At 44.8% G+C, this 69638-nt stretch overlaps 1 protein-coding gene across 1 annotated transcript; it reads right to left on the minus strand.

The window, feature by feature from the left end:
• Positions 1–34334: 34334 nt before the first annotated feature.
• On the minus strand, positions 34335–40550 carry LOC105986039 (L-amino-acid oxidase-like). The gene is made up of 7 exons (XM_013016777.1): positions 40520–40550; positions 38914–39128; positions 38408–38520; positions 36882–37083; positions 36248–36316; positions 35901–36037; positions 34335–35154 (listed from the first exon to the last, which is right to left on the minus strand). The coding sequence occupies exons 1-7, from the start codon at positions 40548–40550 to the stop codon at positions 34335–34337; spliced, it is 1587 nt and encodes a 528-aa protein (XP_012872231.1).
• Positions 40551–69638: the final 29088 nt, after the last annotated feature.

The raw sequence follows: 69638 nt of genomic DNA on the forward strand, positions 1-69638 counted from the left end.
TGACCAACTAAAGGTTGCCTTTGACCAGAATCTTCCATGCTTTAAGCCTCATTTTCTCCTTATCGAAAGTGGATTGGCTGGAGGTCTGAGACTGCTCTGATTCATACTTGAAAAGGAAATGGCACTTTCTTTCCTTAGAGACTATGACCTATTTACCTGATAGGGTATAAGGTGAAAAACACACAAACACATAGACACATAGACACAGACACAGACAGACAGACAGACAGACAGACAGACAGACAGACAGACAGACACACACACACACAATCTGTGCCAGGTTCTAGAAATATAGCTGTGAGTAACAGAGTTCTTAGTCCTCCTTCTGTGGAGCCAACAGAATGTCAGCATGGGTTCACACTGACTAAACAACCAAACAGTAAATGCCTCGTTGAGGTTAGAACAGAGGCCAAATAGCAAGAAGGAGCCTACATGTGAAGGGCATGTGCAAGGCCATAGGTGGACCACCATGTTTAGGAGACAGAGGAAGTTTGGGCAGGACATCCTAGATTATAGAGTCCCATTTGGTGGCAAGAGACCAGAGTAGGTGGCTGTCTCTGGTCTTTGAGGGGGAAGGACACACACACACACACACACACACACACATACCCCGACACACACACACACACACACACACACACACACACACACACACACACACCGACACTGGGAATCTTGGATTTGGCCAGGTAGGGGCTACTGCTCTTTAGCCAGACCTTTGTGGCTGATTATTCAAGCCAGGAAAAACTCTGTTCTTCTCCCCCCACTCCACTGGTATGGGGGGGGGAACCTTGGGGTCTCGCCCAAGAAAGGAAGCACTGCTTCCTGGTTTATGTTGAGATGGGAAAGACTTGCCCAAGAACAATGGCATTTTTGCAAAACACCACTTTGTTCTGGGGTGAGCAGGAGGGGCTTTCCTTCGGGACCTAGCCTGGTCCCACTGCCCCTGACCTGCCAACCACAACAGCCACATGGCGTTCTCTCTCTGACCAACCTTTCATCTGAGATACTTGCTCACACAAAACCCTGCCTGGTTTAACCCTTCAGACTCCACCCTGCCCAAGAGATGGCATCTCAAGGATCCTGGAGACTTTTGTGGAGATCCCGGGATGTGCTGAGCAGGGGCATCAGGTTGATGGCATGTGAAAGCCAATTTGACTTTTGTTTTCCCATTTGGAAGAGCCTTCTGGAAAAAAGGACTGTCTTGAGAGTATTTCAATCCTCAGAATCTTTAAAGCACCACAGTCAGAAGGCTGTTTCTTGATGATAGCTGGGGAAACAGGTGGAGGAGAAAGTAAGTTTTCCAAAGGCACACTGAGGGTTAGTGGTGGGACCAACGCTAGGATTCTGCTCTGACTCAGACTCTTGGTAGCGTTTGGGGAGCAAAGGGAGAAAACTCTACAGATAAATCTACAGGGGCCCAGATTGTCTGGAAGGAGGTGGGAGGGAGAAGAGTATGTAGGGTTGGGACCTGGGCTTCTCAATGTCACAAGCAGTTGGGGTGACTCCATACCTCTCCCATGTTTTCCAGATATGCATGGCTGTTCATCTGTGAATTGCTAAATGGACCAATTTAGTGAAGCTGACGTGAGTGTTAAGAGGGGGACATTGATGAGGAGTGAGTGGGCATAACGTGCAACGGCTTAGACTAACTTTACTTTTCTCCAACTGTTGTGTTCATATTCTACATAGCATAGAAATAGACACAGATAATCAGTAAGTTTCTCATTCTAATGGTAGTGGTGACAACATGGAGATACTGGGGTGTTCTTATAGGGGTGGAGGGACTGGTTACAATTAGATGGTGGTTATATTGAGGTGGTGTTGACCTTAATTATGACATGAGTGTTGGTTACAACTGGTGGCAGTAGTTTTGGCTGGTGATGATGGGTACTCGTGTAGCCAAAGATGATTGTAGCAATGATAAGAAGAGAAGGAAGGCGGGAAAGTAGTAGAGGTAACGTGATGGTGGGATTGATTGTGATACCATGATGCACATAATGATTTTGGTACTGGTGATAATGGTAAAGATGATAGTGTTGGTATTGTAAAATGACATCTCTTTTGGTGGTAAAATGACAATGCTTTTGGCTAGTGGTGACAGGGATGTGGAATTTGAGAGTAAAGATGGCCCTTGGGGGCTGGGAAGGTGGCTCAGTGGTAGAGCGCTTGCCTTGCATGCCTGAGTCCCTGAGTTCGATTCCTCAGCACCACACAAGCAAAAAGAAAAAAGCCAGAAGTGGTTCTGTGGCTCAAGTGGTAGAGCGCTAAACCTTGAGCTGAAGAGCTGAGGGACAGCGCCCAGGCCCAGAGTTCGGGCCCCATGACCGGCCTCACCCCCCCAAAAAAAAAGATGGCCCTTGGTGTCTATCAAAATGATTTCAATGGTATTTTTTTCTTGGCAATGATGATGGTGGTATTTGTGTCCAGCAAGTGGTGATTCTGTTTTTGATGGCATTGGTGACACCTGTCTGTCTTAGCTGTGACTGCTATGGTTTGGATGTGTTTCCCCAAAGGTCATGTGCTAGAAACTTAATCCTCAAAAAAAAACCCACAAGAAATCCTCAAACCATACATTAATGGCCGTTGGATGTGGGGCCTTCAGGAGGTAATTAAGATTAGATGAGATCATTAGGGCAGGACCCCTGTGGTGGCATTGTGGCTTTGTCAGAAGAGAGGAGATCTGAGCAAGCACATCCTCTGGGTCTTGCCACACGATGCTCTCTGTGCTGTGAAGCCGACAAAGCTGTCAGCAGATGCCCAGTGGATGTCAGTGCCCTGCTCTTGAGCTCCCCAGTCTCTTGAGCTGGGAGTCAAATAAACTTCAATGCTTCATAAACTTCTTTATAAGTTTCCCAGTCTTGAGTATTTGGTTACATCCACAGAAGAGGAACCTAGGGGCACAAGTGGACCAGTGGTGGTATGACGATCTTGATCGTAGCCTTGTTTTGGTTAGCTGATGGTAGTAGTGGTGCCATTGGGTGGTGGCTAGGACAATGGTGGCAGCAATAGGGAGCGTGGTGGCAGAGGGGTGGCAGATGTGGTAGAGCCAGGATTGCGAGCAGGATGGTGGTGAAGATCCTGTCAGTGCTAGTGGCAGTGATCACAGAGCTGTCCTCTTAAGCTGAATGGGGAGAACATGGCTCCCAAGCTCTGCTTCCCCCTTGCTGCAGTCCTAGCTGGGATTCTGTCTCTGTGCAGGAGAGCTGTCTGTTTTGAGGGGGCTCAGTGGGGGTGATGATGAGAAGCAGGCCTGTGCCTGGGGAGATGGACAGGCAGGGAGCTCAGGATTGCTGAGCTGGAGAGTGTTGGGAGGGCAGGTCAGTGCAGAGAGGCTCGTGAGGGCATGTCAGGGGTGGGGGCTACACGGGGCGGCAGGGAGGCTGGTGGCGGGTGGTGTGCAGGGGCTCACGTAGCTGGCAAAGCAGGGACTGCACTTCCTGCTGACTCAGCGGAGCAGGCTGGGACCAATTCTCCTGTCTTCTCCCCAGATTAGCTCACAGGGTTCTGGCTGGGAAAGGGGGAGGGAGGTGGCCTCTCCCATCTCTCCAGGCTTAGGGGCACCTGGGAAAGCTCTAAACAAACCAGACCCTAGAAGGTAGAATGGGCCCCATGCGCCCTTGATGTCATTCTCAACAGGTCCCCATCTGGCTGGCAGGGGGCCTACTCCTCAAATATGAAGGATGTAGCTGCCCTCCCCCATCCCCAACCGAGCCCATACTACATGGCTGGTTTACGTTACGTTCACATTCCAGCTCTCCTTTGGAAAAGGCAGCCCTGAGGTAAAGCTAATAAGCTCAAGTCAGACTGTTGAATCTAAATTTCCAGATTTCACCACAGCGAGCTGTGTATCTTGGGCCATTGGTGAGCTGTGCTGCTCACAGACAGCCATGAGGAAAGATGGATTAAGGCACACAAGGTGCTTAAGAACTTCTGAGAGCTAAATAACCAGGCACACACCCCTGCAAAAAAAAATCAGATAATCTTTATAAAATGTGCATTGATGGGGTTAATTTGCAAAAAAAACCAATAAGTTATTTCTGCTACCAGTTTTCTACTGTACACTTTTCTTAACGCCATGATTTTCAGATCCACCCATGTTGCTGGGTGTAGATCTACTTCTTACTGCTGCAGCATGGTATTTTATCATAAGCATCCAGCACACTGCACAAATTCATTTCCCTAAGTGATAGACACATCTCTACTACAATCTGACAGAATTACTGAGAGCATTATACAGAGAGCCCTTAATCCAGAGCCGGCCCAGAGTTCCCATTCAATAAAGTCAGCTGTCGTTACTGGCACATGATTATTGTTTATATCTGCCCTCTAAGCTCTGCTGTTTCCATAACAGTTAGCAATCGGTTGCGTGAGTTCTCTTGTTATACCCAACATGATCAGCACAATTTACCCTTTCACAGACCACTGGTGTTCCCTGTGACCCATGCCTAGCCTGTGTACAGGGTTCAAGAGATGAATTTTACAAGACCCATGTCCTGGATGAGCTCACAGCCTGAAGACTCAGATACTTCACAACAAGGGTTGACTCAGCGGATCAGCGATGGGTTCAGCCTGGTGGGTAGCAGGGAAGGCTGCCCAAGGGCAGGGCTATCTGGGTTTTTAAAGAATGGGAAGCCAGGGGGCTGGGGAGGTGGCTCAGTGGTAGAGCGCTTGCCTTGCATGCATGAGGCCCTGGGTTCAATTCCTCGGTACCACATAAGCAAAAAAGAAAAAAGCTGGAAGTGGCGCTGTGGCTCAAGTGGTAGAGCACTAGCCTCGAGCTGAAGAGCTGAGGGACAGCGCCCAGGCCCAGAGTTCAGGCCCCACGACCGGACCCCCCTCCCCCCCCAAAAAAGAAGAAAAACAAATGAGAAGCCAGGTTCCAGAGGCTCATGTTTGTAATCCTAGCTACTCAAGAGGCTGATATCTGAGGATCACAGTTGGAACCCATTCCAGGCAGCAAAGTCTGTGAAACTGTTGTTTCTAATTAACTGTCAAAAAGCTGGAATGGTCTGGGTACTAGTGGCTCATGCCTGTAATTCTAGATACTTAGGAGAATGAGATATGAGGATTTTGGTCCATGTGACTCTTATCTCCAATTAACTACAAAAAAACAAAAACAAGGGGGCTGGGAAGGTGGCTGGGAAGGTGGCTCAGTGGTAGAGCACTTGCCTTGCATGCCTGAGGCCCTGGGTTTGATTCCTTAGCACCACATAAAGCAAAAGGAAAAAAGCCAGAAGTGGTGCTGTGGCTCAAGTGGTAGAACGCTAGCCTTGAGCCTTATGCTGAGGGACAGCACCCAGGCCCAGAGTTTAGGCCCCATGACAGGACCCCTCCCCAAACAAAACAAAACAAAAACAACAAGCCATAAGTAGAGCTATGGCTCAAGTGGTAGAGTACTATCACTAGCCTGGAACACAAAATCTCAGGGACAATGCCCAGATCCTAAATTCAATCCCTGATACAAGCACCAAAAAAAAAAAAAAAAAAAAAGAACAGAAAAGAAAAAAGAAGAATGAGAGTTCACCAGGTAGATAGCAGAACAGTGAAGTAGGAGAGCCAGTACCATATGCAAAGGTTTAGAAATGTATAGCAGTCTAGCATCCTTAGGGAACTTAAAGATTCCATAAGGCCGAGGCAAAAGGTATAAAAAGGAAGAGACCAGCTGGGTGCTGGTGGCTCACACCTGTAATCCTAGCTACTCAGGAGGCTGAGATCTGAGGATTGTGGTTCAAAGCCAGCCCAGGCAGGAAAGTCTGTGAGACTCTCAACTCCAATTAAACACCAGAGAACCAGAAGTGGCATTGTAGTTCAAGTGGTAGAGTGCTCACCTTGAGCTGAAGAGCTCAGGGACAGTGCCCAGGCCTAGAGTTCAAGCCTCATGACTGACCACCCGCCCAATACCCCCCCAAAACAACAATAACAAAAACAAAAAAGGAAGAGACCAGAGACAACAGCCTTATGTTTTTTTCTTTTCTCTTCTTGGATACAGCGTCTCACTCCCTATGGCCCAGCCTGGCCTCAGCTTGTGATCCTTCTACACCAGCTTCCGGAAGCCTGGGATTACAGGTGTGTACCACCACTCTCCATGACAACTGCCAATGTTTGTTGAGTTCTTACTATGTTTCAGGCACCGTTTTATGTGACTCAGTACTGAGCCCCCTTTGAAGCCACAGCACAACCTTAAGAGGGTGCTGTTACCATTTCTTGTTGCAAGGCAACAAGCACTCCAGAGAGGTTAGTAACTTGTCCACAGACACACAGCTTACAAATAGGATACTCAAGAACTGAATTGGGCTGTGTGTGCTCATAATAACAAATTAAGACCTTTAAAAGATGAGAACTGGGAAGACGATGGAAGGGGTGATATCGATCAAGATACATTGAAATTATAAACTGACTTGTCAAATGGTAACCGTTTTGTACAACTACTTAAAGATCATAAAGATACAAATGTGAGAAAGGACAAGAAAGGTGAGGAGGTCAGGGGTGACAATGGAGGGGCAGGAAAAGGCAACAAAGGGGTCCCATAGAAGAGCTTACGTGGCAGTGAGTTTGGAGGACTATGAGTTATGAAGGTGCTTTGCTGCTAGGTAAATCTGGGTGTGTTCCTGAGTAGTCTTGAGTGCAGAGTGTGCCAGGGTATGTATGAGTGTTCATGCTGCAGAGTAGATGACCCCGTGTGTCTTTGTGAAACTGGATGGGTTGTGCTTGTGTGCACCCATGGTGGCGGGGGTTGGGGGGGGGAGAAAAGGGTCAGAGTGAGGGAGAGGATCTGAGCATGTGAGTGTGAGCCTTTGCTATTCCTGCATCCATGGGGCCCTGGGGAAGCTGTCAGAACCCATCAGCCTAGCCTGGTGTGAGGGGCCTGTCTTGGCGGCAGAAGCTAGATGGGCACACATCAAAGGCAGCCTGAGCCCAGGACCAGTGGGGCAGAATAATTTAATGAGAATCCAGGAGGAAGGCTTGGCTGCTGGGAGGTGGAAAGGGGTGTCAGCCCAGGGCTGCTCCCAGGCTCCATGGCCTGGCATCTAGGGCTGTGTGTCTGTTGGGGAGGGGAGAAGGCTGGCTGGCCTGGATACCTGGCCATGACCCCTTCATGTCCCATGCAATGGGAAAACGACAGAACCCGGGAATGGCCCATCTCTGCCCAAATACTAGCCTGGTCCTTAAGACTCTTATGATATATCCACAAGATGGAAGGCCCAGAAGCAGTCTGGACCAACCAGCCTACCTCACTCACCTTACAGTCTCCAGGTCTCAAATCCCAATCCAGGAACCTTTTCAATTTAAGGTCAGGACCAACTCCATAAGCATCAGCAAATGGCAAGGTTGTTCATTTGAGACCTTCACTTCTGAGCCCAGGTGATTCCCTTCTTCCTAGATCCCCCACCTCTGTGGAATGGAGGCTGCTTCCATGGAGCCCAGCCTTCCAAAGGACATACAAGGCAGGCCAGGAACAGAGACTGAATAGAACATCTCTTCATCTCCCCTATATAGAAGTGTGTGAGTGTGTGTGTGTGTGTGTGTGTGTGTGTGTGTGTATGTGTGTGTGTGTAGTGGTAATGGTGTCAGAGAGGGAAATATAGAGGGACCCAATCTAGCCAGTTTTGGTGTCAGCTGTGGGTAGATAAAAGAGCACTGGGGAGCACGGGTAGGAGAAGGGGAAGGGACAGAAGCATGAGGGATTGCAGGGCTAGGATAAGCTCTGTGGTGCAATGACTGCAGGGTGAAAGATTTGTCCTGGGAGGCTCCAGTGACCAATGCCCATTCATGACAAGAGCTTCCCACAGGTCTCAGGCCCATCCACAGGGTCACAGCTAACAGTCCTTACCTCCACACAAAATCTGGCTTCCTCCTGATTCTACAGTTTCACTCTAGAGTACAGAACCTAGGCTTGCAAATTCAGTCTCGTATTGAAATGATTTCTTGCCTGCCAAAAGACTGACTGTGTTCTAGAAGTTAAATGCTTTAGGAGCATCTTATTAGACCCAAGACTCCTTACATCTTCTCTTTTCACTAAGTGGCATCACTTGCCTCACACCTGAAGCATTTGATTTGCGTGTGTGTGTGGGTGTGCCAGTCCGAGGGCTTTAACTCAGGGCCTAGGTGCCATCCTGGAGCTCTGCTTTGCTGAAGGCTAGCACTCTTCCACTTCAGCCACTCCACTTTCAGCTTTTTTTTTTGGTAGTTTATATAAGAATCTCACAGAAAGCCAAGCACCAGTGGCTCACATCTATAATCCTAGCTCCTCAGGAGGCTGAGATCTGAGGATCACGATTTGAAGCCATGCTGGGCAGGAAAGTCCATGAGATTCTTATCTCCAATTAACCACCAGAAAACCAAAAGTGGTGCTGTGGCTCAAAGAGATAGATCACTGGCCTTGAGCAAAAGATCTTAGAGACAATGCCCAGATCCTGAGTTCAAGCCCCATGACTGACCAAAAACCAAAAACCAAAACCAAACAAAAAGAATCTCACAGACTTTCTTGCCTGGGCTGGCTTCGAACCTCGATCCTCAGATCTCAGCCTCCTGAGTAGCTAGTATTACAGTTATGAGCCACTGATGTCTGGCTGAAGTACATGACTTTAAGGCCTTGAACTTGAGCTTCTTGAGAGAGATGGCTGACAAATGTTTGTTGGTCTCAACTTCCACACATTCAGTCCACACTTAAACTGTTCCCAATTTCTTGAAACAATTTTCCCTTTGCCTGGAAAGCTTCTCAAAGAGCTTTTCACTACTCAAGACTGTAACGGAGGAACCCTATCTATCTATGGTTCAATCTGATTGTTGTCTGTCCCACACTCATCTGTTAGCACACTGAAAGGCATCACTATTCTATGGCTAAGTTTTGAGAATCATGGGTGTACACTAACAGTGTTTCAGTCACTGGGAAAAACTTACTTGGCTTCATTGACCTACATCGCAAAGCCTGATTTAGCAGACTGGAAAACTTTGTTAAATCCCACTAGTTGGTCTTGGTGCTTGTCTCCAAATCCTAGAATCTGGACCCGCATCTTTAGAGGGAGTAGAAAGAGGTCTCATGACTCAGGGTCTGGCTTGCTGGGGGAAAAGAAATCCCTGGGTAGAATCACAGGTAGAAGACACATGGTGAACAAGCTGGGACCAGCCCTGCTGCCATCCTGGCCTGGCTACTCCTGGCCCATGACTTGGCAGGGGCTACCTGCTGGGCTTAGCCAAGACAATGTGGGGCAAGTTGCTTGGGCCTGTGAGGAATTGATGGTAGAACACATTCCCCATGGCTGCCGATGGCAATGCCAGGGTGCACCCACGCAGTGCCAAGCTGGTTCTAGGGCACCCCCTCTTAAAGGATCAGGATCTAGCTTCTACCAGCATCGGCTGTCCAGGCGATGGGTTTGTCTTCTCTGCAACAGGAGGGTGGGTAACATGGAGTGGGAGTGAACGAACCCAGGGCTGCACTCTGCATGTGTGGGAGAATAGGGAGGACTGTGTGTGAATGAGTGTACACAGATGGGCATCATGTATGATTATGTGTGCCTATTGTGTGTTTGTGACTGTGTGACTATGAGGTATGGATGCTACTCTTGGTTAATTGTTGAGAACGCCCTTCCCCACTCTCTTTCTGTAAAATGGTGCTCAGGACCACATGACTCCTTCATTTCCCTTCTAGTTTTGGAATTTAAAGACTAGTTTAGGTGTTGAGCACAAGTGTATGAAAGTTGTGTTGTCCTGTAGGTGTGGCTGTGTGTGAGCACTGTGGTGATCTATCTATCTATCTATCTATCTATCTATCTATCTATCTATCTATCTATCTATCATCTACCTACCTACCTGCCTACCTACCTACCTATTTATTTAGTTTTGTGCCAGTACTGGTGCCTGAATTCAGGGCCTTGTGCTGTCCCTTAGCTTTTCTCTACAAGGCTGACCCTCTTCTACTTGAACCATATCTCCATTTCCAGCTTTTTGGTGGTTAATTTGAGATGAGTCTCTCAGATTTGTCTGCCTCAATTGGCTTTGCACTGCACTCAGATCTCAGCCTCCTGAGTAGCTAGGATTACAGGCATGAACCACCAGTGCCCAGCACCAGCATGGTTCTGTGTAGAGAGCATGATCCAGAATACTGATTTCATACTTAACAGCTGTGTGGTGTCTCATCAGCCCTCTTCATCTGTCTGAGTCTCCGTTTCCTCTTTTATCAGAGGGCACTAATGATTCCTACAAGGCTGTTTTGAAGGCCTTTGCAATACTGTTTGTAAACTGCCTTGCTCAGAATCTGCATCAGATCCTGTCTGCAGAGGTGCATGTGTATATGTGTATGAGTGCATTCCTGCGTGTGGGCAGTCATGCTCACATGCTTGACTGGACTGGGTGACTCAGAGAGGAGGGAGGTGCCTGCACTAGATCATTCCTGCTCCTTGGGGGCCTCTGATTTGTGTCTGTGCTGGGTACCAGAAGAGGTAGAATTGGGCAAACGGCCTCCCAGCTGCTGCCCAGGGCCCATGTGGTCCTGAAGACGCCCTGCTGTTCCAGACTGGCTGTCACATGGGTGCAGTGGCCTGGAAAGGAGGATTGGTGTGAGCAGGAGACAGGCCCCCAAATCCGATTAGTACCCACCCCACATCCGGGGCATTAGAGCCTAAAGTGATTCTTCTTAAAGGGTCACCTGCCAGCATGGGATGGTAGGTGAGCCAAACATGGAACCCAATGTCCTTTCACAATGAGGCCTCAGAGTAGGAGCCACGAGTACACAGGAGCCTGACCTCAGAGAGTTTCCAGCCATGGACAGTCAGGCTGGTGCTGCGGCTGCCTATGGCCTCTGGGCAGGAAGAGCTCAAACCCTGACCTGAAAGAGAGGGAGGCGGAACAGCTTGCAGGACTTGTGGAGACATGGAAGAGAAAGGAGAGGGGAGAGCATTCCAGGCGGGAGGATCAGCATTGGGCAAAAGTGGGAAGGCTGGAGAGACCGGAGTGCAGTGCGTGTGTGTGAGAGGGGGTGGGGAGAGACAGAAAGGGAGAGAGACGGAGACAGAGAAAACAGCAACAGAATTCTTGGTGAATGTTAGATCCAACTCTTACATCATTTTGGTAAGGAGACTGGGGGTACACTGTGGTCAGAGGGTAGTCATGACTGTCACCTCTCGAACTTTTGACTAAAAACCAAGTAAGAATGAGGTCACAGGGATTCACAGCTAAAGTATAAAGTCTGTCCCCTGTGCCTGGGTTGAATCGTAACAATCTGAGCTGCCATGGTCCCTCCCTTTGTTAGTCCAGAGGGACTTAGGAACTAGAGCAGGGGACTGACAGTAGCTATTGTAAGGGAGCGAAGTGAACACCACATTTCTGTCTAGTGATTCCCAAATCATCCCAGAGTAATGGTTGCCCATCTCTGGGCCAGGGCAGATCCAAACCCAGATCCCAGAGGCCCACAGAAGATAGCAACCTCGGACCATATGCACTGGCTGGGCCTTACCCCCTGTCCCACAAAGATCCCCAGCTCCTGATGGAGAGAACTCAGTGCCTGGCCTGTGCACAAGGAGAACGGAGCCAGGCCAGGGTCAGATCCAACCCACTTGTGGATCCCAATACTCAACTCTCACACCCCGAGGACGGAATGGTCATCCCAACACCTGCCCCGGGTCCACCTGGACTGCTTCTCAGCGGGGACCCAGACACCCAGGGGCCAGGACACCCCCTCTCATCTTCCCCTCTGCTCCCCACCCCCCTGCCAGATGAGCTCATCCAGACAGATCTCCGAAGTCCCAAGGCCTTTTATGGAGAGATCAGTTGCCATCCATCAGGATACCCGGGACGGGTAAGGAGAGAGCAGACGGCCAAGACATTGCTGTTAGGGGAGAAGGGTGGTCCAGTTTGGAGGGTTGAGGTGGGAGTGGCAGCGAAAAGTGTGGAACTGGGCATTCCCCGGTGCCTGGGAGACCCCGCAGCGCCCACACTGCGCACCCCCAGACAGCCTGTGGGGCGCTGGGTGTGGGGCCAGGAAATCCGGAGCCGGCCCTTGAAGCGGCGTGTCGGGCGGGGTGGGTGCTGGCACCGTGGCGGCTCCCCAAGCAACGTGACTGCGGGGGCCCCACGGGGACAAGGCGGCCTCTGTGTCCACCCAGCTGATCCCATCGGGCGGCAAATCCCTTCCGGCTGACAGCCCTGCGTCTGGGCCCGACAGCGTGGGAACTGGTAGTGGTACTGGGAGCAAGGTGGGCACTGAGGAGGGATAGCCCTGGGGGGGGGGTCCCCCCTTGAGAGGCCTTTGCTCTGCGTGGGATGTTTCAGCATCCCTGGTTTTCACGGTGAAAATGGAGACTAGGAAAAGCAGAATCACCAGAAGCCACTTTCACCAGGACGGTCACTCCAATGTATAAAGTAGGGATCTGAGACTCAATGAGTTGAAGCCACCTTGCTCCAGGCAGGGAGCCAGCAAGGTTGGTGGGGGACAGGGGACCTGGAGCCCACTGGCACCCTAGAGCCATGTGCATGCAATCATCTAGCAGCCTTCCCCTGCCACCTGCCTCCCACAACTGGTGCTCCTGCATGGGCACAGGATTCCTGTGCTCAGGGTTTGTGTCTGGTACTCCATCTAACGATGGTGGACCCAGAAAATAGGCCCATCCGTCTCTTGGATGACAACTGTATGGCTGAAGGGAGGCAATGGAATAGGGTGAGGACAGAGGTGACAAGTGGGCAGAGGGCTTAGGTGAGGTGGACTGTGGACTGGAAGGGCCATAAATGAAGGAGATGACTTCATAGATGCCCCTCTACTCTGCCTGGACAACACTGGAGAAAGGGTCTGTGCGTGGGGAGGGTGGGGGGTGGAAGGGAAAATATGCTCCTGGCCTCCTGGAAACAGAGTGAGGATTGTCCAGTGAATTCTTTGGTGCTGGGAGAACTTGGCTGGCTCCTGGTGTTGTCTGAGGACTTTTCCCCATTCCCTGATCAACCATTGCTATAGACCTGCAGTGCAGTAACTCAGGAGCCGAGAAAGAACGGCAGGGGGTAGGGAGGGGGGAGGCAGCGGGGGCTGAGAAGGAGCTGCTGGTTGCTCACCCAGACCAGAGGTGAGAATGTGCTTGTGTGTCTGTGTATAGGTGGCTATCTCTGTCTATGGAATGTGTGCATTCCTCTGAGGGCTCTGGGATCTCTCTGGAAGTGTGGCGGTATTGTATCTGTGTGGTTGTGGTCTGGGATCCTTCATTTTATCTGGATCTGTATCATCTCTCCAGGTCTGTGTATTTGTGGCAGGACCCTTATCTGGAAGTCTTTGTGTTTATCTGGGTCTCTGCCCATATGCCCTCATCTCTTTCCACCCTCAAATTGGGCCCCTGAATGCCACTTTGCTGCCTGAATGTGCAGAGGAATGTGGAGGGCAAGAGGAGACAAGAGCACATGTCCTGGACTGCTGGCCTGCTGGTGATGGAAAACTACTGAGGCCTCCCTGAGCAGAACAGGCCAAGCCAGGCCCAGAGCCAGGCTCTGCAGCTTTTGCCCTTCTAGGCTCCTCCTACTCTATTCTCTGCAGGCTGGGGACCTGCTGAGATGGGACCTCCACTGGGCAGAGAGGTGGCCTTCCCACTCCCCAGCTGTTGGCCAGGCCTCTGCTCCTCCCTGGGTGTTGCCATCCCTGGGGGCAAGGCAAGTTTTTTTTGTTTTGGGGTGTTTTGTTTTGTTTTTTCTCTCTGAAGTTCTTCCCAGACCTGACATTCTCTTCATTCTGTAAATGTTAAAGTGATTCCTGAAAGGGCAATTTCACCTCCATTTCAGGGCCTCTTGAAAACACAGGGTCCCTTGACTTTTAGGGCAAGAAAGTCTCCTCCAAATGACCTGATCCTTTCTCCTCTATCTTACTCGTGGCAAACCTGAGGCTCACAGTGAGCGGTCCGGATCCCCTTCTTCCCTTCCAGAAAGGCAAGAACCAAGTTCTCAGATTCCCTGTCTTCTAGTCCTGGGTCCGTCTCCCATAGTGGCTGCTTATAGCACCATCTGCTCTGCCTGGAGGACAAGGCACTGGAGATTGCTTGAAGGATGGGAGCATGTGGACTTGAGGAAGTTGGGTTGAGCGGATGGGCATTTGAGCTGGTATTGGCTAAAGTATGGAAGTGGGCAGGGGAGGGCAGAGAAGCAGAAGGGGGTGGGTGGGTCTGTGGGGGTGATAGGACCAAAAAGATGTGTCTGAGGTACGCTGCAGAGTCCTCACAGGCCAGGTGACAGGATAAGGACTTCATCCTATGGGCAGTTCTGCTCAGAGCCAAAATAGCAACGTGGCAGAGTGCTCTGTAGCTGCACCAGACCATGCATGCAAATCCCAGCTCTAAGATTTTGGTAGCTGTGGAACTGCATAACTGCAAGGGGATCACTTCAATGCTACACCTTGCTTTCCTCAGTTGTGATATGGAAATAATACTTTTTTTCACATGGTGGCTGTGAGGAAGACATGCATAAGTGAAGATCTAGCTAAAGTGCTCTAAGCCTGGCACATGGTAACTGCTCAATGATACTAATGATGATTCTGATGTTGCAACCCATATTTGAGGCCAGCCTGGAAGGAAAGAGTAAAGGCAAGGAGATCTGTGGGGAGTCCATGGAAGCCATGGGAGCCCTAGTGGTCCATGAGGATATCCCTTGATGAATAAGGGAGAACCGTCTCACTGAGTGGCTGAGGATTTTGGTCCTGGGTGTCAACACCTGGAAAGCCATGCTTGGAGTGGATAGTGGAGAAGGATTGGTCAGGTGGAGCCTGAGAAGCCTGAGGAGAAAAGGGACTCAGTTCTCTATGAACTTAGTGCAAGGTAGGCCTTGTGGATTTCCCACCAGGTCTGGGGCTGTAAAAGCAGATTTGACTTGATGGGAGAGTAGGATCCCCTTGAAGTATGTGGCGCTACAAGTAGTTGATGTGGGTGAGATCATCCCAACAAGACTCAAGAGAGAGGAAAGGGCCCCAGGACCCAGAAGCCATCTTGTGCAAGGCCAGAACCCTGGGAGAAGCAGCAGACAGAGGAGAGGAGGAAACCAAGATGGGAGTAATACAGAAACATGCCTGAAAGCTTAAAAAAAAGATTAGTTAGACTTTGCCAGAGAACCACGCAGACATCCCAGTACAGAGAACAAAGAAAGGTTTATTGCCGGGAAAGAGGGGCCAGCAAGGCCCCTTCTCACAAGGGAGAAGTGAGAAGAAGCACCAGCTTTTGTCTGAGGTGACCTGTATAACCTAGGGTGTTTAGGAAGAACTAGAAGGGGCTAGGAGGTGGAGACCCTGGTAGAGAAACCGAGGCTCACAGCGGCAAAAGGACTTGTGCAAAGTCACAATATATTCATGAGGAGGCAGCCTATGATTCCTGATTTTTTTTTTCTATCAGGAGACTTGAACTCAGGACCAGGGCATTGTCCCTGAGCTCTTTTGCTCAAAGTTAGCACTCTACCACTTTGAGCTACAGCTCCACTTCCCAGTTCTTGAGTGGTTAATCGGAGATAAGAGTCTCACGGGGACTTTTCTGCCCCAGCTGGCTTCTAACTACAATCCTCAGATCTCAGCCTCCTGAATAGCTAGGATTACAAGTGTGAGCCACTAGCACCTGGAGAGTCCTGATTTTTAATGACATTTTAAATGGACAATTGAAATAATATATGTACATGTATACACACATATTGCTCTTTCTGGTCATAGAATTAAAGCGTTCATTGGAGAAATCTAGAAACACAAAAAAATAAGGGAACAAAACAAAGCTTACCTGACAGAGATATCCTTTTCTTTTCCTTCCTTCCTCCCTCCCTTCCTTCCTTCCTTCCTTCCTTCTTTCTTTCTTTCTTTCTCCATTTTAGGTCAAGAGTGTCACTCTCTCTTCTGCTAATAGAATACATAATAAGCACATACTGGGATTCTGCTGTACCTGCTGCTTTGAAGAGCCTGTTTCATTTAGAAACATTACAAATGCTTTTCCATAGTTATAAATGTTCCTGGAAATTTTTCCTCTCTTTTTATTTTTTAATTTAATTTTTTATTTTATTTTATTTTATATTTTTTGTTGGTCGTGGGGCTTGAACTCTGGGCTTGGGCACTGTCCCTCAGCTCGTCAGCTCAAGGCGAGCGCTCTACCACTTGAGCCACAACACCACTTCCAGTTTTCTAGTGGTTTATTGGAGATAAGAGTTTCATGGACTTTCTTGCCCAGGCTGGCTTTGAACCGTGAACCTCAGATCTCAGCCTCGTGAGTAGCTAGGATTACAGGTGTGAGCCGCTGGAGCCCGGCAAAAATTTCCCCTCTTTAATCTCACAGAGGACTCAGGGAAACAACACCCACAGATGGGACCCTACAGCACACAGGCGAAAGTGGGGGGGTGATGGTGGTGGTGGCAATGCCAGGACAGTGGTGGACCACTGGGGACGCAGGAGGCTGACTCCTTAGGTCCTGACTTGTCCACTGACATGATGTATGGCCTTGGGTAAGATGCATGCTCTCTCTTTGCCTTGTGGCCTGAAATCTAACGGGATTACTGATGAGTTTTCTCATGGCTAGCTGCCCTTACTGTAAAATGTAGAGATTTGGAAAAGGAAGCTACTGTTCTTAACCTGACTTGGGAGGGTACAGAACTCCTTTGCATCTTGTTTATTCATCTGAAAAAATGGCAATCATGTTTATATTTCCTGTCTGCCACGACTGGTGAGAACCACATTAGATTCATTATTAGTTTTTTGAGGCAGGGTCTGACTAGATCTATCAGGATGGCCTTGAACTTGCCATCTTCCTGCTTCTATTTCCCATGTGCTGGTATTACAATCATTGTAGCACCATTCCTGTTAGATTCATTATTTGAAGGCCTTAGAACAATGAATAGATGGAAAATATTTTGCCATTTATATACATTATTTCATTCCATCATTTTCAACTGATTTATGGTGTGGGTTCCATTGTGCATTCTATTTTTCCAGATAAGAAAATCACAGCTTGAAGAGATGAAATTATTTTATTCAAACTCTGAGGTACTAAGTCTAGAGCTGAGATTCAAGCTTGCTCAGGTCTCCTTGGTACAAAAGGCACAGAGCCTTGTGTTAGCCCTACCTGCAGGCAACTGTTGCCCTCTGGTGGTGATAGACCACCAGACCACAGGTATGTGATGTACCCTGGAAGGGAAGAAAGGAGCAATCTTCACCAAGAGGGGACTAGCATTTGTCCTTTCAGAGTCAGAGGAGAGCTAGTGTACATCTCATCTGACAGTTCTAACAGATTCTTCATAGATTTCAGGCCCCATTTGCTCCTCAACTGGGTGTCCCAGCACAGGGTTAGTGTTCGCTCTACTAATGTTCTGAGTCGAATGCTTAGACGAGTGTTACAGTGTAGTTATCATCATCATCATCATCATCATCATCATCATCATCATCATCATCATCATCATCATTATCATCATCATCATCGTTATCTTAGTGCCCTTACTGGGGCTTAAACTCAGAGTCTGAGTGCTGTCCCTTAGCTTTTTCACTCAAGACTTGTACATGACCACTTGAGCCACAGTTCCATTTTTAGCTCTTTGATGGTTAACTAGACATAATAATCTCATGGACTTTTTTGACTGGGCTTGTTTTGAACCATAATCCTGAGCCTCCTGAGTAGCTAAGATTATAGGCACAAGCCACCAGTGTCTGTTTGTAATTATTTTTTTAAGTCTTACACTAATGTTTCTATGTACTTATGTACCAAGAGAAAAAAAATCAGAGAAGAGATTTGCCCAGAGAAAAATCTGTGAGCATCTCTGTGAAGTCTTCAAGTACTGATTAGCACATATCTGTTGGAAAACAAGCCAAATCAAGGGTAAGAGCCACCTTTAAGACAATTTCTGATGATCTCTCAAGAGGCTGGGGTAAAGAATTGTGTTCTTAACTAGCCAGAGCAAAAGAGAGGCTCATAATCTTACCTTCCCCCTTCCAAATTTATGTTAAAACCAATCATCAAACTTTCCCTCCTAGCATAATTATTTCTTGTTATTCAAAGACATACTACTCTCTGTTCTGTGCCTTTACACATTCTGTTCCTTGCCTAGAATGCTGTTCCACTAGTTGTCTGCTGTTTTATTTCATTCAGTGCAAGTATTTTCAACTCTAAAAAGGACACAGTCTCTGAACACAGCACAGGGGCTGAATATTCTTTGGGGCTCCAGAGGTGCTCTATGCTCACTCCTAACTCAGGGATTATTACGTTGCTTAATTTAAATGAGATGCAGGTGCTCAAGTTGTTTAAATCGGAAATTTCATAGCACCATGGTACCTGTTTCTGCCTCTGTTTGTTTGTTTGTTTATTATTAAGTAGATGTACAATGAGGTTATAATTTCTTGGTCAATGTCATCCCTTCATTTGTTTTCCTCTATTTCCCCCTCTATCCCTCCCCTTAAGTTACATAGTTCATTTTTTACATAATGTACACGGAATATAATGACTATACTGGTTCACCCTTCCTCCTTGCATTTCTGAGTTCCTCACTTTGTCCACCCCCAATACATGCTTCTACTTCCTAGCATTCATTTTCGCACCTGTGTATTTAGAAGAGGAAAGTGTCCATGATCCTTGCATGACTTACCAAGGACATGTCACAGATATTTCTGCCTTCCAGATAATAGCTATATCAACAACTACTAAGGAAGACAAACATGAAAATCATTTTTATGGAGAAAAGATTACTTGCATAGGACATAGAGCAGTAATCCCCCCAGTGCTGATGTTTTCCATGGCTTAATGCTATGATACGGAAGCATCCTAAAAAGGCCCAGGTGTTGAAGGGTTGGTCACGGGAGAGATATGGAAGATGGGGGAACTTTTGGACGGTGAAGACTAGTGGAAGGAAGGAAGGACATTGAGGAAATGCCGTCAGAGGGGATATGGGGATCCTGATTACGTCTTCACATTCATCCTGGCATCCGTGAGCGGAGTAGCATCCTCTGCCACATGCCCCCGCTTCAATGTACATGCACCATCAAGACTCAGAAAAATAGGGTCAAGTGACTGTGAACTGAAATCCCTGAGATGGTGAGCTAAAATAAACATTTCCCGCTCTGATTTGTTTGTTTCAGGGAGCCAGGTATTTGTCAAAATGATAGAAAATGACTAATGGTAGCTACCTTCTTAGAAGGCACATGTACAATTAATCATTGTTTGATGCACAATACTTCTTGCTGAGCAACAGCTGTGGAGAAGGAACTTTTCTTCTTACCTGGCTGAGTTTTCACCAGTAGTCAAAAGGACATGTAGTTTGAAGGCCAAGCAGGGCAATTCTGGTCATTGGCAGTGGAAAAACAAATCCAAACATGAGCGGCATAAAAATTCTAACATGGAAAGGGAAAAGAGATATTAGCAAATAGGATATGAGACAAATTGTTGACGTCTATTAGGTTGATCAGAAATTCCTGTTTTATAGTCTGAACAAATTTAACAACAACCTGCTATGAAAGTAGAGACCAATAGCAGTAGGAATTTTGAAAAATTCACAAATATATACAAGTTAAGCAATCTGCTCATGAACATTCAGTGGGGCTAGGTGGAAATTAAAAGAGAAATTTAAAAATACCTTGAGAAAGATGAAAATGGATGTGCAACATACCAAAGCTTATGGAATGCAATAAAAGTAGTTTTAAGAGGGAAGTTTATGGCAATAAATACCTACATCAAAAAGAAAGACAATCCTAAAAAAAACAGCCTAATGTTTTTAGGCAAAGAACAATCTAAGCCCCAAGTTAATAGAAGGAAGGAAATAATAAAGATCAGAAATAAAGATCAGAGCAGAAATAAACAATAAACTAGAAAAACAATAGAAAAGATCAACAAAACTAATAGTTGGCTTTTGACAAAACAAGGTAAAGTCAATAAATCTTTAGACTAAGCAAAAAAAGACTCAAGTCCAATAAAATCAGGAATGAAAGAAAGGACATTACAATGTACACAACAGGAATACAGAGATCAAAAGAGCCTAACTAGATATCTGACAAATGAGAGAATCTATAAGAAACAAATTCTTAGGTACATATAGTTTATCAAAACTAAGTGATTAAGAAAAAGAAGATTTAAACAGATCAGCAACTAGTAAAGAGATAGAATCAATTATAAGTCTCCTAGCAGTTACCAATGATGCTACTACTGATTATTACCAAACATTGGAAGATAAATTAATATTCATCCTGCTCCATCTCTTCTCAAACTCAAAGAAGAAGCACTACTCCCAATCTTATGAGGTTGGTATTTGCTTGATGCCAAAACCCTAGACAAGAACATTATGAGGAAAGAAAAAAGAAAGAAAAGTACAGGTCAAAATTCCTCAAGAACACACAGTCAAGAAACCCCAACAAAACACTACAGAAACAAATAGAATATCACATTAAAAAGATTATTCACCAGAATCAAGTAGGGTTTAATCTGAGGGTATCAGGATGATTTAATATGAGAGATTTTCCGAATATAATGTATATTCACTAAATAAAGGATAAAAATCATATGATTACTTAAACAGAGGTAGAAAAAATTTGACAAACTCTAGCATCTGTTGATGAGAAAAAGCAGAGTAGGTATAGAAGGAATCTAACTCAATATACTAAAAGCCATATACAGCAAGCTCTTAACCCACATCAGATTTGAGTCTGGCACTGGTGGCTCATACCTGTAATCCTAGCTACACAGGAGGCTGAGGTCTGAGGATTGTAGTTGGAAGCCAGCCCTGGCAGGGAAGTCCATGAAACTCTTCTTTCCAATTAACCACCAAAAAAGCCAGAAGTGTAGCTGTGGCTCAAGTGGTAGAGTCCTAGCCTTGAGAGGAAAAAAAAGCTCAGGGAAAGCACCCAGGAGTTTGAGTTGTAGGATTGGCACACAAAAAAGAAAAAAAAAAGAAGCCAAGTACTGGTGGCTTATGCCTGTAATCCTAGCTACTCAGGAGGCTGAGATCTAAGGATCATGGTTCAAAGTCAGCTGGGGCAGGCAAGTCCGTGAGACTCTTATCTCCAATAAACCACCAGAAAACCGGAAGTGGCACTGTAGCTCAAGTGGTAGAGTGCTAGCCTTAACCAGAAGAGCTGAGGGACAGCGCCCAGGCCCAAAGTTCAAGCCCTGCAACTGAAAAAAAAAAAAAAAAAAAGTGTCTCCTCTGAAATCAGCAACAAGGCAAAATGTCCACTCCTACCATTTATATTCAGTATGCAACTGGAAACCAGGGGCAGAGCAACTAAGCAGGAGAAATAAATAAAAAAGATACCTAAGTGTGTGTATTTCCATGATTTCTAAAGCCAACTTGGTTGGGCAGTAGACATGGAAACACCAGCTTTCTGATCCAATTCTCTTACCCTCTTTCCAGGTTTCTCCATGGTCAGGGGCTCAGTGGCTACTTTCCAATCCTGTAATCATCAACAATTTCTTGTCCTCCCCTTTGTGTTCCAGCTTTCTGTGCCCAGGCCTCAGTTTCCACGTTCAACATGAACTCTGTGGGGGCTTCAGGTCTGGGCTATGCTCAGGTGGGGATACTGAGTGGAGTGCGTTTCAGGTGTCCTTCTTGATTAGTCCAAAAATGCCACCCTCCCCAAATACGTATGAAGAAAAAAAAGGTTGACTGAGACAGACAGACAGACAGACAATATACTGAGGCATGAATTCTGGCTCAAGTGGTAGAACATTTACTTATCAAGATTGAGGCCCTAAATTCAATCCTTAGCACTAATTAATTAATTAAAAAGCTAGTGTAAGCCTGGGTATGTGGCTTAGTGGTAGAGTGTTGGCGAGAATGCATGAAGCCCTGGGTTTGATTCCTCAGTACCTCATAAACAGAAAAAGTTGAAAATGGTGCTCTGGCTCAAGTGGTAGAGTGCTAACCTTGAGCAAAAGAAGCTCAGGGACAATGCCAAGTCCCTGAGTTCAAGCCCCAGGACTGGAAAAAAAAAAAGAAAGAAAGAAAAGAAAATCTAGTATATACAAGAATATGTTGAAAATACTTGACCTTTTCCTCAGAAAAACACCAACTCCCACGTGCCCCAAAGTTCAAGGATTCCAGGATGATTTCCAACTTTAAAGAATGAATGGATTTTAGTAAGGTTGAAGTAACTCTTTTGTTTGAATGTTAATTATTCTGTAGACAATATTTGGTACATAAAGGAGTGTGTTGCAGTTAAGATTAGATATAATTTTTAAAGATTGCATTCTTACTTAATGTTTCATAACAGTTTTCTATATTGTTTCACAGTCTTAAATTTTCATTTTCAATAGTGCTTAACATGCCACAAAATGGACATTTTTTTTGTGGCTTTCATCTAGGAAGTCTTCAACTTTTCATTTGTCGACTGGGCATGAAGTATCTGACCTGTGCGAATATCTTTTTTTTAAAAATTTATTTATTTATTTTTTATTTGTGAACATACTGTACAGAGGGGTTACAATTACATGGGCAGGATATTACCAAGCATTGCAGCCTCCTCCTTTGGTTTACCCTTCACATCCCTTCCCAGCCTCCCCCCTACCCCCCAAGTGTTGTGCGAATATCTTTTCTATGATTTTGGATTGCTATGATGGGATAACTTGCTAGGAGAGATGACAATAGTTTAGCATTTCAGTTGAGAGAGAAGGCCAAATTGCTCTCCAAGAGAAAGGGACACAAACTAGGGGAGAATTGTTATTGTCATTTGTTTTTCTTGGATTACCATTGTTAATTTTTTCCACTTGTTTATTTGCTAGTTTGATTTGCTTTATTAGAAATTATTAGTATGAAAGTTCATTATGTGGGGGCTGGGAAGGTGGCTCAGTGGTAGAGTGCTTGCCTTGCATGCCTGAGGCCCTGGGTTCGATTCCTCAGCACCACATAAGCAAAAAGAAAAAAGCCAGAAGTGGCGCTGTGGCTCAAGTGGTAGAGCACTAGCCTTGAGCTGAAGAGCTGAGGGACAGTGTCCAGGCCCCACGACCGGACCCCCCTCCCCAAAAAAGTTCATTATGTAAGGACAAACAATCATTTCATTAGCAAAGGCTCAGTTAGTAATGATAAGCAAGAGAGGTCACTTTTCCACGTAGGTCAAGACAAACAGGAAAGGCATGTATGCTATTAACCCTAACATGCATTAGGAGCAGGATGTGTGACTCCAGAATTGGCATTAGAGAATATTGGAATGTCCATTTCCAGAGCCTTCTGAAAACATTTCCTTTCCCATGAATGTTCAGAGAAGGGACGGCATCTCTATGTACAGCAAGTGGGAAATGAAGGTTTGACCCACCTTTTCCAGCTGGTGCAGGGAAGGACTGTGTGTGTGTGTGTGTGTGTGTGTGTGTGTGTGTGTGTGTGCACGCGCATGTGCATGTTCACATGCTGGTTTGGGGGTTTCAACTCAAGGCCTAGGTGCTGTCCCTGAGCTTTTGTGCTCAAGGCTAGCACTCTACCACTTAAGCCACAACTCCACTTCTGGCTTTTTGGTGGCTGACGGAAGATAAGAGTCTCACAGACTTTCCTATCTGGCTTGGCTTCAAACTGCGATCCTCAGATCCTAGCCTTCTGAGTAGCTAGGGTTATAGGCATGAGCCACAGACTAGAACTGGCTATTTCTAAACCAGTTGTGAAAACAGTAAGAAGCCCAAATGTTCATAAATGGACACATTCTAGAAATTCATAGTGAAGGTTCATTTCTCCATTAAGATTAGGAAATGCAAATTTTGACTTTTTCAGTCTAAAAGAAATATAACTGATCTCTGTTATAGAACAGGAAAGCCAGCATTTTCTCTTTGGAAAGTTTTCAAACTCAGCATTTCTGTCTGTATACCTTTGGATTAAGAACCTAAGTTTTCTCCCTTGGTTTCCTTATTGCAAAAGGAAGATAACAGCACCTCTACCGCTTATGGTTGTTGAAAGGAGGAATAATATGAAATGCTTAGAACAGCCCTGAAAACATGTGAGCATGAGCTATTACTAACATTATTGAGGCTGCTAAATTAGAGTTAACATGTAATATTCCTTATCATAATCTCTACTATCAAACTTTAGAAAAGCTGTAGGAAACACATCTAAAAAGTCAGTGTTAGGAAAAGCCTGATAAAGGAGGGTGAGGAAAATCGTGTTGTCCTTGTTCCAGTCTAAGAAGTGCTATCAAATCAGATGCATATGGCTCACACCTATAATCCTAGCTACTCAGGAGGCTGAGAGCTGAGGATCATGGTTCAAAGCCAGTCTTTGAGATTCTTAACCACTCAAAAGCCAGAAGTGTAACTCTGGCTCAAGTGGTAGAGGACCAGCGTTAAGTGAAACAGCTAAGGGACAGGGCCCAGGACTTGAGTTCAAGCCCTGTACCAGCAAGCACATGCACATGAGCACACATACATATACATATTCTCCATGTATGGTGTGTGTGTGTGTGTGTGTGTGTGTGTGTGTGTGTGTAATAAATAGGCTGGGACTTGGGTTTCTTTCTTTCTTTTTCGGTTGGTTGTGGGGCTTGAATTCTGGGCTTGGGTGCTGTCCCTGAGCTCTTCAGCTCAAGGCAAGGGCTCTACCTCTTGAGCCACAGCACCACTTCCAGTTTTCTGGTGGTTAATTAGAGATAAGAGTCTCATGGACTGGACTTTCTTGCCCAGATTGGCTTTGAACCACAGTCCTCAGATCTCAGCCTCCTGAGTAGCTAGGATTACAGATATGAGCCACCGAGCCTGGCTGAGTTACAGGTTTATACATTTTTTTGTCTATTATTCCACTTGGATAACTCATATAAATAAGCTCTATTTTTTTACTAAATATATTTATTTAATATGAGTGTCATCTAATATTAAAATACACAGAGGGCTGGGAAGGTAGAGCGCTTGCCTTGCATGCATGAGGCCCTGGGTTCGATTCCTCAGCACCACATAAGCAGAAAAAACAAAAGCCGGAAGTGGCTCCGTGGCTTGAGTGGTAGAGTGCTGGCCTTGAGCTGAAGAAGTGAGGGACAGTGCCCAGGCCCAGAGCCTGACCAGACCCCCCCACAAAAATAAAATAAAAATAAATAAAATACACAGAAATAATCAAAGATTGGTATTGAGTTGAATTCTTTGATGTGGCTGAGTTCAGCTTCAAGGCTTTCTCTGTGCGGCCGGCTGTCTCTTTCCTCTGGAGGCTTTTGGACTTTCAAATGCATATGCATGAGCCTTGTTACCTTCCTGCTATCACTGGTTCTCATGGCCTGGCAGCGCTGGCGAGGGGGTAAGCAGGATCAAAGGTTTTATATCCCCATGGGGCTTATCCTGACGGGAATAGAGTTCATAGAAAGATTTTTAAATCAGGAGAGAGTCGGATTCCACAACAACCCCTTTGGTAATAGTGTGGAATATCCAGGAGAGTAAATGTGGGTGGAAGAAGGCAAATGCAAGGCTATTTCAGTCGCCTAGGAGAGAGAGTCAATAGATTTGTGATTATCAATAATTCTCAGGTGTTATCTAAGATTTTATGGACATAGTTTATTGCTCTCTACAACCTTACAAGGCCAATGTTATCTTCATTTTATAGACTAGGAAATCAGGCTACATAGCTTGTGATTCGGGACTGGTTTTGAATCCTGTTGTCATATTTCAGACTGTGTTGTTGGCTAACCATCTGTACCATTCTCTTCCTAGAACAAATTATAATGGAGACAAAGAAAATAGGAAGAAAGAAAGAAGAAAAGGAAGGAAGCAAGGAAGGGAGGCAGGGAACAAGGGAGGGAGGGAGAGAGGGAGAGAGTGGAAGGAAAGAAAGGAAAAAGAAAAGGAGGGAGGAAAGAAGGAAGAAAGAAAGAGAAAGGAAGGAAGGCATGAAAGAAAAGAGCAGGAAAAAAAGAAAAAGAAGGAAGAAAAGGAAGGAAGCAAGGAAGGAAGGAAGGAAGGTAGGAAAGAAGGAAGGAAAAGAAAATGAAGCTGGAAAGTATAAAGGGTGGATTTTTACCCATCATTGTCTGGTAGTAACTATCACAAAAGACTCCCTTAGATCACAAGTTTGCCGACAGATCACTAGAACCTTCCACAGAAAGCATCTCTACAAGGACATCTGCCCATTCCAGTGACAGACACCACTCTTGTGATTCATCATTGTGCCCAAGGATTATTGTCTCAAAGGACATTTCTGTCCTTTAAAATCTTTCAGTATTTGCTTGTGCTGTGATGATAGCTACCAGCAGGTGTCATCAGTGTGCCTCGAGCTGAACTGTACAAAAGATCTCACAGCTGCCACAAAGATTCCATTCATTAGAAAGACAAAGCGCTACAAAAATAGAACCTTCTGTGGAGCTGTGAAATCTAAGCAGAAACTCTCTTACTCATTATATACAAAGATGTTGTTTTCAAAGCAAGCTATGCAAATAAGTGATTTAATTATCATAATGACTTATTTGTGGAGGGCTGTGTCAAGCCTTTTGCTAAGTACTGTTTTTATACTTATTGTTTTTTATAATGACACTATCATAGTCTGCAGTTATTGATGTGGATTTGGATACTTAGAGAAATGACTTTTTTTTTGAGGCATGGTCTCACTATATTGTTCAGGCTAGACTCAAATCCATTATGTAGCCCAAGCTGACTTCAAACTCATGCTTTTCTCTTGCCTTAACCTCCTGAGTCCTGTGATTGCAGAAGTGTATACTACCACACCCAGCTAAGTGACTTGCTCAAAGTGATTTATTGATTATCTTCAGACATAGTCAAATAACAGTAATTAAGTAATGGAGTTGAATGGAAACTGGCCAGACCAACATACCCTTGTTCTTTCCACTGTTTAAAACATCTTTGCTGAAAGAGATCTTAGTGATCATTTTCTTCATCTTTGAACTTTACATTCAAATCCTTTCTCCCTCATTCCCAGTTCTCAGTTACCCGGGACATTAATAGATCTTCAGTGGTGTAATCTTCTCCATTCAAGTATGGACTTGAATTTTCTAAAAAAATTCTTAAATGTACTCATCATGTGACTTATGAAATAGTAACCCCTCTATACAATACTATAAAATCATATTAAAAACAAAATCTTAGCTGGACACTGGTGGTTCATGCCTATAATCCTAGATACTCAGGAAGCTGAGTATCTGAGGATCAAGGTTCTAAGACAGCCCAATAGAAAAATGCATGAGCCAGGTGCTGGTGTCTCATGCCTGTAATCCTAACTACTTAAGAGGCTGAGGTCTAAGGATCGAAGTTCAAAGCCAGCCCAGGTAGGAAAGTCCAATCTCCAATAAGCCACTCAGAAAACAGGAAGTGGTGCAGTGGCTCAAGTGGTAGAACACTAGCCTTGAGCTGAAGAGCTGAGGGACAGCATTCAGGCCCAGAGTTCAAGCCCCATGACTGACAAAAAAAAAAAGAGAAGAAAAGAAAGAAAGGAAGGAAGGAAGGAAGAAAGGAAGGAAGGAAGGAAGGAAGGAAGAAAGAGAAAAAGAAAACTTCATGAGACTCTTGAACCAATAAATTGAGTCATAAGTCTCAATTAACCACCAAAAAGCTGGAAGTGGAGCTATGGTTCAACAGTAGAGCACTACTAGCCTTGAGCACAAAAGCTTGGGGATAATGCCCAGGCTCTGAGTTCAAGTCCCAGATCTGGCACACACAAGTACATATACACACACATACACATACACACACGTACACACTCATGCATGCAAATAATCTTTAAAAAAAGCTGAAATATGTCTCCTTTGAACTTTTGCTCATTGGTCTACTTCAAGATTACTTGATACTTACTCTTCAGATAAATTAAACAATGTATATTTTTCCTAGTTATTGTTGCTATCTCCATCCTTTATATTTTAGGCAGTAAAGATCCCTTCTTAAAATGGTACATCTGAAATCATCAGTCTTCTTTCTCATTTGAGTTTCATCGCTGTCTCAGGATGCTCAGGACTTTCTCCTATCTGGAGATTCCCAATAGTTGTCTACTATTAAACAACTCTGGGTCTGTATTGAACTTGCAATGAACTAAATTATGGAAATTTCCCACATATAATGTCTGATTTAGTTTCCAGTCCCACTTATCCTATTTCTGTGCATTTGAGCCTAAGTGGGGTTTTTTTTTTTCCTATTTTTGTCTCTCTTCTTCTGTGGGCTCAGAGTATGTAGAACATGGCCTTTTTCTTTGCTTATTTACTTTATCTTGGATTGTCTATGTTTGTTTGATGTGATGTTAGACCCCTGAGTGTAAATTTGAATCCAGGGCCTTCTCATCTTTTAAGAAGGGACATATTTCTCTTTCTTTCTTTGAAAACTTTTTATGTCCTTCTTGTGGTAGAAGCAGGAAAAAAAAGTTACAGAGTATAAAAGAAAAATTCTTAGAGTATGAAAATCCTTTCTTTCTTTCTTTTTCTTTCTCTCTCTCTCTCTTTCTCTCTTTCTTTCTTTCTTTCTTTTTTTTCCTTTCTTTCTTTCTTGTCCTGGGGCTTGAACTCAGGGCTTAGATTATACAGAAGATCCATGCTTTAGTGTTTTGAGGAATCTCCACACTAATTTCCATGGTGATTGACTCACATTCCTAACCACAGTGCACAAGGTCTGAAGAAAAATCCTACACCATTGAGTATGATGTTTGTGGTGGATTTCTCACAGATTAGAGCTGTTTTAAGTTGTCTTCATTTGTTTTCTGCCCCAGCTGGCTACTAATCTTTATCCTCAGATCTCAGCCTCCTGAGTAGCTAGAATTATAGGCTTGGCCTGACTCTTTGTCTCAATTTCTTTATTAGTCAGATGAAGGGCAAAGTAAATATTGCCTTCTTGGAGATGTTTTGAAGATTATGTGTAGTTATGTAGAAAACTTAGAAAAGTGACTGGAAAACAGGATGCTGCCAATAAATGTTACTTGCTTTCCATATTTTTATACCCTTTTGATCCAGTGATCCATTGGTGCCCTGGAAGCTCAGAGAGGACTGGCATAAAAAATGAAGTCTGAGGAAAAGCTCAGCTTTCTCAGCACCACTTAAAGATCCTGATGGCTGGGTCCTGAGAAAAACAGGCAGGGTTTGGACAGTGAACTCTATTGTGTAAAATCAATGTGATTGCCTTCCCTTCCACTTCCTTATTTGTACGGTATACCTGTTTGGATACATCGTGTTTCACGTCAGTATTTTTATTGATCTAATTATTAGTAAGTTGAAGAAACTTCCGGAGTCTTCCTTGTTCAAGAATTTCCTGGGGGCAAGGCTCACTGTTTTGTGTAGCATTTCCCAGAATCCCAAAGGACTTTCTATACTTAGTTCTCCCAAGAACTGAAATAAGAAAATATGAACCAGGCTCTGAGATTCAATTTTGGAAGGATAGAGTATTGAAGGAAGTTTGGAGGGTTGTTTTACTTTAAGTGGGCAGTTTTTCCTCTTTTCTCTGTATATATTTAAGCTAAAAGCAATGGAATATAAATGTGTATATATATCATTAATTTTTATTATCTTTAAATAGTTGTACAAAATGGTTTTAATCCAACAAGTTGATTTATGAGCATTTTGGACAATGTTGCAATTTTTAATGCTTAAAAATATGGAATTGAAAACAAAAAGAATATAATCATCATTCTATGCCCACCCCCGTCCCCTCCGGCATACTTAACACATTTTAGCTTTTTCTATATTTGTCTGCAGCCCTCCTTCCCTAAATGGAAGCCCTGTTCTCAAGTCAGTGTGTACTCTTCTGCCTGTGTTTATATAGTTTAAAATCAAATATTAAAATAAATAGCATTAAAATATATTAAATCGTATTAAAATAAATAGTATTAATTTGTTCTCAAATGTAATATGCAATGACATATTTCCTTTTTTTTCTGCTTTTTTCCCACCCACCAGTAGAGTGGGATTGAAGGGGACTTTGCTTCTGGGATGACTGGGAACTGCAGTCCTCAGATCTCAGTTTCCTAAGCAGTTAGGATTACAGTGGGTGGTGGGGGAAAGGGAGAGGAGTAATGGGAAGGCCAGGAACAGGTAGGGTCAGGAGCACCTGAGTGTTCCCCTTGACTTGGTACCCCCAGGCTTTCTAAAGTCCGTTTGGTTTGATGTAAGCATGTGTTGCTCCTCTGGAGGGTCAGTGAATTACTGGGAGAGTATGCTCTTTTCTATGTAACTGAACAGATGGGGCCATAGCACAGAAAGGGGCCTGAAGAGGAGGCCCAAACAGAGGAAACTCTGCCCTAGACCATGAGTTAATCAGGGAGAAAAGGGGAACCTGACAGACAAACAGCAGAGACAGTCAGTCTCTGTCCAGGCATTGATGTTGACCGGCTTTGTGATCTGCCTCTGGGTTTTTTCCTACTGTTGGTTTTTTTCTATTTTCCAAAATGGCGGCTGGGCTCCACGTTCTCCGAGGTGGGTGCCCCTGGGTGGGTGCCCTTGGGTCTTTCTCTTGGAGGTAAAGTCAGGCATGCAGGCTTTTAAAAGAGAACTGTCTTGCCCTGCGCTCCTCTTGTGAGTAGGCCTGGGAGCTCAAGTTGATCGAGAAGTCCCAGAGTGATGCCAACATTCCCATTGTACTTGAGCTGGGAGATCTTCAGTATCAGATGCTTGCCAATGGCAGAGCAGCCTGGGGGACCGGGAGAGGCAGCCTCTCGCCTCCCCACTCCCACATCCATGCCACCTTACCATGGGACCATTTCCACAGAAAGCAATTTCCTAATCTTCCCAGGAACTGTAGTCCTTTTCCTTTTCATCTTCCTACAGCATCACCAGTTTTGTAACAACCCACCATGACCAGGAACAATACCATAATGGGAGACTGGGATGAAGAAGCGAGATTTTAGGGGACCAGGAGACCCAATGTGATTCCTACTGTGAGTTTAGTACAGGGCAAGGAGACTAAAGATACGTGCAAAGGCTAGGGTTATAATCATAAACATGAGGCATAGTTTGTATACCAGTGACAACTGACTTCCTTATCTTAGGAAGTGGAGGGAAGCAATAAATATTCCAGCCTTAGTACAGATTCTCATCTTACCTCCAAGGTTTAAGCTCTTAGTGTCCAAACAGCTGTAACTTAAACACACACTTAGGGCAGTAATTTTTACTTCTGTTGGTCTGACCTTTCCTGGGCACAGTTCTCAGCCTTCTGAATGCTGTCAGAGATGGCATTCGGATCTCTTAACCCTTTTTAGGCCTTACAGCTCAGCTCCAGGGGTTCTCACAAGTTTATTTACTTCTTCTTTTTTTTTTTTTTAGCCCTGGTGAGACAGGTAAGAGCCAGAACCCTAGTGTGAAGTAGGGCAATCAGACGATCGCAGGTTCAAGGGAGTGAGCTTTTCAGTTCTTCTGAGGTAGGCAATTTTGAAGATATTAGATCTAACTGTGGTCCCTCCCTCCCTCCCTCCCTCCCTCTTCTTCCTTCCTTCCTTTCTTTTTCTTTCTCCTTCCTTCCTTCCTTTCTTTCTTCCTTTCTTTCTTTCTTTCCTTCCTCCTTCCTTTTTTCCTTCCTCACCCTTCCCTCCTCCCCTTCCACCTTCCCTTTCTCCTTCCACCCTTTTCTGTGCCTCCCTCCCTCTCTCCCTCCCTCACTTCCTTCCTTCCTTTCTTCCTTCCTTCTTTCCTTCTTTGCTTGCTTGCTTGCTTGTTTGCTTGCTTGCTTCCTTGATTTTCTTTGTTGAGACTAATCCCAGGATCTCACACATACTAGGCACTGAGATAACACTCAAAATAGCCTTGGCACACATTTTACTACAAAAGATCTATGTGATCTTTTTATTTAATTTGTAAATTAGACTAAACAATTAACCCACGCAGACATTACGGACTCTATAGGAATTCTTTTTTTATATATCTTAAAGCAAAACAACTTTTCTAATTCTTTTTTTTTGGGGGGGGCAGGGCAGGGCTGGTCCTGGGGCTTGAACTCAGGGCCTGGTCACTGTCCCTGGTTTGTTTGTTTTTTTGGTCGGTCGTGGGGCTTCAACTCTGGGCCTGGGTGCTGTCCCTCAGCTCTTCAGCTCAAGGCTAGTGCTCTACCAGTTGAGCCATAGCTCCACTTCTGGCTTTCTCTGTTTATGTGGTGCTGAGGAATTGAACCCAGGGCCTCATGCATGCAAGACAAGTGCTCTACCACTGAGCCACCTTTCTAGTCCATGTCCCTGGGTTTTTATACTCAAGGCTAGCATTCTACTACTTGAACCACAGCTCCACTTCTGGCTTTTTTGTTTTGTTTTGTTTGTCTTAGTGGCTAATTGAGATTAGAGACTCACAGACTTTCGTGTCTGGCTTTGAACCACAGTCCTCACAGTGCAACACCATACACACAGATTTCTGATGGCACCATGAGTCACTGGCACCTGGTTTTTCTAATTGTGTGTGTGTGTGTGTGTGTGTGTGTGTGTGTGTGTGTGTTGGTCCTAGAGTTTGAACTCAAGGCCTGGGTGCTGTCCCTGAGCTTCTATGCTCAAGGCTGGCACTCTAGTGCCACAATTCCACTTCTGGCTTTTAGTGGTTAATTAGAGATAAGAATCTTATAGACTTTCTTGCCTTGGCTGTCTTCAAGACACGATCTTCAGGAGCCTTCTTAGTAGCTAGGATTACATCAGTACCCAACTTCTGCCCAAGATTCTTAAGAGCCTGTCTCTTTCCTCGCTTGCAGTGGCTACTGGAGCTGTTAATCTAGACTAAGGTGTATGCCCCTGATCAAGAAGGTAGTGATAGCCTGGCACCAGTGGCTCAAGTTTGTTAATTCTAGCTATTCAGGAAGCTGAGATCTGAGGATTGTGGTTCAAAACCAGTCAGGCAGGAAAGTCTGTGAAACTCTTATCTCCAACAAACTACTCAGAAAAAGCCAGAAGTGGTTCTGTGGCTCAGTGGTAGAGTACTAGCTTGAGCACAGAGAAGCTCAGGGACAGTGCCCAGGTTCTAATATATATATGTATATATGTATATACATTAGAGAGAGACAGGAAAGAGGAATTATTTCTTTTTTTATATGGAAAAACGATCATTGTATTGCTTGTGACAATGCTGTTTGCTGGAGGAGAAAAGAAGGAAGCTATATCAATTTCCTAGGGTTGGCATAACAAAGCATCACAATCTTGGATGACATAAAACAGCAGGAATTTATTTTTCATGATTCTATAGACTAGAAGAAGTTTAAGGTCAAGGTGTTGGCAGGGCTGGCTCTTTTAGGGCTTCTGAGGAGGAATTGGTTCTATGTATGTCTCCTAGCTTTAGATGGTTTCTAGAAATCTTCAGTGTCACTTGCTTTGTAGATACATCTTTCTGACTCCATTCACATGGCTATTTTCCCTCTACATGAAGAGACTCAGATTGTCTTCTTCTTATCAGGACATAAATCATTGGATTAGGGCCTACTTTAAGTTGATATCACTTTAGCTTGATTACATTTGCAAATGTCATATTTCACGATCCAGTCACATTTGCTCACTCTGACATGAATTTGGGAAACTCTGTTCAATCTAGTATGTTGAGTCAAGAAGAGGGAAAATTTTCATGACATCTTTTCTGCCCTGAGTCCTGTCACTCTGGGTGAAGGGAACCAGTTCAGATTCATCCTGAACTTCCTAGAAATAGGAGCCCAAACATTTCCTTTGTTCTCAAATTTGTTTGAGTTTGGTTTCTATCAATTAAAACTGAAAAAAGTCCTGACCAATGTAGCAGTGAATTTAAAACTAGAAAAAAAATTAGTCCAGGGCTTTAGAACTGAAAATGTACATTATCTTTCTCTATTCCTCTTCTTATAATCATTAACACAACTCAATATCAATATTTTATGGCGTTACCTACAGGGTCTTCTCTGAGAGAGAAAAAGGGGGGAGAGAGAGAGGGAGAAAGACAGGAAATGACAGAGAGACAGACAGAGAGACAGAGAAGTAAAAACTTGATTTACTTTCCCCTTTTGCCTAATTGGATGAAAATATCCAGGAATATCCCTTGGTCTGCAAGAACTTGGGATACAGAAAAAAAAACGGAGCCAGATTTGGAGCTGGCCTTGGCACCTATAGGGACAAAGGTGAAGTGGAAGTTTGATTCATAGCGTGATTCGTTCTCTATCTTTCTGTGCTCAGTACAGTGCCAGACATTTGGTAAAGGCTTAATAAATGTTGACAGGCAGAAAGAAGTTGCAGGTGCATAGCGTTTATCATGGAAAATTCAGGACAACCGAAAAGATACAATCTGAGCCTGTGAGGTTGCCGCAAGTGTAGTTGGGGAGAAAATACACTCTGGGCTCTGTTGCTTCCTTTCTGAAGAGGGGCTGGCAGGGGAGGAACACAGGAAAGGGGATGATGTTTCTTGCTAACTTGCCATCTGGCTTCTTTGCCTGGCGCTTTTTGGGTTCCTGCTTGTGGGCCAAGGGACCAATGGTGACCTCTCTCTTGAGTCTCTGCCTTCTCCTCCCTCCCTCCTGCCTGCTCCTGCCAGACTCCCTCAGAGACTGCTCTTGGGGAAGAAGCTTTCCTGGATGTTAGGGAGAGCCTTCTGCAGAGGCCCCTGTCCCGCCTACGACCTCCTGGTCCACTGCGGCTTGGATGTTCCTGGCAGCCCTGAGGCCAGACTTAATGGCAGTGTCGATCCAGGCATGGGGCAGGGAGGTGTGCTCGCCCGCAAAGTAGATGCGGCCCTCTGGCTGGAAGAGCGGCTTGGAATAGTCCACGAACTGGTAAGGTGTGAACTCCGAAAAGGCACCGAGGGAGAGGGGGTCCAGCGACCAGTGCTTGATCACCGAGGAAGGACACAGGCGCTGCAGCTCCTCCTTGGGTATCTGGTGCACAGCCGCCAGATCGTCCAGGACAGTGTCTACCAACTGCTTGGGCTTCATGGCGGTGAGGAAGGAGGAGTCGTCGTCCACCGTGTAGGAGGCCAGCAGGACGCCCTTGCCCCCTGGGAAACGGTGGCTGGGGTAGTAGATGTACCGCGAGGGCCGGTCAGTGATGGAGGCTCCTCCCCGGATACCGTCGCGTTCCCAGAAGCGCTCATTGCAGGCCAAAACCACCTTGCTGGCGCTGGTGTAATGTATGGAGCGCAGCGCGTCTCTCTTCTCTGGGGACAGTGGTGGCTGGAAGTCGATGAGCCGCGTGGCCTTGGCGGAGGCAGAGATGATGACATAGTCAGCGGTGAGGTTGTGCAGCTCTGAACTCGGCCCATCCGTGCGGTACAAAACTCGGACCTCAGGCCCAGCCCTCACCACCCTTTCCACCTTGGCCCCCAGATGGATGGTGCCAGGCTTCAGGCTGGCACTGAGGGCATTGGGGAGCTGGTCTAAGCCACCGGTGATCTCGAAAAATCTGCAGGGGCGAAGAGAAGAGGAGAGGTGGATGACAGCTAGCTTCATTGCTAGCTTCGCTGCTAGTCTAAAAGGAGAGGGAACTAGCTCCCTGCATGCTGGGCTGAACACTTCTTATATTGCTACCTTGTGTGTGTGTGTATGTGTCTGTGTGTGTCTGTGTGGTGTGTGTGTGGGGGGGCAGTCCTGGACTTGAACTCAGGGATTGGGTGCTGTCTCTGAGCTTGTTTTACTCAAAGCTAGTGCTCTTGCACTTGAGCCACAGATCCACTTCTGGCTTTTTGGTGGTTAAATGAAGTTAAGAGTCTCACAAACTTTCCTGCCTCGACTGGCTTTGAACCATGATCCTCAGGTCTCAGCCTCCTGAGTAGCTAAGATTACAGGTGTGAGCCACCAGGGCCCAGCTCTGTTCTGCCTTCTCAATTAATGACTCAGAGAGAAGCAACTTTCCCAAGATCACATGGGCAGTCTCTAGCATTGGAGCCCACGCACTCAGTCATACAGCAATTCTGCTTCTCAGGAGTCTTACAACCCCAGGTCTGGAGTCAGACCTCAGTCCAAGCCCATGTTGTATGAACATGGGTAAGTTAACAACTCATACCTTTACTGGAGAACTGGCACAGAATAATAGAAAGGATTGATCCAAAGGATTAAATGGGATAGTTCCTGCTAAGTGCTTGGCACACAGTACATAGCTGATAAATCAGTGTTGGGAAAAAGAATCATCCTGGCACCAGGTTAGCTCACTCGTCACTTTTGGAGAAGATGCTAGCACTCCGCAGGGACTCCAGGAAGGACTTGTAGTATCCACCGTTCTCATTCATCAGATCCCCGATCAGTCTCACTGCTTCTGCGCTCAGCATCCCTTCCTTCAGCAGGTAAGCCTGTGGGTGGGAGAGGGGTGCCCGAGGTGGGAGTGTGGGGATAGAGGAAAGGGCTTTAGTGGGGTCTGGGCCTGGTGAGGGTGAGCACCTTCAGGGGAGTCCTCCTGGTCATCAGGAGACAAAGGCTTTGGCAGTGAGAGTATCCTGCTCTCTCAGGGGACTGCTCAGAACCCACCAGCCCACCTCCATCTCGGGATATCTTTGTCTTACCTTGGTGGAGTAGGAATCATAAAAGGACAGCAGGTGGCTGCAGTTGAATGTGTTTAGACCTCGCTTGAGCTGCAGAAGGGAAGGAAAGGTACTACCATCAAGTGGAGCCTGAGGACTGCCAAGAGCAGCCAGGCTGCTGTGGACAAGGCTACGGGGAAAGGAAGAGGGAGCAGGTTAGATTCCAGGCCAGGACTCTTGGATTCTCTGGATGATGTCTCTTGAAGAGTTGGAAGCAAGGAAGCACTAGGAGAACCTAGCTCCAGGTATTTCTACATGCCCCTTACTCCCTCCTCCCCACCCCCAATTATCTCTTTTTCATTCAAAGACCTTTTAGAAACTAAGTTTAGGGCACCACAGATCTTCAATGTGACTCAGAAGGACTGAGTTATTCTAAAAGATTGTCTGATCTACTATTCCCCTTTGCCCCTAATTCTCATCAAGTACTAGGCCATTGGCCCACCCAGGGACAGGAGAAGAGAAGGGACTGGAGGAGGGATTGAGGGTAGTAATATTGTTATGGGATGTTAGAAGGAAGAGCACCAAGCAGGGGACCTGTATCCATTCACCAGTTGGCAGGGGACTTTAGGTCAGACCCTCTTCCTTCTAGTCCTAGCTGGGATAATGCAGTAGGCACCTTCATGATGGATTGGTGGAAGAGATCCAGAGCACTCTTGCCCTTCTCTGTGGCTTTCACAGAATAGCCCAAGAGCCCTGGATTGGCTTTGACCTCCCATTCACGATAGCGATGTCCATTGAAAAGATACCAAGTGTTGTTGTCAGATTGGATGAACTTGTTCAACTTCAAGCCAAACTTCTTGATGAAGAAATGGGCCAGCCTGGAGCAGAGACAGACACAATGTTGCCCGCCCTTTCCATCCCTTCCCCCCATCCTTGTTTCTGCTGGCTTCGCAGTGGAATGTACTTCCAGGAAACCAGTTTCTTCTTGTGCCCAGGGAACTTAGACTAATTACTCTTGCAACTCAGATCTCCTTTTCCTCTTGCAGTAAGCATTTATTTCCTTTTTGAATTTCTGTTTTGTCCTGGGGGACATAGAGGGTGAGGGGTGTTCACACATCACTGAATTAAGATCCTTTAGGAAATACTAATTTATAAGTATGGATAGTAGACATGCAGGCCTTCTGTTTCAGATGTATTTCTAAGGAAGTTTGAGGTCACATTCAGTGATTCTAGTTTGGGCTAGTTAGGTTGGTTTTTTCTTTCAGTGATTTGGAGAGAAACCTGTGTTTAATTTACATTAAAACACATACACACAAAAAGAGGATACCAGGCAGGAGATCTTTTTGGATTGGAAGTCTGAACACCAGACAAAAAATGGCTGGGGGCTGGTCATATGATTTGATCTTAAGGAGAAGCTCTGTCACTTTCTCTTAGGTGAAACATGGGTAAACCACTTAATATTTCTGAGCTCAGTTTCTTGATTCATAAACGAGAGGAACGAGAGGAGGAGAATCAAAATATATGGTTGTTAGATACCTGTAGCTCATGCCTATATTCCTAGCTACTCAAGAGGCTGAGATTTTAGGGTTATGGTTTAAAGCCAGTCCAGGTAGACAAATGCATGAGATTTTTCTCTCCAATTAACTAGGAAAAAAAGCTGAAAGTGGAGGTTTGGCTCAAGTGTAGAGTGCAAGCATTGAGTGAAAAAGCAAAGGGAAAGCTTGAGGTCCTGAGTTCAAGCCCTAGTGTGGGCACAAAAATAGTATCATCTGTCTGTCTGTCTGTCTGTCTATCTGCCTGCTGCCTACCTGTCTGTCTGCCTACCTGCTTATAAGGCTGTGAAGATCAACAACTCTATAATTACTATAAAATGACAAATAATATAAATCTAATGCTTAGTACAGAGCCTAGCAGAAAGTTAACACTCAACAAATAATAATTAACAATAATAACTGACATATAAGAAACTGCTCATTGTTTAATGCGCTAATGGTAATGATTATAGTTGTTAGTTCTTATGAGATCCTAGGCCCCGAGCCTTGTTCTAGTCTGTTAGGTGGGGGATCAGGCATTAGTCCTGATTTCGAATGGAATCACCTGACACAGGGAATCTCAAAGGGCTTTGACATGATGGTGTCAGGTACCCTCCCACCTCTTCCTCTTCCCATGTGCCCTTTGCTCCAGCCCTCTTCTCAGACTTACCTGTGGGATTTTGGAATTCTCATTGCCCCCAGATCATAGTACCAGCCCTCCTCCTTGTTCCTGAATGTGAACACTCGACCCCCAATGCGGTCACTGGTCTCTAAGATGGTTACCTAGAGGCCAGAGAAGCTGCTGTCATCTCAGAGACCTGCTATTCCTTCTCCCCAGCCTCTGCTCTTTAACTCCACATGGCCACATGCTCTGGCCTGAAATCCCCATCACCAGGTCCCAGTCATGCAGGATAACTGCTGAGGCTGCTGCTTCCAGGAGAGCTCCAGGTGGGCCAGGAGAGGGTACCTCTCATTTCTTGGCCCCACCTGCTAGCACAGCTCTTCACTTTGTGAGGACACAAATAGCAGTTGGCCATGACTTAGGGTTGAAGGGCATTGGAGGCCCAGTGGGTTATCTGTAGTTGGCCAAAAGTTGACTATCACTCTACTTTTTCTTTTTCAATACAAGGAGGAAAATGGGAGTAAATGACTCGAACCCCTTCAAGGCTGTCTCACCTGGTGGCCAGCATCTTGTAGGGTCTTTGCTGCTGACAGGCCTGACATGCCAGCTCCCACTACAATCACATGCTTGGGCAGTGGGGAGGAGCGAAGGCCGCCCCGGGCTGTGGCTAATAAAGCCTCATACTCCGGGTCCTGAAAGCACTTGGCCAGGTCCTCAAAGTAGGCCAGGCAGCTGGAGGTGGCCAAAAGAAGCCCCAAGATCAGAATTCCTGGAGACAGAGAAAATCATGGTTGTTAGCCTTTTTGGGGCTCCGGCTCTAGACTCTGCCTTCTCTGTACAGGATGGGTATAGCTGCATGCATCTGTGAATCATTAGAGCTATGTGTTGCAAGTATATGGTTACAGATGGATATATTTGTGACTTTGTGGAGATGAGTATGATATGTGGGGTATGTATGTATGTATGTATATATATATTATGTACTGTGTGTAAGAGAGAGAGGGAGAGAGGGAGAGAGGGAGGGAGAAGAAGGGAAGAAGGGAGAGGAAGGCATAGTTGCATGGAAGATGGGGAATGGGGGAGTAACCTGTGGTAAGTGAGCAGTCCTATTGTTCTTTGGCCTCCTGGTGCCCCCCAAAGTTTCTAGGTTTGGACTATGACACTAAGATCAGAAACCATTGCTCTTATTGTTGATCACTACCTTGCAACATGTCCCAAGGCACTTGATCATCTTCTGTACAATGAAACATCCTGATGTACAAATTCACCTGAGTGTTTGACAGTGTCACCTGCCCCTACGCGGGAACAGCAGAAACTGTATACACTGTATTCTTTCTAGTAGCTCTAGTTTTTTAGGGGGGGGATTCTGATCTTTGTACATGTGGCACAGCTGAAGCTTCCAGAAGGAAGGGGGCACCTGCTGAAAAGATACAGGAAATCCATCTGGCTCCCAGTGCAAATCTTTCTCAATGCCAAGAGAATGTTCCACTGGGACAAACCCTCAGAAAACAGGAGAGGGGTGACCAAGCCTGGAGAAATGACTCCTCAAACCACATTTCACTCTCCATCCCCAGACCTACTTCAACCCTCCACCCAACAAATGTTCCCACTTCTTTGAGAGGTCACCATATCCATCTCAGCCCCCATGTCCTTCTCCTTGAATGCCCCTAACCATCTCCAGACCATCTCCATTCTATCAAGTAACACTTTTTTTTTGCTAGTTCCAGGGTATGAACTCAGGGCCTGGGCTGTCCCTGAGCCTCTCTGTGCTCAAGGCTAGTACTCTACCACTTAAGCTACAGTACAACTTCAGGCTTTTTCTGAGTAGTTTATTGGAGATAAGAGTCTTACGGACTTTCCTGAACTATGATCCTCAGATCTCAGACCCTTGAGTAGCTAGGATTACAGGTATGAACCACTGGTGCCCAGCTATCAAGTCATTTTTAACACCTCCAACTCATCCCTGGTCCTCAGTCCAGATCCAACCCAGTCTCAGTTCTCTTCTGGCATGGCCCTCTTCTCAAGACTTGTCCTCAGACCCAGCCCAAACCTCTTGACTTGTATCCATCTCCCCAATTGGGTTGCTTGCCTCATTTTGGTATCCAACATATCTTTCCTCAGCTTCTTCTTGCTCAGATCTAGAGAAGTGCTGTCACTTACCGGTCATCTTGGCCATGGCTCTGCAGCTCATGCTGAGCTCCAAACAGTTGTCCCTCTATTTATGAGAAACCAGCTCCACTTCAGCAGTAATTGGCCCTTATCCCACCAATCTGCCCCTGGTCCTATTGGCTGGATCAAGCCGAGTAGCCCTGCCCTCAAGGCCTGGTCTGTCAGGTGAGATGCCTGCAGTAATTGACTCCACCCTCAGCCTCACCTTCTGATCCTTCTAGGTAAAGCTTCTTTTTCCAACCCAGACCTTAGCTCCCATTAAATGGGGAGAAGGGGTATGGGAGCACATGGGCCATCCAACAGCAGCTGTGATCACTTCCCAGATATGTTGAAGGCTGGGTTATACACTCAGCATTTGAGCTCCCAGTGTAGGCCAAAGCTCCCAATGGAGGATCTTCCTGTTCCCACTGTTCTCTATTGTGGATCCTTCTGTTTTACTGTGAGTCTGTCCATAGCAGAGATCTGTCCAGTAGCTTCGTGGAAGGGTACATTGTCCCAATATTTCCCAACCAGGAGCAGTACAATGATGGGAAACAAGGCCAAAAACTGAGGTTTTAAGAGACAATGGGACCTGAAGCAATTCCTGCCATCAGGAATCCTGATGACTCCATTAATAAGCATTTTTTATTGAGTTTAGTACAGGGTGAGGAGACTGAAGATAGGTGCGAAGGCTAGGGTTATAACTATTAACATGAGGCATAACTTGTCTTAAACACACTTAGGGTACTAATTTGAGCCTCTGCATTGCCTAGACTGCTGGTTTCCTGGGCCCCAATACCCAGCGTCCCGGGAGAGATTGGAACACCAATCTCTCAGTCCCTTCAGACCTCACAGCTTGGCTACAGGGCTCCTTACAGCCTAAGCCCTCCTGGCCTTCTGCATGGCTGGCCTATTTGTAGAGTGTCTTTAGCCCCTTCTTTTGAGCCCTCTAAGACCCCCTTAGGCACAGTGAAGCGCTCTGGCATTGGCGCTCCTTCCCCTGAGGACCTGGGCCAGCTGGTTGCAGTGCCAAGAGCAGATTTTATTCTCTGGGCACAGTGGGAGCAGCGTCAGGATGGCAGCAAGAGAACTGGGCAGAAATCACCCACCCAGTCTGCATCATGGGGCTCAGAAGGGGGTAGGGGTGGGAGTAGGGACACTCCAGGGCCCAGGTCTTGGACCCTGGCATCAGGAGTAACAAAGGAAAGGGCAATAGCAATGGTATCCACTGAACTAACCTCAAAGCCTACTCTTTATGCTATCATAGCCATATGTCTATAGACATACTGTTGGGAAAATAGAGGAGAAAGGAAGGAAAAAGGCCAGATTCAATCCTCTATAGGGGAGGACTGTTTATCAGAGACACAGAGTGGGGGTCAATCCTTCATATTCCATCTTTGGATACATAGAAAAATGAGCCAATAAGGGAGAAGCCAGTCCTTCATATAAGGTCTTTGGATGTATACATGGAGTTATGAGAACAAAGCAGAGTCCCATCATTTGAAACCCTGAAGGAGTATAAAAAGTTGAGGGGTGTTGTGGTCTTTTTTGGCTACTTCCTGCTGACATGGGGGTATCCGAGTCACTGGGGTCTTCAGGGTCCAGGTCTGGGCTTGGTAGGGCAGGACAGCAGAAGTGAAGTCTCTAGTTGCCTGAGTGAGGGCTGTTATCCTATCAAAGAGAAATTTTTGAAAAAGGTGAGATCAGGCAAAAGGCTGACTAGGGGGCAGGACTAGTTGGTATGAATAACACAGGAAAACAGACCCAGGGCACATGCCAGAAAAGTTCCATATGGAGCATAATCCCAGTTGTAGCCTATTTTAGGGAAGGAAGAACTTCCATATAACTGGACTATAGATGTCTGGACTGTATAGTATGGACAGGAAATAGAAATACCAAGTAACAAAGGCAAGAATGTAAGTCTCTCTCCAGTTAGAAGGTAAACAGGTATGGATATTAGATAGGCATGCTTATGAACTATTTTCTTTTGATTTCCTGGCTTTTGATCACTTTTGAAAGGACAAGCACCAGTGACTCTATTTGGGATCTGACACCATCTCCTCTTAGCTGAGAAGTTCTTCCCAACTGCCTCTGTGTGGTCCCTGGTCTCCAGGACCATCCAGGTGTGTCCTGGGGGCAGGGTCTCTTCTCCTTACTGGGATGATATTTAGTGTTGCTCATTGATTGCTGTCTCAGTTGGCTGAATCCCACATTGGAGGGGTTTATGGAGTCTTGTGCCCCTGTTATTCCCAAATTAAGCAACAAGGAGATCAATAGGAATAGTTTTTAAGTAGGGCTTACCTGAAACTTATGAAGAATCAAAGTTAAATCTGACAAACTTGTAAGATTCACCTGTTCCTCTGTGAGTCTGACTAAATACTACATAGGATAAAATCTGTAATAATAAACTCAGTAAGCAATAGAGTTAAAAGAGCAACTGATTAAACAATCTAGTTTGGTTTTAACTGAACATAGCACTTTAGGATACTAATTACTTGGGAAACAGACATTAAACAGGGAAAAATGGCATTCAGGTTAAATGATGTTCAACTGAAGGACTGTAACATTAACAAACACTTAAGTGAACTTTGGTTTAGTTGTCACTTAGTTTTGTGTGACAAACTTAATAATGCACAATTACTTTCATAGATGGACATAAAGAATGAGATGCTGGTTTTACATCAGTGTATTAATCTTGACCTTAGTTAAATCACAGCCAAGTTGATTACATACCAACTTTACTCATAAGCTCTATCCTTTAAGGTATACTTATACCATGTGCTACATACTCAAACCTTCTGAGGTTTGTCTTTCCATTTTGTAACAAACATTTAAGGTAATTTTTCCCAAATCCTTTTTTTTTATCCAAAGGAATCCATTTTTTGTTTCCTCAATTCCTTTCCCAAGACTTTCTTTACTGACTTCCTTCTTTCTTTATATTTTCTTATCTCATCACTGGTGTTTTCCATCACAGTTGGATAGGAATGGGGCTGAGTCTCATTTCTTTTACTACTTCCTTTTTCTTTTAACCCAGATTCTGAAGTGAGTGGACTCAAGAAAGAGAAAAGGATTGGATTATTGTCTGAGTCCCAAAGACAAAAAAGGACTTTGTTTTTATTATGGGATTTTGGGGTAGGAAAAAGAGAGAGAAGTAAGAGAGAGAAGCTGGCCCCCATGTGTTAGTCAGCCAGCCTGCCAGCCACTGTTAATCATAGATTAGTGAAAGAGCAAGAGCAGAGGCCCATTTATTTAGGGTCTAGAAGGCAAGAAGGTATATTTGCCAGAGAAGGGAGTTGGGAAATGTGTAAGTTTTAAGGGGCTTATTTGGTAAGGTTTATGAGGAAGAAGCCATAGGGGTAAAAGTTTAACCCAGCCTTGTTTGAGCTCCAGGGTTAGGTGGGTTAAAATTTTCTTAAGGATTTTATTAGCCCTCTTCAACTTTTCTGAGGACTGGGGGGATTGTCTGTCTGGTGGAGTTAAAGAGTGATTTGTAAGAAAGAGAGAAGGGCTTGCTTAGAGAGAGTTTAAGCAGGGCTGTTAGCTTGTTTTTACCTTTGGAGGCTTATGCCTACCCCCACCTTGTGTCAGCCACACAGGCCTGTAGACGGGCACAGAGGGAGTTTGTTTAGAGGACAGACTACATGTCAGGCTAACACAGACAGTTTACCAACTGCAGAAGGAAAGAATGTAGTTACTAGAGCAAAAGTTGAAAAAGAGGGGGAGAGGGAGAGGGAGAAAGAGAGACACACACACAGACACAGAGAGAGAAATTGAGCTGCTACAAGGCAAGGAAATTACCTTTTTAGAGGCTATAGCTGGCTTATGGCAGAGAAGGGCTTGGTGAGCAAGGCAGGATAGGCCTCTCTCAAGCAGAGAGAGGTCAGAGAAGTACTTAGTGAGCAAAACAGGATGAGCAGAGGTGGGCATGGGTTTGGGGACCTTGGACCCCTTGCTATTGCATTTTATGTCAGACAGTTAAAATCAAAAGTACCAGACTTGGGCTGGAGTTTGTTCTGAGGCCAGATTTATATACATGAGTGAATTAATTCTGAGGGGCTGCAATTGAGAACCCATTTTGGAAAATTTTGTAGGATCTATGGGATGGCCTGTCTTGTTGCTTCAGGCATCCCTGAAGCTTTGGCAAGGCAAATAAATGGGCTCCAATAATTAGGAGAAAGCATCCCCAAAGTTCTAATTAAAGGATTTCAGGGGTGAGCAAAGAGATTCCTGGAGTCTCTGGAGACCCCACAGAAGAGTGGGGGACTTCTTGGAGTCCCCAGGTTCATGGGGGGACTTCTTGGAGTTCCCTGATTTGTGTCAGTGTGCCTCCATGGCTGGTTACCTTGTCCTGAAGGCTTTTCGGTGGTGGATGGAGTCGCTCATCAAACAGCAAAGAGCCTTGTGCCTGGAGATCAGAGTTGAGGGACAGAAGAGAGGGAAAATGAAGAGGCAGATGGAGGAGGAAAAGGCACAGGGGGCTCTGTGCTCCTGGTGGGGAGAGGTCTCAGAAAGAGTGAGTGTAAAAGGCTTGATAAGAGGTGGCCAGGAGGCGGGTAGAGGGGACCCAGTTATTCTTGGCACTTCTTTCCTGGGTTTTGGCACCATATATTAAGAAAATGGAGGAGAAAGGAACATAATTGTCCAGACCTGATCTTCCACAGGGGAGGACTGTATTGAGATATAGCAGCAAGTGGCACAGCCTCCCCCCAGGCTTAGAGACTGTGCAAAGAGGTAGAACAGGAGTTGGGTTTTTATGAGGTCTGAACATGGAGGCAGAGGTTAATGAAAAGGCTATTAGGTGGGCGGGAGGGGGGCCCTCTCAGTTGGGGCCACAAGGGGCTATTTACAACCAGGCTTAGGTAGCTTGCCCTGCCTGTGTCAAGCAGTCTGCACATATGGCTTTCCTGTATCTGTATGCACCTGGGAAAACAAGGTGGGGTCAGTCTTTCACACAGGATTTATACTTCTCTGAGCTTATGGTTACTTGTCTGTAAACATGGGGCCGATGCTGCCAACTTCCTGGTTTTCTGGGTGTATTTTTTTGAGGTCTCACAATATAGCTCAGGATGGCCTTGAACACATGATCCTCCTATCTCAGACTCCTGAGTACAAGAATTAGAGTGGTATGCCACTCTACCCAGCCTCCTAAGGTATCTTAATGGTGAATTCATGATGTGTGTGAAGAGCCTGACACAGCACCTGCCTGTGGTATTCTCCCAAGCCTACTATTGGAGCTAGGATTTAGGTTGAGATAGGACTGCACAAAACTATAATGTCTTTATTTTTTTATTTTTATTTTTTTGTCAGTCATGGGGCTTGAACTCTGGGCTTGGGCGCTGTCCTTACACTCTTCAGCTCAAGGCAAGCGCTCTACCGCTTGAGCCACAGCATCACTGCCTATAATGTCTTTAAAAAGGAGGTAATTCTGTTACCACAAGGCTTCTTGGGGGACCTATTACAAAAATGCAATGGCCTGTGGAGACCTAGGTGTACATTGCAACTATTGGACGTAGTTCAGGCTCTTTCTTTCCTTCTCTGTTTCCTACTGTCTTTTGTTTTGGCAGAAATCTTTATTGAGATTCAATTGGTCCATTTAAAGTAAGCACCTCAATGATTTAAAGTGTATTCAGAGTTGCTCAACCATCACCATAGTTTTAAAACATTTTAATCACTCCAAGAAGAAATATGATATCCCTTTTTTTGGGGGGGTCCGGTCGTGGGGCCTGAACTCTGGGCCTGGGCACTGTCCCTCAGCTCTTCAACTCAAGGCTAGCACTCTACCACTTGAGCCACAGCGCCACTTCCGGATTTTTTCTTTTTGCTTATGTGGTGCTGAGGAATCGAACCCAGGGCCTCAGGCATGCAAGGCAAGCACTCTACCACTGAGCCACCTTCCCAGACCCAAAATATGATATCCTTAAGTAATCTTTACTCCTTTCTCCCTATCCCTTCCATCTTAGGCCACCATCATCAGCTTTCTGTCTCTGCATCAACTAATTTTATATGAACAGAATAACAAGATATATGATCTATTATAAATGGCTTCTTTCAATTAGTTAAATAATGCTTTTAAGGCTTATCTATGTTGTGGTATTGTACTGGTCCTCATTCCTTTTAATGGCTAAACAGTATTCCTTTCATGGAGATGCTGCATTTTATTTATTCATGGTTTCATTGTGGGCTATTTGTCTTTTCCCCACTGTGACTTTTATGAACAGTGCTGCTCTAAATATTCCTGAACAAGATTTTGTGTGGCCTTTTGGCTCTCATTTCTTGTCATAATCTGCCGTGACTGGAGACAGTGCAATGATGGGAGACAGAGCTGAAGAACCAAGATTTTGGGGCACCAGAGGACCCAAAGCAATTCCTGCCATGGGATCTGATTCCCCATTAACAAGCATTTTTTTTAAATTGAGTTTCGCACAGGAGGAGGGGACTGAAGCTTGGTGCAAAGGCTAGGGCTACCCATTAATGTGAGGCATAGTTTGCATACAAGTGATAATTAACTTCCTTATCTTAGGAAGCTAAAATAATAAACATTCCAATAGTTAACAAACTCTCATCTTAAACACACACTTAGGGTAATAATTGAGCCTCTGTTTGGTCTAAACTGCTTGGTCTTGCCAGTGCCCCAACTCCAAGGTCCTGGGAGCTTTACTGAGATTGGTGTTCCCATCCAGCCCTTTTAGACCTCACAGGTTGGCCACAAGGCTCTTCAACCTCCCCCCCTTTTTTAATTATCTGAGACAGTATAAATTTCATTTCTGCTTGAGCTAACATATGCTGGATGCTAGAAAATAAACACTGAGACAAGCAGGGAGCTAGCAGAATGATCCCTAAGGTAGAAACTATTGGGCCCAGAAGGGGCCAAAGCCAGGAAAACCATTCTGGGAGTCTCCAGTTATTACTGACTTTTAACTTGCTAAATTTCTTTTTGAGCTATTCTAGTTGGTTCTGAAGCTTTTGAGAATTGTCAGTTATATTAAAGCAACACAATCCTTCAAATCCTAAGTGATTTTTTTAATAGCAAATAATCTATGGCAGCTTGATTTTGTAAAATTCCTGTTCCCAACTCCTTCATGTCCTGACATTTGTCACTTTGCTAAAAATACAAGCTAACCTACTAAGTTCTTTGTGGACACCAATTACAAGTCCAGGGAAGGGCAGCTACAGCCTTATCAGCGGGTATTTAATAGCACAGGTTGTCATCACAAATTTGGGGGTAGATCACATTTCATTCATTCCTTATTCTGATGGGCCAAATTGCTAAGTAGCAGAGGCACCATCCTCCCAACATAACTTGAGTCCTGAAGAAATTTTCTTCAGATAATGATGAACGTTTCCCCTACAGAAGAAAGACTAGCCAATGACAAGTTTTTTTCCTTTAGACAAGTCGAATCTTGTTACAGAGGAACAGTTACTAAGGTCATCTACACAGTTGAAACCTGAACATTCATGGTGGACTATAAACTCAAAGTGCAAAGTTAATTCATTCTCTAATATTTCATTTTCTGATTGATTTCATCTTAAGATATATTTTTATACCCTTCTAAACTGACAGCAAGTTCTACTAAATTTTGCAATAGGATATTTTGTATAGGAGGGTTTTCCTTGATGCAAAAAAAGTTTTATTTGTAGTATTGGTGGCCAATTGAAGCCATAAGTTTGAAGATCTGGTCAATTCTGACTCAGGGGCCAAATGTACAGTGATATTTTTTTTCCTGTAAGAACACCATCTTATGGGTGGCCTTTCTGTATTTTGGAACAATTTAATTTTCCCTCATCCTAGGGATAGGCCATAAGTTTAACTGTACCAAACTGGAAATTATCTCTCTTAGACTAATTGGATATGTTTATTGGTAGCCACTCAAGCTTTCTCTGACTAAATATTTCACCTGTGGTTTTAAACCAAAGGACAGGTCGAATTTCTGAGTTGTTACATATTACAGTGCAATTTCAGTACTAGGGTTTAACCAGTATTAGACACCCTCCCCCATGCTACTACTGTGCAGAAGGCACTAGCAGTATGAATAAGCACCATCATCATTACAAACAAAGACATTGCATTAATTTCCTGTCTATTGTCCTGTAAGCATCTCTCAGCTTCTTAAGAAAACAACTTCATCTTCCCCGAGGTGGGAATGGTCCCTTGCTCTGATTCAGGCTGTTTTCCCAGTGCCTTGAGTTATCCTCATCCTCTTGAGGAATTCCTCCAGAGGTTTATCTAGATGATCTTCTTTTCATTCCTGGGGTTTTAGTTTCTGGGCTGGTAGCAGGATGTCTACAGAACCTGTGGACACACAAGCATAGCCACTGCGCCATACTCTGACAGTTCTATGTTTGTAGTTATCAGTGTCATCCTTCCACCATAGAGGTTGATATAAAGATAGCAATTTTTTCAAATCCTCCCAATATTTATCTGCTGTTGAAGTATTGGGATGGAAAAATTCAAATTTTCAAAATTAAGGCTATGTAATGCCATTACTATCTGTTCTTTAGGGGTTCAGTGACTTACACCTAATTCCCCTTTTTTATTATTTGAATGAGACTTGGGTGTAAGGTTACTGTGTTGTACAATGGCTTGTCCTTGTTCCTAATTAGGAAAGTTTGGTAAGAGCATTGTTCCTTTTAATAGTAGAGGGAACACTTATGATCAACAAACTTACTGCCCTGAGATAAAGAACTGGACAATTGGGAATGAGTTCTAATGAGATTAAAAGAAGGTTTATTTTTAAGCAATTGGATGACTGCTAGCAGTTTATTTTGCTGTGAAGACTCTTAAGGGGAGTTAATTACTAATAGAACAATACACTTTCCCCTTTTTGTTCTCATCAGCAAAATAGAGGTTTTTGAAATGGGATGGTTTTTAACAATTTTTTTGGCAAAACTCATTGGGTATGTTTCAGAAATGAAAAGACCTTACCTTTTTGATGATGATGTCCAGATGTCTCAGATAACTGGAAAGAGCTATTTATTTTCTTATACTCTTTTAACTGGATATTTTGTTTTGCTTTGTTTTTTGCCAGTTGTGGGGCCTGAACTCAAGGCCTGAGTGTTGTCCATCAGCTCTTCAGTTCAAGGCTAGCACTATACCACTTGAGCCACAGTGCCACTTTGGCTTTTTCTGCTTATGTGGTGCTGAGGAATCAAAGCCAGGCCTCATGCATGGAAGGTAGGCACTCTACCACAGAGCCACCTTCCCAGCCCTTAACTGGACATTTTGAATATGCTACTGTAGCAGTGGCAACTTCTCTTGTGCCTGTGGGAGTTAATGCTCAAGGATTATTTAGATCACTATCTCCCTGCAATTTATAGATTAGAATTTCTGGGGGAAGGACTTAACTGATATTTTGTAGCAGAGCTTTTATAGGCGGGGTAAAAGCAGAAATTGTAGTGAGTGGGGACTTGTGGCACCTAAATAAGTGGCACACCTGGAAGCATTCGCCTCCTTCTCCTGCTAGGTCACATCCTGGGCTACCTCTGGTCATGCTTCCCATCTGACCAGGCCCTGAGGTCACATCCAGATCCTATGTGGCCACACCTTTCCCCCACCTGGCCTCGCCTCTTCCAGTCCTTGGCCTAGATAAGTCCTGGTCTGGGGGTGGGTCTCCCCTTTTCAGCCATGCCTCTCCACCAAGCACTGTGGGGGTCAGCAGTTCAGTAAATAAACTTCTTTTCCTACCTGAATATCACATGGTGTTCTCTTCATCAGCTACCTAATGAAACCTACCTACAATTCATTCATTTGAAGTAAATACCACAATGATTTAAAGTGTATTCACAAAGTTGTTCAATCATCACCATAGTTTTAAAACATTTTTAATCATTCCAAGAAGAAATATGATATCCTTAAGTCACCTTTCCTCCTCTCTCCTCATCCCCTCCATCCTAAACCACCATAATCTGTTTTCTATCCCCAATCTACTAATTCTGGAAAATTTATTTGAACAGAATGACAAAAATGTATGATCTTCTATAACTGGCTTCCTTCAATTAACATAATGCCTTTAAGGTTTATCTATGTGGTAGTATTGTACTGAACTCATTCTTTTTAATGGCTAAATAGCATTCCTTTCATGGAGATGCTGCTTGTTGTTTATTCATGATTTCATTGTGGACTTTTTCCCACTGTGGCTTTTATGAACAGTATTGCTCTAAATATTCCTGCACAAGATTTTGTGTGGACTTTCAGCTTTCATTTCTCTTAGTATGATTCTTAGGAATATAGCTACTGAGTTACGCAACTCTCCATTTAACCTTTGGAAGAATTGCCAAACAAATTCAAAAGGGCCTACACTATTTTTGCTTCCCATTAGCCCTGGGTGAGAGTTCTCTTCGCTCTCAGCATCATTTACCATTCTTTGTGTTTTGATTATAGCCATTCTCATGGGTGGGGAGTGGCATCTGGCTGTGGTTTTAATTTCTATTTTCCTGATGATTGTTGTTGATGGTGAGCATCTTTCCATGGTTTTTCATCTATCCTCTTTGGAGAACTAACTCTCTCTCTCTCTCTCTCTCTCTCTTTCTGTCTCTCCCTCCCCTCTCCCCCAGTAGGTTGTTCCTCCCTTAATTATTGACTTGTGAGAGGTTTTTTTTAATATGCTGTGGATGCATGTGCTTTATAAAATAAATTATTTGCACATATATTTCCACTGTGGTTTCTTTTTCACCTTTTTCACTGGTATCTTTTGTAGCATAGAAGTTTTACTTTTTGATAATCTCTAATTTATCTTTTTTGTTTTGTTTTATAGCTTTTGGAATATACCTAAGGATCCATTATATAACCAACTGTTATAAAAAATCCACCCTTGTGGTTTATTTTAATTGTTTTTCTTTGATCCATTTTGAAGTGAGTTTTGTAAATAACATATGATAGGGCCCCTCTTTCATTCTTTTACACACACACACACACACACACACACACACACACACACATTCATTTCCTCAGAACTATTTTTTTTTCTGAAAAGCCTCCCAAATTAAATAATCTTTGCATCTTTGTAAATAATCAATTGACAGGCGGGAGACATGGTTCTAGTGGTAGAGTACCTGCCTAGCAAGATGAGGCCCTGGGTCCAATCCTCAATACCATTCAAAAAAAGAGCCAGCACTGGTACTCATACTTGTAATCCTAACAATTCAAGTGCTTTGCCACTGAGCTACATCCCAACTCCACCATACTGTTTTAAGTACTATAACTTTGTGGTAGGTTTTGACATTGGAAAGCATGAGGCTTAACTTTGTTCCCTTTCAAGATTGTTTCACATATACTGGGCCTCTTGATTTTTCTCATGAGTTTATGATTACTTTAGCAACTCCTGAAAAAATGTCAGCCAGAATTATGACAGAGATGCACTGAATTCACAGACCAATTGAGGATAGATGTCTTAACAATACAAAATCTTCTGATATGTGAACCACCAAATATGAGCCACCAAATTACCATATGTCCTGAGCTCCAATCATGAACATGGAGTGATTTTACTTACCAGGTCATAAAGTTGGTGGCACAGTCATTTCATGTCATTAAGTGGAAGTGGTATGTAAAAAATTGGGTTCTGGAAGACCTGAAAGGCACAAGAAAGAGCCCAAGTGGCCAGCTGCTGCTCTCTTTTCCTCAGCTGACTGTCTCCTGGTTATCAATCCCCAGTGACTGATGGATGAGGACCGGAAAGCTCATGCCTGGTCTACAGATGATTCTGTGTGTTATGGAGGCACCTCGTGAGAGTGGACAGCTATAGCAGGACTGCTCCATCTTGGCGTATCCCTGAAAACACTGGGACAGAGGAAACCTTCTTTTGGGGCAAGGCACATGATTATTCTTTTTGTTTGGAAGATGAAGTGGTTTAGAGATTAGAGTTGACACTAGTCAATAGGTTGGTTTGATAATTGGGACTTGGTGAATGTGGGGAGAAACAACTGCCTTTGAACTGGAAAATAATGTGAAGCCATCTCTGTTATATGGAAATGCTCAAAGTGAGTGCCCTCAATGAAAGTGTGTGTGTGTGTGTGTGTGTGTGTGTGTGTGTGTATGTGTGCGCTCGTAATGGGGCTTGAACTCAGGGCCTTACTCTTGCTTAGCTTTTTTTCCACTCAAGGCTTGGCAGTCAACCACTTTAGACATACCCTCTAGCTCTGCTTTTCACTTTAATTTTTAGATAGAGTCTCAAGGACTTTTCCACCTCTGCTGGCCTCAAACTGCCATCCTCTAGATTTTAGTCTCCTGGGTGGCTAGGCTTAGAGAAGATTACAGGCATGAGCCACCAGCACCTGAAAATATGTTTATCAGAGTGTTGTAAATGAAAGTGTTGGATGAGAGGAATTGTCCCCAGGTAGATGATTGCGTTTCCAGAAACAACCTTGGAGAAACATTGAATGGGTCGTACAAGGATTTGTGATAACCCATCCAGTCTCTCTCTCTCTCTCTCTCTCTCTCTCTCTCTGTTTCACACACACACACACACACACACACACACACACACACACACACACACACACACATACACATACTTCCACCATTCTGGAGCTAGTGTTGAACTGTCAGACTCCATACACAGGGGAAAAATTCACATGACAGCTGATTTTTCAGCAGGAACAAAGCAAGTAAGGTAACTATGGAGCCACATCTTTAATGCACTGAAAGGAAAACACAAGCTAGAATTGTTTACCAAAAAAATGCCTCTCAGAAAATAAAGGTACAGTGAAGACATCTTCAAGCTAAAAGAACTTTAGCCAGCAGAGCCACATTGTTAGGAGTGTCAAGGCAAACTAGAGGCAGAAGAGAAAGGAAACCAATGGCAATCTATATCTGCCTAAAGGAATAAAGGATGCTCAAAGGTTAGTGACCACACTAGTATATGTTCTCAAAATTTATTTAAATCTCTTTAAAAGAGTATGAATTGCCAAATACAAGATAATTTTGATGTAATGTAGAGTTCAGAAGGTGCATAAAATGTGTGGCAAAAAAATAGCATAAGGGCTGTGAGGAGAGAAATGCAAGTGAGCTATTGTAAAAGTCCTTGTACTTTGCTTTAAGTGGCTTAACCAAGTAAGCTGTGATATGATAACATTGCATACCATAAACCCATTAACAACCATTATTTCATACCACGACCCCAAAAGTAATCACTAAACATCACCCCATCAACAAACAATTCTAGCTAATAAGCTAATAAAGGTCATTTTTTTTGTCAGTGATGGGGCTTGAACTCAAGGCCTGGGCACTGTCCCTGAGCTCTTTTGCTCAAGGCTAGTGCTCTACCACTTTGAGCCACAGTGCTACTTCTGGCTTTCTGGTGGCTAATTGGAGATAATAGTCTCACAGACTTTCCTTCTTTGGCTGGCTTTGAGCTATGATCCTCAGATTTCAGCCTCCTGAATAGCTAGGATTGCAGGGATGAGAAACCAGCACCTAGCATAAGGTGATTTTTAAAAAACCATTCAACTCATCAAAAATAAGGCAGGGGGTTGGAGGCATGGCTCAGCAGAAGTTCAGCCAATGACTGAAAGCATCAGGGAACCAAGTTTGAGTCCAGGTCTCAGACAAAAAGAAAAAAAGACAGGAAAAGGAACACAGGGAAGAAGAGATAAAGAGAAAAGAAATAGCAAGAAGGCAGACTTGAACATAACTTCATTATTTATCACTTTAAATATAAAGGGTCCAAATTTAAAAAGCAGTGATTATAAGATAGGCCACTAACAAAAATGCATTATAAACAAATAGGTCAAAAGTAAAAGGATGGGGAAAGATGACCATGCGTACACCAATCAAGGGAACATTAGAGTTGCTATAGTAAGATGAGACAAGATACACTTCAGAGTAAATATATATATATGTATATATTATATAATATATATTTATAATATATATTTATAGTATGTGTTTATAGTATATATATTTATAATATATATAATAATGGATATAATATATTATCAGAGACAGAGAAAGTCTTTCAATAACAATAAAGGGATCAACTCATCACATGATCAATTCTTTATATGATACACTTTCAAAAGTGTAAGGCAAGGCTGATGAACTGCAAGGAGACATAGCGCAATCTATCTTTACAACCAGCTTTACACCTTTCTTTCAATAAAGAATAGACTAAATGGATGGGCAATCAATTAGAATGCAGTACATTTAGAGACACAGTGACTCATATTTGTAATCCCAGCTACTCGGGAGGTAGAGATTGGGAGGATTGTGGTTGGAGGTCAGCTTGGGAAAAAGATGAGGAAAAATCCCATGTCAATCAATAAGCAATACACTTGATAAACCTCTAGCTATATTGACTAGGACAAAACCAGAGGAAACACAAATTGTCAGTACAAGGTTTGAATGATATGCCATCGATCTACAGATTCTACACACACACACACACACACACACACACACACACACACACATACACAGAGCTGGGAACCAGTGTCTTATGCCTATAATCCTAGCTACTCAGGTGGCTGAGATCTGAAGCTGAAGGGTTCAAAGCCAGCCCAGGCAGGATATTCTGTGAGATTCTTACTTCTAATTAACTACCAAAACGCTGTAAGTGGCTCAAATGGTAGTGTGCCAGCCTTGAGCAAAAGAGCTAAAGGACAGTGCCCACCCTCCCCCCACAAAGATACCATCTCAAGATGATTTTTGTTTTGTTTTGTTTTGTTTTCTGCCAGTCCTGGGACTTGAACTCAGGGCCTGAGCACTGTCCCTGAGCTCCTTTGGTCAAGGCTAGCACTCTACTCCTTGAGCCACAGCAACACTTCTGGCTTTTTCTGTGTATGTAGTACTGAGGAATCGAACCCAGGGCTTCAAGCATGCTAGGCAAGCCCTCTACCACCAAGCCACGTTCCCAGCCCTCAAGATGATTTTTTTTTTGTCAGCCCTGGGGCTTGAACTCTGGGCCTGGGCACTGTCCCTCAGCTCTTCAGCTCAAGGCGAGCACTCTACCACTTGAGCTACAGCACCACTTCTGGTTTTCTGGTGGTTTATTGGAGATCGGCGTCTCATGGTCTCTCTTGCCCGGGCTGGCTTTGAACCGCCATCCTCAGATCTCAGCCTCCTGAGTAGCTAGGATTACAGGCGTGAGCCACCAGCGCCGGGCTCAAGATGATTTTTTTTAAAAAGCAGTATCAAACTCTTTTTGTTGGACACTTACTTGCCCCCATGCATTGTTGCTAAGCATCTTCCATTCTTTTATTTCCTCTAATCCTTGCAGTAACCCTGTGAAGCCAGTATAACTGCACCCATTTTATGCATAAAGAAACTGAGGCTGAGAGATGTTCCATTTTATCTGGTGGGTGCCTTGCATAGATGCCATGAAGATTGGGGGGAATTTCCTGAGCCTTTTTGTCCATCCAGGTGTGATGCTGATGTGAGCTCTTCTTCACTTCCTCTTCTTCATCATGTTTCTCCACCCATCTCCATGGTCACTCCTCCTCCCTTCCCTGCTGGGCCTTCTTGAATTGCCACTGGGGGGTCTACAGACCCCCAACCCAGAATCTAGTCCCAGGATTTCCCACTGGTGCCTGAACGCTCAGCCCCAGACTGCAAGACCCTGAGCATCATAGCAGCCCCTACAGCACCTCCACCCTCACACAAAGTGCCCTTCCCACCCCAGGGTAACTGCAATGCTCCCACTTCACTGGGCCTGAGACATTCAGAAGTCCTGGTTCACACCCTGAGCAAAACCCCCCACCCAGATGCAAAAAGTTAAGAGGGCAGGAAGTGCACAAAGAGTCGAAAGTCACTCTAGACCGTTAACCCTCTGTCCCCACCACAGCCTCTGGAGGAGGGATCCTGGACTTAGTAAGGTGCCGCCAGGGCTAGAGTTCAACCACTCACTGCTCAAGGTTTTCCCTCCTCACCACCAGCCCGAGGCTTCATGCAGGGCACCATGATGCAGAACCTTACTGGATTTTCTCAGAATCCCTAGAGGAATTAGGCGCAGTATATCTCAGTGTATGGTGGACACAGAGCCCAAAGAGGAAGTAATTTAATAAACACAATCTAGTAAGTCAGCGGCATGTTCTCTGCCTCTATCTTGCCATTTTTACATGGATGGTTTGATGAAAGACCAGAACCACTCTCATTTAAAAACACAAAATCAAGCCAGGCACTGATGGTGCATACCTGTAATCCTAATTACTGAGGCTGAGAGGATCCTGGTTCAAAGTCAGCCAGGCAAAAAAGCCCATGAGACTCTTACCTCCAACTAACTACCAAAAAAAAGCCAGAAATGGAGCTGTGGCTCAAGTAATAGAAAGCTAGCCTTGAGCACAAAAGCTCAGGGACAGTACCCAGACCCTGAGTTCAAACCCCAGGACCAACACACACACACACACACACACACACACACACACACACACACACACACACCCCAAGTAGCGATACCTAACAATAGTGGCCAATGAACAATGATGTAGATGAAAACTGTTGATCAAAATAGCACTTTCCAAATGTAGAACATTCTAGGAGATTAGAATGGCTAGTGTAAATCAAGGAGAATTCTCTGTAGACAGTGTTGAACATTCTCAAAGGAAAGAAGGTCAGATGCATCCATGCTCCAGGGACATGCATCTTCTCTATCTCCCTCCTCCTGGAGAGCTGTGACTTGTATGGGGTCCCCCCATTCAGGTGGTCTGGTTCCCTGGAACCGGATTTAGGAGCTCCTAAACAAGCACAGAGGAGGTAAGTCATTTTCCCAGGGTCACACAGACAGTGGGCAGCAGAAGTTGAGTCATCCAGGTAGAAAATGCTTCAGCCACTGCCTCAACAAACAGAATCATGACTCTCCCTCCCAAAATACCTCTGCCTTGCCCTCCACTCTTACATCGCTACTGTTGTTGTTAACTGAAGTTTAGAGGCCTAGTCCCAGCCCTGAGCTAGGGCAGGCCCCTTGATAAACCCTACACCCTAGTGGCTGGCTAGGGAGCAAGTCTAAGGAATAAGAGTGGGTTGTGTACATACTCAGAAACCCTTCTGTGATTTATAAATGGGGCCCGCAGAGCGACTGTTCATGAGAACACCTTGAATCTCATACAGTCGCCGACTTCCACTTTCCCAAGGGCAGTTCGGCATTTCCACGATCCCTCGCACGCCACCGGAGCCACCCCTTTACAACTTCATACCACGAAATTCTACGGATTTTGGAACATGAATTTACTTGATCAGAGAATTCCTTCTGGGTTATCAATGCTTGTTTTCCAAAGTTTTAAAAAGTGCAAAAGCGACCTCACCGAACACAAGGATGTTAAAGCCTGAGCAGCAGAAATGATGGCTTTCTGTCCCCAGCCCAGGGAATTTTGCCCTTAGCTTCTTTGGGTTCAGAAAAGAAGAGGACTGAAAGCAGGGGAGCTATCTGCAGAGACTCCTGAAGCCTGCTTCAAAATCACCCCGATGGCGTCTGGTTTAAAAAGAGTTTGGAGAAAGAATGTGAAAAGAACCTGAGTGACTGGCAAGTTCTTCTGCCCCCCAAGGCCAGGCTGCCGCAGACAGACGTGGGGGAGAGGTGAGAACCCATACTGTCTTGAGGCCGCTGTCCCTCTGACTTTCCTTTTCTTCTAAATAAGAACTTCAAGTCCACCCTAGACAGCAGCTTCCCTCTTCCCCATCCCTCTCCCACACTAGACCCCCACGCTGCCCTCTCTGGCTGACCTCTGGTTACCATTTCTTAGATTTGTCATTCAATTCTGGGAAAAAGGAAAAAATAATAATAATGTTAACTGGCAAAATGCCCTGGGGCAAGTGCTGGACCAGGACCGGTGCAGGGCGGTGAGTGAGTTGGCCCAGGCAGGAAGGATTCCAAGCTCCATACAGGCAGCAAGGCTCGCTAGAAGCTGGGGACACAAAGTGGCTTCCAGCCAGGGACTTTCTAGACACAACTTGCTTCAGCAGGGAACTAACCTCCAGACAGACGACCCACCACATTGGCACCGCACTTGACACGCACACAATGCTTTCTGCCTAAGCTGGCCCTTCTCATAGCATATTAATCTTATTTATTGCAGGTCTGAATCAACCCCAAAGTTATTAGAGGCATGAGTCTTTTTAGCGGCTGTCTTTTTAGTCGTCTTTTAAGGAGTTGCCCAAAGAGGTTTCAACTCAACACGCCCATTTGTAGGTACAATGCATCTTGATCAATGCCACCCCTTCCATCGTTCTCCTCCATCTTTCCCCCTATCCCGTCCATCCCCTCAAGTTACCTGGTTCCATTTTCACGTAGGTCTGTAGAATCCAATGCCTGTATTCGCCTACCTGTCCATTGCTTTGAAAGAAGCTCTGGTTCTCCACCGTGAATCCATGCCGAGGGGCTGTAGGTGTGGCTCAGCAATGCAACCGAGAGTCTCCTGAGTAGCAATGTGCCCTGCAGAAAGTTCAGAAATGCTTTCTAACTCCTGGCTGTCCCAGGTCTGCAGATCATGACACTTGGTCCAGACAATATGTGCAGAAAGAACAGAGAGTCCAGGCTCAGGCCAGAGGAGTAGGAAGCTCATCTCTTCCCCTCCATGGAGGAACAGCTGAAGAACAGCCATGGATTGGGTCTCATCTGCCATAGTCTGGGCACCTCGCTTCTATTCTACCCAAGCTATTACTTACAGCAAAGGACGAGTAAGCAATGAACCGCAGGTGGACTGCCAGAGCCAGATCACAGTCTGAAGTATGACTGGAATTTTCTCTTGAAGGATGGTGATGGCTGACCTTGCCCTGAATTGAGCAGAAAAAAGGCCACTGGTTCCTCCTCTTCAGGCAGAAAAGGTGTTCAGAGAGCCAGGGACAACCATGTGCAAGAATCAACCAACTCTCTTCCTGCTCCTGCCATCACCAAAGCTCCTAGGAGCGCTTACAAAGGGAAGGGCCCTTGGGTACTGGGTTCATGGTACTGTCATCAAAAAGAATTTTCAAACCAGGCAGCAGTGGCCACACCTGTAATCCTAGGTACTCAGGAGAATAAGATCTGAGGATCATAGTTCAAAGTCACCCCAAGGCAGAAAAGTCCCCATCTCCAATTAACCACTCAAAAACTGGAAGTGGCACTGTAGCTCAAAGTGGTAGAGCACTAGTCTTGAGCAAAAGAGCTCAAGGACAGCACCCAGGCCCCAAGTTCAAGCCCTATCTACAACTGGAAAAAAAAAAGAATTTTAGGACACATCAAGATAGAGACCAAGAAAGAATGGGTGCAAGCACCTGGGTAACAGGAGCTCTGGGTGCTCTGACAGCATGATCTTTAAGGTAAAAATATTTGTAGGTTGGGGTTTGGCTAAATTCACCCTTTGGCTTTTACTTGTTATTCCTTTTAAGCTAGGTCTTTAAGAGAATTTTTTTGTTTTGTTTTGTTTTTGTCGGTCATGGGGCTTGAACTCTGGGTCTGGGTGCTGTTCCTCAGCTCTTCAATAGTGCCACTTCCAAGAATTATTTTTTTATCCCATCTGTGGGCAAATGAGTCATTTTACCAAATGTTTTGTTCCCAAGGTAAACATTTTTCTTTTTGTTGGTCATATGGCTTGAACTTGGGGCCTGGGGGCTGTCCCTGAGCTCTATTGCTCTACCACTTTGAGCCACAGCACCACTTCCAGTTTTGGAAGTGGAGATAAGAATCTCAGACTTTCCTGCCCAGACTGGCTTTGAACTGAGATCCTCAGATCTCAGCCTCCTGAGTAGTTAGGATTATAGGCGTTGGCTACTAGCAATGGTCAAAATATCTCTATCATAATCTTGTTCAGTTCTGAGAGAGAGAGAGAGAGAAAGAGAGGCAGTAAGGGAGAGAGAGAGAGAGCGCACGAGCGAGTGCTGAATATTGCAGCTCAGGGGATGGGAAGCTTAAAGCAAAGGCAGTCTAATGTGGATGTCTGAATCTTCACCTCCTCTTTCCCATGATTTTCTTGATATGGAAATCTCCGTGCTGGTCTCACTAGCATGGAGATTTCCAGGTGCTCAGTTAGAGAGGCTTAGCATGGCATTGAGCTGGTTGGTGTCTTGTGCCCAGATAAGGATCCCCAAAGACCACCAAGTACATGATGTAAATACATGAGAGTCGTTTATTGCAAACTTGAGCCTGGACTCACAACTGTCCCCGACACAGCAGGTCAGAGCTGAGAGCCCCGACCCTTCCTCTAGCAGGGTTTTTATAGGGCTTTTAGGGACTTCTATGCGTCATTGCAACACTTAAAAAATCATATCACACCGCGGGAAAATCATAAAATAATTCTGAAAGATAATTAGCCTCACCAGTGGTGGGAACCGACCAGGTACTGGGGATTGGCTGGTTCGTGGGGTTGATGCTCTTCAAAATGATTGGCTAAAGCAGGTGGTCAGAGCCGCAACCGTGTGGTCTTTAACTTGAAGGAACATCTGGAACTTTGGGGTTTTCCAGTTTTCTGCTGATTTGCTGTAGTTAGTGGAATTTACGGTAAAGAGGGTTGTTCCTGAAATTTGGGCTCCAGGGGACCAAGGGGAGTTGCTGTTACATTCCCCAGATAAAATGGAATCCAAACCTAAAATTGCTATATTTTGTTCAGGCTTCGTAGGTGTGAGGAGAGCCGCTGCAGAGGACAGTGTCTGGAGGGCTTGTGTCTCTTGCAAGTGTCCAACAGCATTTCAAAGCGATAACTCAGTCTGTGTCCAAGCTTAAAGCCAGTCACCACTGACCCGATGCCCCTGCCTTGAGCCTGCAGAGGATGGGCCGTCGCCGGCCAGGGTAACTTCTGGGAATGGAAACCCAAGAACAGATGGACTTCCTGTGTTCATGAGAGGGGGGTTCACACTTGTTATTTTAGGAATAAGGGGAAATGACACCCTTAACAACTGGACAAGCCAAGCCCATTGGGGCTTCAGAAGGAAGACACGGCTATTGGTTGAAATGACCTGAGATATTTTTGTGTCTGCTCTGTCCTTAGCCCAAGTTCACAAAGCACAGTGACTTAAAAATCACCATGGTAAAGCAGGCCTAGTGGCTCTTGCCTGTAATCCAAGCTACTCAGGAGGCTGAGATCTGAGGATTGTGGTTTGAAGCGAGTCTGATCAGGAAAGTCCATTAAGACTCTTATCTCCTATTAACCACCTAAAAGCCAGAAGTAAAGCTGTGGCTCAAGTGGTAGAGAAGGAGAGAGTTAGTTTTAAATACAAAATCTCAAAGACAGTGCCCAGGCCCTGAGTTTAAAGCCCCAGGACTGGCACACATATAAACACATATAAATACATACATATGCACACACACACACACACACACACACACACACACACACACAGAGTCTTTCTCTGGGCTGGTGTGGTAGAGTGCAGGGCAGAATATAGGTAGGAATGAGATCAAATAAATTCAGGGGCATGGGGAAAGGAGCTAGCTCCCTGGGTCAGCAAGCGGCTGGCTAGGTTTTGCTCTGGGCCATCAATCCTGTTACTGAGGAAGTCTTTATCAGTGCCATCCCTCCTTCCCACAGTCCAGAAAGGTTACAGCAAGTCCAGCAAGGTTACAGCAAGTCCAGCCTTGCCAATGGTGAGGGGAGCTCAAGGATCTGTTCTAAGGTCACAGAGCTGACTGGAATTAGAATCGGATTTTCCTGCATGACAAGCAGGGTTGAGCTTTAATCTGGAGTCCAAGGTTTTAATTTTACTGCTATGTGAGTCACCCTAACAATTCACTTCCCCATTCTGGGTTTTCTCTTATAGTTCAAATGTAAATCTAGCTGGGTACTGGTGACTCATGAGGCCTGTAACCCTAGCTGTTCAGGAGACTGAGATCTGAGAATCACTGTTCAAAGCCACCCTGGGCAGGAAAGTTCTTGAGACTCTTAGCTCCAAGTAATCATCTAGAAGCCAGAAGTGGAGTATTACTCAAGTGGTAGAGCGCCAATCTTGAGTGACAAAGGTAAAGCACAGTAGCCTAGGCTTTGAGTCCAAGTCTTAGTACTGACCCAACAAACTGGAAATCCAATGTAAATTAGAATGTAATTGGAAATCAAATATAAATCTATCCAATTCTTCTCCTGGCCCAAACCATTCAAGGATGCCTGTAACTCAGCCAGTGGAAGGTCACAGAAGCCTGAGCTACTACCCCAACAGGGAAAAGGGTCCATCCCTTGTGATGGCTTTTGTACTTAGCCAGGAGGAGCTCAGGCAGGTGGTGGAGCGACGTGAGCACCAATTCTGTTTTACAGACAAGAGTCCAAAGGCTCTTCTGGGGAGAAGGGCTGGGCTGAAAAGGCCCCCCTCTTTGCCCCCATAATCCTGCTTGTGTCAGGAACTGCCAACTTTCCCCCGACAGCTTCCTTCTGTCTCCTTAAGAACAGTTCCCTCTGGGGTCTTCCCTGTGTGTGCAGCTGAGGTCCCGTGATCACATGAGCTGGAACTTCCCTAATCTCTAGTGCAGGACAGAGAACTCAGAGTGGAGCCTGTGACCACACAGCGCAATTGGCTATCCCCTTAGATGCCCACTCAGATCCCACCATAGGCATAGGGCCAGATGTCCACCAGCTTGGCCTGTAGGTCCGTCAACTCATTACAACAACAATCTCTCCTCCTTCTTGTAAAGTCTGCCTAGGGCCATGCTGGCAGACATCTTCCTAGCTCTTGGCTAACTTCTGCCCAGTTTCTGTGTTACCTAGGTAACTGACACACCTGGAAACAGTCAACTACTCCACCTGCTAGATCCTGGGCTGCTTCTGGTAACGCCTCCCATCTGACCATAGGAGGGTCCCAGGCCCGGAGGTAAGATTGAGTGTGTCCACACCTTTCCCCCACATCGGCCCCACCTCTTCCTGCCCCTGGCCTCGTTAAGTTCTGGCCTAGGGTGGGTCTCCCCTTTAAGGCCATCTCCACCATCAATGGCAGGGCAGCAGTTCCATAAATAAACTTGTTTTCCTGCCTGCATATTGTATGGTGTTCTTTTCATAGGCTACCTAATGAAACCTACCTACTTAATATAACTTACGCTACTCTCACCCCAAAATTTTCATTCTCTCTTTTCTTTTTCTTTTGTCAGACATGTGGCTTGAATTCTAAGCCTGGGCACTGTCTCTAAGCATTTCTGCTTGAGGCTAGTTCTCTATCACTTTAAGCCACAGCTCCACTTCTGGTTTTCTGGTGGTTTATTGGAGATAAAGAGTCTCATGGACTTTCTGCCTCAGTGGGCTTTGAATACTAATCCTCAAATCTCATTCTCCTGAGTACCTAGGATGACTTGCATGGACAACCAGTCTGGCTCTCTCATTTCCTTTTAAATCAAAATATTTGTCTCTTAAAACCCTTCCAGAGTCAGGAAGGGGACCATTAACAAAGTGAGGGAAACAGGAGCTGTAGAGGGAGAGGGACCCACTGAGCTCAGCTGGCCATTTACTGGCTGTTACAAAGAAAAGGAATCATGTGACAAGGGGAGTCACTGAACCTGGAGTCACATGACAAGGGGTCATGTGACACGGGTCATATGTCCCAGGATCATGTGACAAGGGGCCACATGACCAGGACACACATGACTGGGGAACCACATGAAAGGGGACCATGTGACCTGAAGGTCACGTGGCATGGGAGGGGGTCATGTGACCAAAGATCACATGACAGGGTATCCTGTGAGTCACAACCAGGGATTACATCACATGGGGTCACGTGTCACAGGGGTCCTGTGACCAGGTATCATATGACCTGGTCTCAAGTAACCGGGAATCACATGACCAGGGATCACGTGATTGAGATGGGGTCACCTGACTGGGAATCCCATGACAGGATGTCACATGACCAGGGATTATGTGACATGGGGTTACATGGTTGGGGGTCACATGACTCCATGTGACCTGTTGTGGGGCCTGAACTCTGGGCCTGGGCGCTGTCCTCCCTCAGCTCTTCAGCTCAAGGCTAGCACTCTACCACTTGAACAACAGCGCCATTTCTGGCTTTTTCTGATTATGTGGTGCTGAGGAATCAAAGCCAGGGCCTCATGCATGCAAGGCAAGCACTCTACCACTGAGCCACCTTCCCAGCCCTTAACTGGATATTTTGAGTATGCTACTGTAGCAGTGGCAACTTCTCTTTAGCCTGTGGGAGTTAATGCTCAAGGATTATTTAGATCTCTATCTCCCTGCAATTTATAGATTAGAATTTCTGAGGAAGGACTTAACTGACATTTTGATTTTTAGATAAGAGCAGGGGAGTGACTGACAAGTCCTGTGAGAATAAACAGCAAGGAGCTCCAAAGAAATACCTTTCACTTATTAAGAATTAAAGTTAAACCTAACAAACAAACGTGTGAAAGTTATCTGTCTCTCTGTGAGCTTGTTGCAGAAGCTCTGTATTTAAGGTGGTTTATATGTCTGGAAACAGACATAATGAAGTAAGGAGGCCAGGTCTGGAGGGCGCCATATTGGCCACATGGTGCATGGTAGGTCTGGCATTTTGTCTTCATGCTGGGGGAAGGGAACCCTCCCCCCACTCTCCATCACCTGCCTCCCAGATAATGGGCGTGCCTGGACCCCTGGAGGCAGGGGCAGGCACTTGGCTGATAGGTTACTGAATCTGTCAGTCTAGTGCCTGGGACTGGGAATTTCCTGAGGATCTGCCCCCTACACCGACCTATTTAGGCCTGGACCAACCTAGCTGCTGCAGTCCATGCCATGTGTGTCTCTGTGATCGTGTCCTGTGTCCTGTGTCCTGTGTCCTGTGTCCTGTGTCCTGTGTCCTGTGCCCTGTGTCCTGTGCCCTGTGTCCTGTGCCCTGTGCCCTGTGTCCTGGCTTGTCTCCAGTTGTCATGGAGCTGAATTGGCTTGTTGATATTGTTCTTGTTCTTTCTTTCCTTTTTAGCATGTTTCCTGGCTGTGTCAAGTGTATTTGCGTGCTACAGGCCTTTGTAACAACTGGCAGCCTACAGCCTGTTAACTGTATAATAAAGACTCCAATATTCTATATTTTAAAATGTGGCTTCTGGGATGATTTACCTTACAGCAATATTAAAAAGTAAAAGCAGTTTAGTTAAAAGTTGCGTATGGTTTTAGGAGAAAAAAGGGCCATGCAGAGAGGAACAAAAACATTAACAGGAAAGTTTATTAGGGTGCAATCCTGGGTGAACTCCCTGGTCAGGATCAGAGAAGTGGCCCTGAGTGTAGTTGTAGCAGAGCTTTTATAGTGGGGTAAAAGCAGAAATTGTAGTGAGTGGGGACTTGGGGCAGGTAACTTGTTTTGCCAGTTTGAGCGGTCTTAGGCCAGTGCACCCAAAAAATGGTTGACTCAGATGGTGTTTTTAATAGGGACATGGTCTTTCTTAGCAGCAGTCTGTTTTCCCCTTGCGGCCTGATGTTTTTCCTGGCTGCCTACTTCCTCCAGCACCCTGACAAGTTGTTTATCTGAAGGACCTTGACATAAACATTTGAGTGAACTTTGGTTTAGGTACTTCTCAGTTTCATCTTAATAAAAACTTACTAGTTCACAATTTCTTTTATGGATGGACATAAAGAATGAGATGTTGGCTTTACAGTATATTAATCTTAACCTTATTTTTTTGGGGGGGAGGGAGGTCCGGTCATGGGGCCTGAACTCTGGATCTGGGTGCTGTCCCTCAGCTCTTCAGCTCAAGGCTAGCACGCTACCACTTGAGCCATAGCACCACTCCAGCTTTTTTTTTCTTCTGCTTATGTGGTGCTGAGGAATTGAACCCAGGGCCTCATGCATGCAAGGCAAGCGCTCTACCACTGAGCCACCTTCCCAGCCCCAAATCTTAACCTTATTTAAATTACAGCCAATTTAATATACCAACTTTTATTAACTTTACTGATAGGTTTTATTTTATAAATTTAAGACATATTTATATTATTTGTCACTCTCTTGAGCTTTAGTTAGTCTATTTTCTTTTTTTTCCACTTTGGGACAAACATTTAGGACAATTTTTACTTTACATTATCTTTATCGTTTCTAAAGCCTTTTTTAGAGTTTTTTTTTTTTTTTTTTTTTAGCAATCTTATTGCTTTACTTTGCATTAAAATTAACCCTTTAGAAAACTTGAGCCACTTGGTAACACTCATTTCTCTCCTGGCTGCCTGGAGTTCACAGCAGCCAGAGTTAACTCTTAGAAAACCTCTGAACTCAAATGACATAGCTTTTTTCTTTTGTTTTGTTTTTATGCATGTAAGAATCACTGCACCAAGAATCCAGACTTATCAGACCTAAGGGACCTCAGAGCAGTTTTTGCATGTTACAAAATGAATCTAAAGAGAAGCGAAGTGCCTTTTCTGTGTGCTGATCCCTTGCCATTTAGAAGATGGACTCTGCTGGTCCATCTTAGACCTTTCCATGTCCTTTTCTCTTGATTTTTGACTGCGATAAAACCAAAGCAGTTCCAGACAGACAGGATGGATATAAGGTCTGCACTAGGGCCAAGCAAGCCTTGTGCAGGCACCTCCCTAGCTCTTGGCTAAGTTTCCACCCAGTGTCTATGTTTCCTAGGTAACTAGCATACTAGGAAGTAGTCACCTCCCCCTCCTGCTCTGTCTCATCCTGGGCTGCTTTGGTCCTACCTCCCATCTGACAATAGGAGGGTCCCAGGCCCTGAGGTCCTATCCAGATTGAATGTGGCCACACCTTTCCCCCACCTGGCCACACCTCTTCCTGTCCCTGGCCTAGATAAGTCCTGGCCCAGGGGTATGTTGTCCCCTTTTCAGCCTCACACCTCCACAGAGGGCAGTGAGGGCAGCAGTTTGGTAAATAAACTTTTCCTGCCTGAATAATAGCTGATGGTGTTCTCTTCATCGGCTACCTAATGAAACCTACCTGTTTAATATACCTTACAATGGACAGTGATAAATACACCTTTATAATTAAAATTTTTGGTATTTAGCCCCAAATTTTAACAGTGGAGAAAAACCCTAAGTTTTAAAGAGATTTACATTTTTGCTAAGCCAGATAATCCTTGAGTACAGTGTTAATAGCCTTATCCTGAACATGTTTACACACACATACTTGTGCACAAAAGTTTTAAGGCACACTTCAGCTTTAAAAATGAGAATTGGTCATAAATTCTTTTGGAATTCCAATGGCAAATGGCATTATGGTATATATATATGATAGAATCACGTGGTCAGAGTTAGAAAAACAACACAAAACAAACTAGGAGACAAAATGACAAAGCGCAAAACACAAAACTTCTGCTAACAACAAACAGCATTTTTCACAGATAATTAAGACCTAGATGGCAAAGAACAGAATATGTTTAGTCAACCTTGTTAGTAAGGCATGCACAAAGCTCTGAATTTGCTAGGAGTTATGTTAAATTTTTTGAATTTCATGTATCCTATTTTCCCACATCTAATACATTTTGTAATTTCTTTTGAAAGACCCTAGTCCCCTAGGATACTTTCGTCAATGGGAGGGTGCCCCAGAAACTCAGACTCCAGGCCAGGAGATGCAATAAGCAAGAGGAGTTTATTCAGCGTTTGCGCAAACGGTCTCTCTGCCTCGGCAAGGGAGAGAGCCCTGAGCAGCGGTTACAGGCATTCTTAAAGGCAAAAACCACAAGATTAGCATATAACACCAGGTGTCCCGGGATTGGCCCATTTAAAAGTCACTATACACTCCAGCAACCATTTTTAGTACTCGGGGAAGTTTATAACACTCTTTGTAAAACAGTTGGCTCGGGGCAAGTCTAGGGGGAGCGGTCACCCTGGAGGGGAGTTTACATAGTTACAGGCTTGTGATTGATTAACATTTGGCCTAGTTTGCTGGACTTGCCAGGTGGTCCTTATCTTGGGTCCTTATCTTGGGTCCCATTTAGCCACTTAGGGAATTTTCAAACAGGAACTAGAAAAACATATACCTGTTTGTTCTTTATCTATGACCACAAACCTTGTCCTGGGGCTGGCATCTGGGCTCCGAGACTTTTTTTAACAAAATTCCTTATTTCCAGAAAGGGGGGGGGGGCTTAGTGCTAGCACGAGCAAGTTTACAAAAGCAAAATCAGGAGTTAGCAATTGTAAAATGTAATTCTAATTTTTAATCTTTCATTCCCTCCTTTTTCTTTGGACTAATTTTAATCTTAAAATTCAGGGTGTCTCTATATTATCTTGTGGGGTGTCAGTTGTTCTCAATGCTTGGTATTTGGATCTCAGAACTAATAGATGGACTGCGCTGATCTTTTTCTTTTACAAAAGACACCAGTCTGTTGAGTATACAAGGTCCGATTGTAACAAAATTAACAGTACCAGAGCCCCTTACATTTTTTTTTTCACCAGTCCTGACTCCATGTATCACAGTTAACTTAATTTTATACCAGCTGTACTTGTAAGCTCCAATTTTAAGACATACTCATACCATTTGCTACATACTTATACTTTCTGAGGTTTGTCTTCTTTCCTTTCAAACATTTAAAGACAGTTTTTACTTTTCAAATCCTTTCTTATCCAGAGGATACCAATTTTTTACCAATTCCTTTCCCAAGGCTTTCTTTACTACCTTCTTTCTTTACAATTCCTTGAGCATCTTTGTGGCTGGAGTTTAAAACTGCCCAATTTTCTTTTGGCTTGCGGAACCTTTATCTTAGAACAGCCTTAAGGCACCACTGTGATGCAGAAGCTTACTAGATTTTAAGGCTAAGAGTATTACCTCCATTGATAACACACTCAGGTTATTACCATACAAGAGCCAAACTAGGCTGTGACCATAGAGTGGATTTCCAGTCACTATGCACTGAAGTGCCTAAGACAAGCCAGTGATATCCTTGTCCCCAGTATCAACTGTGGGAATAGAGAGGATTTCTGGATATCACCCAAAAGAATGTCCCACAAGATCTTAGATTTAGCAGCTTTTAACCAGGATGCAGTCTCAGGTGATGGAACCAGGCAGGAGTTCAGTCTACTTTTACCATGGTGGAGGTGGTCTGGGTGACGACATAGATTTCCTCCAGGTGACTGTGAGGCTGTCTTCAAACTCTACCCATTAGGACATGCAGCAACAGCAGCAGCAGCAGGATCTCTCAGTGGCTCCAAGGGACTGTCACACCTCATGCTGGGCTGTAAATTCCTACACAGACTGGTTAAGGATACATTGCATAGGCTTGACAGGCTTTGATCCTGCTGGTTTTTAAGATCTTCAAACAATAGCCCAGGACAATTTACCAAAATCACAACTTTTTTACTAACCAGATATTTTTGTAAATAGACACAGAAGGCT

Source organism: Dipodomys ordii, unplaced genomic scaffold (assembly GCF_000151885.1).
Source record: "Dipodomys ordii isolate 6190 unplaced genomic scaffold, Dord_2.0 Scaffold33, whole genome shotgun sequence".
In the NCBI taxonomy this organism is placed as follows: Eukaryota; Metazoa; Chordata; class Mammalia; order Rodentia; family Heteromyidae; genus Dipodomys; species Dipodomys ordii.

Bases quoted from the DNA above. Each gene is read 5' to 3' on its own strand.
- LOC105986039 (XM_013016777.1), bottom strand. From the start codon at position 40,550: ATGAGCTGCAGAGCCATGGCCAAGATGACCG. The intron at 39,129-40,519 runs GTAAGTGACAGC...CTCTGTCTCCAG, and splicing joins AGCCATGGCCAAGATGACCG to GAATTCTGATCTTGGGGCTT. The intron at 36,038-36,247 runs GTAAGACAAAGA...TCCCACCCACAG, and splicing joins ATGATTCCTACTCCACCAAG to GCTTACCTGCTGAAGGAAGG.